The sequence below is a fragment of the Acanthochromis polyacanthus genome, chromosome 10 (assembly GCF_021347895.1).
Source record: "Acanthochromis polyacanthus isolate Apoly-LR-REF ecotype Palm Island chromosome 10, KAUST_Apoly_ChrSc, whole genome shotgun sequence".
Lineage (NCBI taxonomy): Eukaryota > Metazoa > Chordata > Actinopteri > Pomacentridae > Acanthochromis > Acanthochromis polyacanthus.
In genome coordinates this window covers 17,073,007-17,131,787 of record NC_067122.1, presented here as the reverse complement: position 1 = coordinate 17,131,787, position 58,781 = coordinate 17,073,007, and the positions used below count along the sequence as shown (strand labels likewise).

General features: G+C 39.7%; 7 protein-coding genes and 1 long non-coding RNA gene across 9 annotated transcripts; 7 read left to right on the top strand and 1 right to left on the bottom strand.

The window, feature by feature from the left end:
* The first annotated feature begins 1,273 nt into the window (after positions 1-1,273).
* On the top strand, positions 1,274-3,437 carry si:ch1073-303k11.2 (leucine-rich repeat neuronal protein 4). Its single transcript, XM_022213706.2, has 2 exons — positions 1,274-1,417; positions 2,254-3,437. The coding sequence occupies exon 2, from the start codon at positions 2,256-2,258 to the stop codon at positions 3,039-3,041; it is 786 nt and encodes a 261-aa protein (XP_022069398.1). The 5' UTR covers positions 1,274-1,417; positions 2,254-2,255; the 3' UTR covers positions 3,042-3,437.
* Positions 3,438-5,462: 2,025 nt separating this feature from the next.
* LOC110964864 (thiosulfate:glutathione sulfurtransferase-like) lies at positions 5,463-8,458 on the top strand. Its single transcript, XM_022213701.2, has 4 exons — positions 5,463-5,584; positions 7,402-7,530; positions 7,739-7,901; positions 8,074-8,458. Exons 1-4 carry the CDS (start codon positions 5,572-5,574, stop codon positions 8,126-8,128), a joined length of 360 nt encoding a protein of 119 aa, XP_022069393.1. The 5' UTR covers positions 5,463-5,571; the 3' UTR covers positions 8,129-8,458.
* A 664-nt stretch (positions 8,459-9,122) lies between these two features.
* On the top strand, positions 9,123-12,702 carry LOC110964861 (uncharacterized). The gene is made up of 8 exons (XR_007944695.1): positions 9,123-9,235; positions 9,408-9,531; positions 10,331-10,384; positions 10,459-10,580; positions 10,878-10,961; positions 11,043-11,098; positions 12,198-12,269; positions 12,453-12,702. It is a non-coding gene; the product is annotated as an uncharacterized LOC110964861 (long non-coding RNA).
* A 458-nt stretch (positions 12,703-13,160) lies between these two features.
* On the top strand, positions 13,161-18,467 carry zgc:195212 (DUF4554 domain-containing protein). The gene is made up of 6 exons (XM_051954724.1): positions 13,161-13,515; positions 15,563-15,709; positions 15,852-15,973; positions 16,367-16,477; positions 16,667-16,765; positions 17,014-18,467. The coding sequence occupies exons 1-6, from the start codon at positions 13,377-13,379 to the stop codon at positions 17,059-17,061; spliced, it is 666 nt and encodes a 221-aa protein (XP_051810684.1). The 5' UTR covers positions 13,161-13,376; the 3' UTR covers positions 17,062-18,467.
* A 107-nt stretch (positions 18,468-18,574) lies between these two features.
* Positions 18,575-26,709, top strand: pola2 (polymerase (DNA directed), alpha 2). Its single transcript, XM_022213702.2, has 18 exons — positions 18,575-18,906; positions 20,020-20,144; positions 20,240-20,328; positions 21,242-21,299; positions 21,449-21,558; positions 21,938-22,137; positions 22,366-22,454; positions 22,809-22,961; positions 23,402-23,464; positions 23,561-23,612; positions 23,834-23,952; positions 24,040-24,078; positions 24,252-24,325; positions 25,093-25,201; positions 25,429-25,535; positions 25,711-25,767; positions 25,857-25,983; positions 26,075-26,709. The coding sequence occupies exons 1-18, from the start codon at positions 18,822-18,824 to the stop codon at positions 26,225-26,227; spliced, it is 1,809 nt and encodes a 602-aa protein (XP_022069394.1). The 5' UTR covers positions 18,575-18,821; the 3' UTR covers positions 26,228-26,709.
* A 158-nt stretch (positions 26,710-26,867) lies between these two features.
* Positions 26,868-33,085, bottom strand: LOC110964855 (glutamic acid-rich protein-like). The gene is made up of 9 exons (XM_051954723.1): positions 30,860-33,085; positions 30,605-30,758; positions 30,356-30,439; positions 29,257-30,098; positions 29,024-29,165; positions 27,646-28,554; positions 27,427-27,576; positions 27,322-27,356; positions 26,868-27,237 (listed from the first exon to the last, which is right to left on the bottom strand). Exons 4-9 carry the CDS (start codon positions 29,825-29,827, stop codon positions 27,137-27,139), a joined length of 1,908 nt encoding a protein of 635 aa, XP_051810683.1. The 5' UTR covers positions 29,828-30,098; positions 30,356-30,439; positions 30,605-30,758; positions 30,860-33,085; the 3' UTR covers positions 26,868-27,136.
* A 307-nt stretch (positions 33,086-33,392) lies between these two features.
* On the top strand, positions 33,393-38,566 carry zdhhc24 (zinc finger DHHC-type containing 24). The gene is made up of 3 exons (XM_022213705.2): positions 33,393-34,021; positions 35,477-35,754; positions 36,659-38,566. Exons 1-3 carry the CDS (start codon positions 33,717-33,719, stop codon positions 36,949-36,951), a joined length of 876 nt encoding a protein of 291 aa, XP_022069397.1. The 5' UTR covers positions 33,393-33,716; the 3' UTR covers positions 36,952-38,566.
* Positions 38,567-45,725: 7,159 nt separating this feature from the next.
* LOC110964862 (sodium/potassium/calcium exchanger 3-like) lies at positions 45,726-58,295 on the top strand. Of its 2 annotated transcripts, XM_022213699.2 has the most exons (17): positions 45,727-46,295; positions 46,578-46,676; positions 48,772-48,848; positions 48,941-49,015; positions 49,641-49,725; positions 50,668-50,771; positions 50,918-50,992; positions 51,632-51,657; positions 51,756-51,809; positions 51,918-52,054; positions 52,328-52,416; positions 53,547-53,814; positions 55,273-55,439; positions 55,528-55,642; positions 56,303-56,415; positions 57,124-57,189; positions 57,451-58,295. In XM_022213699.2, the coding sequence occupies exons 1-17, from the start codon at positions 46,187-46,189 to the stop codon at positions 57,559-57,561; spliced, it is 1,770 nt and encodes a 589-aa protein (XP_022069391.1). In that variant the 5' UTR covers positions 45,727-46,186; the 3' UTR covers positions 57,562-58,295. The 2 variants fall into 2 exon arrangements, with proteins under 2 accessions (XP_022069392.1, XP_022069391.1); XM_022213700.2 differs by lacking the exon at positions 56,303-56,415 and having other exon boundaries at positions 45,726-46,295.
* The last annotated feature ends 486 nt before the right edge of the window (positions 58,296-58,781 follow it).

Genomic DNA, 58,781 nt, shown 5'->3' with positions numbered 1-58,781 from the left:
CAGTGCATAAATCTGTACTGTTTATGCTGCATAATTTAAAATGTTGTACATTTAAGTCGCTCCAGTGTTCAGCCATCTGGGAAAATTTATTTTTCCTGTGTGCTCAGCCCTTATCTTGTGCATATGTCACTAAATCATTTTCCCTTTATTTGAGCATAACAAGATGAAGTCTACACACTGTCTCACAACCTCCCATAACTGTAGATTTTGCTCTGTACTACTTGGCAAGGAACTCTCCAAAATTGTCCTTGAACATGCACACATGCATAACAGTCAATGGATTTGGTTTCAGCTCAAGTCATCGTTAATTGAAACCCTTCATTCTAAAAGAAAAATGTTTTGAAGTAGTTTTTATTGTTGCTTTTGTATTTTATCCTTTTATTGTCATTAGAGGCAGACCAAACTGAAATCCCCTGCTCATCACAAAACAAACAAGCATAAAATGACGTTATATCAGCATGAGATCAACATCTTCTTGTGTCCAAAAAATGGCCTCGAATCGGTACGATTTTCTAAGTTGGCCCTTGTATAACAGATTTTCTCCAGCTGTATAAAAGAGGTCATTTCAATTAAGCATTGTTTGAAAACTGGGGACTCTGGAGAATTCATCAAGATTTTTAGTGGTCAAAGTTGAGTAAATCCTTTGAAGCTGACAGGAGGCTGTTGCCTTGGTACTTTTCCTCCCATCTGTGCCACATTGGTACTTGGAAAAAGAAAAAAAATGCACCCACTTTGCCAGCTTCACCCCATAAAAGGACGTGAAAGGAGAAAGCCTTTATCGTTCCTCTCTCGCTTGTCACAATGGGGACTACAGAAGGTGGAGGGGGTCTATAATAAATACACATGCATGCATTCCTGACCCCCCACTCTCACAGGCACACATAAACACACAATGAAGTGACCCTCTGTCCCGATCATTTCCACCAGAACACCTGCGAAGGGAGGCTTTAAAAAGAAGTAACAAAAAGCAGACAGCTACACCTACAGATTACACAAACACATACTGCAACAAGCACAAGCCTGCCTCCCACTGTTGCTTAGTAAATTAATATGCTGAGCAGCACAGAGGCACATGGTGACTCCCCACTTCTCTTCCCAGCACACATTTACACATGAATTCCAAACGAGACAAAAAAAATAAATAAATAATAAGAGCAGTGGTGGCTGTTTGGAGCCCCATTGTGAGAGAGAAGACACTGAGAAGTGAAAAAAGCCAGAGCATGAAAGAGCAGCAAAGGGGGAGGGAAAGGCACTGAGGGGAGAAATGAGGGGGTGTTGAGGAGGAGGAGAGAGTCTGAGAGGAACAGCTTAAGACGGTGAGAACTGGAGACAGTTGAGAGCCCACAGTGTGAGCAGCCAGAGCGGGAACAAAGGACACAGAAACTACAGACCTGAAGTAACCATCAGCATTCAGCAGGTACAGACAACTTTTTTCAGTATGTTTCTTTTCATTCACTTGAAGCTACTGTGTCTTAACCAGATGGGATGGTTACATGTTTATTCTTTGAGATTAATCGTCAATATTAGTGGTCAAGGTCACAAGAAAAGATTCTCTAGCTATTGTTGTTTACTTAAAAATTATCCACGGCACTGAAACTCAAACATCGTTTGTGGTTTGTCTTCAGGTTTGGGTTCCCATAGAACCCATGTGGCTTACTGCCAGCAGCAAATGAAAGTGCTAATGGGGCCAACCTAATAGCGTCCTCATCTAGGACACAGCATCTATTTATTTAATGGTGTTTACAGGACTGAAACTAGAACATTGCAAATGCTTGACTGTACACTCAGGCATTTCTGAACTATAAACTGCAGTAAATAACATCCATCTGGCCAAAACACTTTGTCTTAGTTCTTACCACTCACAACAGACCATAGTTTTTATGTCAAAATACCAGTCAAAATCTCATATGTTCTGTTTTTTAATCTGTGTTACCACTGTGGATCCTTTTTGTCATTTTTGCCTATTGTCACTAGTTTCACTATTTTAATTACTGTCTTTTGACCGCTTCAGTAACTTCAGACTCTTGAGTTCAGTTTATTTATTCCACCTTATCTACTCATTAAATTTATTTTTTATTTGGACTATAAGTGTAATTTTAATATACAGCACATGCTCAATTGAGAAACAATGGCCATTAAAGATGTATTCCTCCTCTGAGACTGAATATAACAGTGTTGATGGTCTATTTATGGTTCTATTATGACCAGTATTTTACAAGCCTTTCTCATGCCTCTTGTCATTTCTGTGCATAGAAATGACGTCACTGTGCGCGAACCTGGCTACACTTCTCCTTTTCCTCTCGCCTCTCATGCACTCCCACCACTTCATCCACGCTGCCTCGACTTCCCCGCCACTCACTCGTCCACGGATCATTTTCATAAATGGCTTGGGCTCAGACGATGACTATGAAGATGACTATAATGACAACCACAGTCCTCCTCCGAAGGTGCTGTCCTCCATGAGGACTCCCCTTCTTCGCCGAGAACCTCAGCTCTGCCAGTATGACTCCTGCTCAGAGAATCAGGAGCCCTGTGCCCTTCTCTCAGAAGCGACTGGATGCCTTTGTCCTGGTGTGAGTGGACCTGATGAGCTTCCACACGCGCCACGCATTGAAACACTGCTGCCTGTCAGTCAAGGGAATGACAAAGGGAAGATCGAGGTGCAGTGGTGCGCTCCATCTTCAGTGGTGTCTTTTTACAGAGTGGTGGTCGAGGGACACGATGGTAACTTTCTGGAATATGGGAATGCTTTGCGGCGAGGTGTGGTGGGATCTTTGGAGGTTGGGACCAAGGTGTGCGTGGAGGCTGTGAATGACGCAGGACAAAGCACCGCCTCAGAATTCTCATGCAAGCGGTATGAAGCTCCTGAATCTTCAGACCAAAAACTGTTGGCCTGGGTCATAGGAGGAGGAGTCGTCCTCCTTCTACTTTTTGTCATAGCAGCTGTGATTCTCTGGAAATGTCGAATATGTCGAAAGGCAAAGAGAGACTCTGCTGATGGATTAGGGAACCCTTCTTACAGCACAGAGGGAACGCTGTGATCAACAAATGCAATCCATCCCAGTCACACTGAACCAGCTCCTTGATACGGAGCACAGCAGGATCAAAAACAAAAGCCTAACAATTCTGGAGTGGTACTGTCATTGTTTATGGAATTAGGAAGTTGAATAAATTCCTGGTTCAAGGAATCTGTAAACGTAATGGTACAAAGAGCAGTGATACTCATGGAATAACTAACAAAAGATTAACTGTGTTATTTTGGGATTAAAACTGCAGAATTACTATTTGCTGGCAAATAAAACTCTGTAGAATATTGTAGTGTTTTTTTTATTATTCTGTCATGACTGAATTAAATTGTACATATTAATTTTTAGGATATGGGTACTGACTTTGTTATTTTGTAATAAAATTATTTTAATAAATTCTGTGTAAATGTCTTGGTTAAATTGTTTTTTTTCATTGAAAGGGCTATGCATATGCTACACTTTATAACATGCAGTTACAGACAAGCAGCAAAACAAAAAAAGCAGCAACAAGTCTTTAAGTGAAGTGTTGGGCCACCGCATGACAGCAGAACAGTTTCAGTGGTCCTTAGCAATGATTCTCCAAGTGTCTGGAAGTCTACTGGAGGGATGGAATATGATTCAACTAAAAGATAGTCAATCATTTGGTGTTTGGGTGGTGGTGGAGAGCACAGTTAAGCATGTCATTGCAAAGGGTTGCATCATTTTTAGACTCATCAAACTATTTAGTGACCCTTTGTGTCCTGTGGATGATGGTACTGTTATGCCAGAGTGGCTACTCTTGTTTAACCCTTAGAACAACTTTGTATTGATTTGCAGTAACTCTTATTTTTAGACAAGTAGACCCCGTAACAGCAAAATATCCATCATATTATTAGGTAGTGATGTGTCGGTTGCAAACAAAATCACTCTTAGAGCCGGCTCTTTGAAGTGCACAGTTGGAGCTGGGCTGTGCCTAGGAGCTAGAGCCACTTTTTCCCCCTCTCTCTTTATGTTATTCTTTTTTTTTCTGTTCTCTGAGAGAGAGCGAATGGCACAGAGACAACACGCTGGAAAGGTAAGAACATGAGTGACTGCAGTAAAATCTGGATGCATTTCAATTACATAATGCAAAGGCAGCATATGTGAATAAAGCCTCATGTCAAGCAGGCTCTACAAGTAACCTGCACTGAAACATTGCAAGTGTACATCCATCAGTGCAGCTGAAGGAAAAAATACAAGCTATTCGACCTACTACTATTGAAAGTGTCAGTTTGTCTCTTGCTGCTACTGCTGCTGTGTCTACAACAGGGCTCCAGACTGCAAGCAAAATGGTCCATTTGTGACATTTTTTGAGACTATGAGCATTAAATTTTCAAGTGGTCACATTGTGCCAGGTCATGATGATGATTGAGCTTTGGTGTTACTCTAACTGGTATAGGCAGCAACTGTGTTAACCACAGTGGTTGAAAGTAGTACGTTAATAAATGTGGTGTACTGTGGTATTTACACTTATAAATGCGGTCTTCTCCTGAAATGTGAAGCACAACTACTTGAGCTGTTTTCTCCGCTCATAGAAACGATTTATGTACAAAAAAAATCACTCAGTTATGTACTGGACAAATATGTCATTAGAATGCTGTAGTTAAACTCTTTTCAAGGTCACTTTTGATCACACACCTATCTGAACACCGCAGCTACCCAGCAGCAGCTGCCACAGTCTACAATGTGAAGCATTTATGGACCACTGGTAAATTGTAGGGTCTATCGATAAGAAAATGTTAAGCAAGTGATGTGTTTTGCCTCTGACAAGGTGCTACCAGTGAAAAAGTTCATCACCACAACCACCTACACCTACAACCCAGAGTCTATGACACAGTTTATGAGTGATTCTCTAAACTCCTCTATGTTATTTCACTGTAAATAGTTGAAAATTTATAAATATTACAGAATCAGAGATTGGATTTTTTTTTTGGTCAAATTGAGATGTTTTTTGTTTTTGTACTTTAAAATTTCGTTTCTGTAGCCCTCTGTTACATGTTGCGTATAATAAGCAATAAAAATAATAAACATTTGATATAATGTATCTTTTGCGCATTAGCAATTCATTTTCTACATTTTTTTTTAAAATTAAAGAACCGGCTCTCTAAAAAGAGCCACCAGATTCCCCTTAAGGTAGAGGTCAAAGGGTAAAAGATTTTTCTATAATTTTTTTAACCCGGACTGTAAGTGATAAAACACTTTTGTAGGTCACACCTTCAAAATAATTTCCAGGTGATTCTTTAAATACTCATGCAGGTTTGAAAGTACATAGAATTTCTACTTTCTACAACGTCTGCACTTATGCAACTTCAACTTTTATTCTGAAAGTCCTTAAAAGCTCATCTCTACCAATGCGTTGTTTTTATTGGTTAACAGATGAAGTCTTCCTAGTTAAGACCCGCCCTCCCTCCTTATCTGAACCAATGATGTGTCACAAACTACTTGAGGAAGTAGGTGTACTCTTAATAAGGAAATACCGTAATTGATTAATGCTTACCGTATGTAACTTCTCTACGGAGGAACCAGGATGGCAACCACAGGTGAGTCTTTTTTTAACTTTACCTAACTTCAGTTAGCGTAACCGTAGACTGTTTATACCTGTCTGACTGTTATGAATGAACTGAACCGTCAATAAAATAAAGTGTAATCGTTTGTTCAACACTCTTAATGGCAGGTGACGAGGAAACACTAAACATATTTTCATTAACGATTTTCGAGTTTGTGTCCAAGCTGTGAACTATTCACTTCGCATTCACGTTTTTCTAGATAGCTAATAAGTATTAACTGAAACGGGTCTTTGTTTTAACCAGTTTCTCTTAGTTCTATTTGAAAACTACACAGGTGTTATGCTCCAGCTGTATTTCCCAGTTTATGTACACCTAAAGTTGTGTTATTTATTAAACAGCCATAACGTGCTAATATACAAAAATGTATTGTCCTGGCTACGTTTTTTTTTTTAAATAAAACGTTTACGTTTCTTGCAGTAGAATAATGGTAACCAAATATTTGTAGCTTGTTGCATAATGCAGCCCCGAGTTGACATTAGGATGATTATATGGATTCCTATAGTATTGTTTCCCATGTTTAGTCTGTATGTGTAAAATTCATCTATATACTGTAATTAACATGATTTACAGATGGGACTACCATACTAAAATTAGAAAAAAATAGCTCTTTTGCAGCTGTAATATGGGCTTCAATCTGCAAAAAAATGTCCTTCATGAATGGCATCAAGTCATTTTGATGCATTGGTACATGTCAGTCGCAATCCTTCAAAGTCCCTCAAAGCTATTTCAATCTGCACAAAAAATGGATTGATAATAGTAAATGACAAAAAGCAGGTGAACTAATGCAGAAACATATGCATAATTGCTCCTGCAGATGTTTTTTGCCACCCACAATAATCAGAATGACTCATCAGACAATAAAGGTCACACCTGAGTTTTTAAAATAACTTTACAGTCAAGATGTAGGAACTGTAATAACTTTATTGCAAATAGAAAATTGCAGTATTGTTTTTATTATTTTAATATGTAAAGCCACTGGTTTGGTAATATTTGCTCCCACACACACTTTTCACAAAGATATGATTCACTATGACTCAGCAGACAATTAAGGTCGAACCAGAAGCTACCTGGTTGCCTCTTCAGGGAATGCACTCCTTATTTCCGGGCACACACACACACACACACACATACACACACAGACATACACTGAACACACCATCTGATAAGAAAAATAATGAGTGCCAACATGAGGGAACAATCTTCTGGTGAGGAATGTATCCCGAAAGCAGATTTTTTTTTAGCCTTACCGAATTCCAGACCTCTTTAATCCTCATGTCCATGATTTTCTCAGCAGTTAAAATTCAATCAAATGTGAACAAACTATGAAGTGAAACCAAATGGCAGTTGAGTGTGATCTACCATTCCGACAAACTTTCTGACATCTTAAGTCAGTATGTCTGTCCAGTTTAGTACAAAATCTGAAGTGACTGAAAGCACCAGCTCGTTCTTTTCAACACTGTAAATGAGTTGGGATATCTGTGTCTGTGTAAACCAGTGGTTATTTGTGTATAATTTTATGTAAATAAATGTGCTGCTGGAATTGCTGTGACACTAAAATGTGGTCAGCAGTCCTCTTACCTAACTGCAGAAACACAGAATTCTGTAATGATCTGGGCAAAAAAAAAAAAAAAGTAAATCAGTTATGTCATGGCTGATATCTGGTGGCATTACTGTTTGATGTATCGTAATCAGCCAGGGCTACCTTTTATGCAGGTGAATGGTGCAATTTTATGGGAGTATTCATCAAAGGCTGTCAAAGCCTTTAATGTGTTCCCTTATCTTATTGCAAGGAACCAAGGAAATCTACTATGACGAGCTGAAGGCTCTTGTGGGAAAGAGCCAGAATCTCCTCGTGGTTGATGTCCGTAGTCCTGAGGAAGTGGCTGGAGGACATATTCCAGGATCGGTTCACATTCCTGGTGAGCTTTTTTTAAAAGAAATTCTTGGCTATGGCAGAGGGAAAGATAATGACGGTTAAAGTACATACAGCACGTGCGGTTTTCTTCCTTCAGTGTTTGTATTTATTAGTTTATAAAAATAAACCTCTGCTGGGGTTTTCAGTTTCTGTATGTTTTGCATTAGATGCTCATGTTTTCTGTTCTCTCTTTCATCTAATTATTCCTTCAGTTGATACAGTAGAAGCTGAATTTTCATTGAGTCCAGAAGAATTCAAGGCCAAGTATGGAGTAACCAAGCCACCACTGGATGCACCAGAGCTGGTGTTTCACTGCATGATGGGCAGGCGAGGGGGAATTGCCACGAACAAGGCCCATGAACTAGGATATGTGAAGTAAATAATTGATTACTTACTATACACCCCATCTTTCTTTAAACACAGCACAGGACTGTCATAAACTTGTAAACACATGTCCATTGTTTTGTTTTTCTATATTTGTGCTTTATAAATGTACTGTATATTGACGACAGTTACCATCTGTGTCTTTCTCTGTCCTCTGTTTCAGTGCACGCAATTTTGTTGGTGGATACAAAACATGGGCTGAGAAGGAAGGAAAATGATTCATGTTGAAGGAGAAATTCAAATATATTCGCACAAATAGGAGTTGTGAAACCTAGACAAGTGTAATAAGTAACATTTTACAATTATATATTTGAGTATTGTGTTGTTTTCATACAGTACATAATTTTATTTTATATGAATGAATAAATACAAATAAATAAAACAGAAAATCACTTGCTAGATGCTTTTTTGGTGTGGTTTCCAATCTAGTTACATGTATGGTTGTGATTCTCTTTTTGAGAAAAAAAATATTGGAAATAAGAAGATATGTAAGGTAAATTGTTAATATATATTGTATATAAATGATAAATTAAGCAAGTTGCTCCATACTTTTTTGAGTGTGATTTATTTGCACAAAGACACGCTTCCATTCTACAGTTACATATGTGGCTGTTATGCATTGTTTGAAGACTATAATGTATAAGAAGAATCATAAATATAACAGAAATACTCATACAGTAAATTAACTATACATTAAGAGAGTGTCTGGTGGAGCTTTACATTTATTTTTTTCTCTTTCACATTCATGGTTTGTAACTGATTTTGACAAATGTCTTAACAAGAAATTATTTTCTTCTTTGCACTTTGAATTTTGACAGTTTAAAACAAAGGACACAAAGGGTTTTAGAGGAGTATTCTACACTAAGTCATGCCTGACAGAGAAGAGAAAAGTTTTACGTTATTTAGACTGTAACAGAGAGAGATTAAATGTACAAAAATAATTGAATTGATCATTCGTAATTTGTAATTGCATTAACATTCGGAGACAACCTGTTTGGCTCAATACTTACACAATTCTGTTTCCTGGTGCATGAAATGATGTACTCATGGATATTTCCACTACAACAAAGACTTACACTTGTTAATGATTTATAGATTGTCATAATTTCCCCACTTGTATGGTTCATAAACAGGGTGAAGAAAGGTTATTAATAATTAATCATATGTGTGTGATTGCACCATCGACTGCATATAAAAGAAAACCTGTTGCTCTTTCATAATCAGTTCCTGGATTACGCTAGTCCTGTGCGCATGCTCAGAGCCTTTCAGCGCACATATTTAATAACTGTGTCCAACAACCTAAAATGTCAAGAGAAATACAGCAGGTAATGATTTAAATTGAAGTTATTCTAACTCCAACCACGGTGTTAGTGGGTATAAACATGATTTACAGGTTAACTAGCCTGCTTGTAATTTAGAAAGGATGTCAGAATGAAACTAGCATAGTTCGCGTTAGCTTGCTAAATAATAGCTTGACTTTCCAATCACCATCTGCAGGTGCTGCGGCTCATCATGCTAACAGGAAAGCAAAAACAGCGGCGTGTTTTAAAGACTGCAGGGGGGCTTTTGGTACTTTTGTGGACTGAAACAGAACTTTCTGGTCAAAAGATAAACTGCACCGGTAAGTTGTAGCAGTTTATTGTGTTCTCATGCTCTGAGCCATTCTTCTGTCTGCTTTTTTGTTAGGTAAAAATGCCTATTAAGACTAAGTTGTGCTCATAAAAATACTATATATTTGATCACCAGTATTTTGAGTATAAAATTGATAACATTTTGGTAACTAAGTCGGTGACATTTAAGTATAAAGGCATCATAACACAATTTCACAGACTTGTCCGTAAGGTGTAAAGTAAACATAAGTAATGAATTAATTCAAGATTGCATCAATCAACAACAACAATGGTAGCATAAGCATTAACATACATATAATAAATGAAATGACCTGTCAGGTAACAAGCTTCAGAATATGGTGAAAAAAAATTAAATTACATGGTCAATGGGGGGGCTGCACAGTGTCTCAGTGGTTAGCACTTTCGCCTTGCAGCTAGAAGATCTCAGGTTTGTGTCCTGGCCTGGGATCTTTCTCCATGGAGTTTGCATGTTGCGCCTGTGCAAGCGTGGGTTTTCTCTTCCTCCAACCATTGTCTTTATGTGTAGCCCTGGCAACCTGTCAAGGGTGTCCCCTGCCTTCACCCTAAGTCTGCTGGGATAGACTCCCTTGCGACCCCAGGTTCACAAGGTTTACGCAGTATATAGATCATGGATGGATGGATAGATGATCGCTTGGTCTTTCTTAAGGCCTGAGTGTACATTTATTTTATGGAAGTAAACCACATAAAATCAACATTTAATGCATCTTGAAAACAATCAGGCTTCAAATTTGGGACACTGTTATATTAATGATCCCTTTTATGGTGCAGTTGCAGCTGCTGGTCCCTGGTGCTCAGGGATTCAAATGAAAGCACTCCAGCCTGGTATGTAGACAAACACTTCAACATAAACACACATCTCCAGTCTGCATTTCATCGTTTATTTCCTGCTGCATTAGTCCTGTCAGATTTGAAGGAGAGAATGTTTCCCTGTGTGGGGCCATGTCCTGAACCAGACCCTAAGGAGCTGAGTGCCTTCACTGATCTGTATGGTTCCCTCGGATTACTTCTGGCTTTTCAGGTAGAAAAATAGAGATCATTTTGTTGCATTTTGTTATTGTCAAAAATCATTCCTGTGCTTTGAATATATCTTTTCAGCACTATAGAAACAGAATAAAATGTCTTCACTTTTCTGATCTTTGTAAGTGGACAAATATTGCCTAAATGTCAACTAATGGAACTGCATAAAACTTATAAAGAGCCTAAACTATTAACATTAAATCCTGCAGTGACATTTCTTGTTTATTTTTTTTCTAACACGCACTTATCAAACTGGTGAGTGACATCTTATCTTTTCTTATCTCTTGCAACTTCTCAGATGAAAGATGCAAGACATTGCACTTCAGAGTGGCGGGCCCATATAGAGGCATTTTTACGCACATTTAGTTTGGCTAACGCCGAGGTATGCAAAGATTTGTTTCCCTGTTAATAGTCATATGCTAACATACTCCACAAAAAGTTTATATTTACTTTTTTTTCGCAGATAAATGTCCATCTCAAATTCAGACTCAGTCAGCTGGACTCACAACAAGAATTTAAGTAAGTTTGCAGCTGTGCAGGTAAAAGTCAGAGCTTCCATTTTTGAAACTGTTAGGTTATCTTACAACACAGCAGATTATTTCAGAGCTGTGTATTTATTTTGGGTTCATTAACTTCATTAAAATGTCAGTTGGTATTACACAGAATTTTACTTCTTATTTAGTGTGTGTTGCGTAAAGTCACCTAAACATGTAAACAAAAATGACGCACGGAAAAAAGAGTGTATTGCAGTAGGAATGCAACATTTTTTTTGTTTTTAGATTAATATGTTCATTATTGGGCTGCACAGTGGAGTAAGTGGTTAGCACTTTCACCTTGCAGCAAGAAGATCCCGGTTCAAATCCTGGCCTGGGCCTGGGATCTTTCTGCATAGAGTTTGCATGTTCTCCCTGTGCATGCATGGGTTTTCTCCGGGCACTCCGGCTTCCTCCAAAAATATGCTGAGGTTAACTGATTACTCTAAATTGCCCGTAGGTGTGAATGTGAGTGTGATTGTTTGTCTGTATATGTAGCCCTGTGACAGACTGGCGACCTGTCCAGGGTGTCCCCTGCCTTCGCCCGAGTCAGCTGGGATAGGCTCCAGCACCCCCCGCGACCCTAGTGAGGATAAAGCGGTGTATAGAGAATGGGTGGATGGATAGATGTTCATTATTTCTTGATGCGGTTGACTGATCTATGAAAATGTCAGAAATTGTGAAAAATATCAGTAATTCTCAAACCCCAAAATGATGTACTCAACTGTCATGTTTTGTGTTCCATCCAAATATATAAAGTTTATTGTTATAGATGAATAAAGAGACCAGAAAATGTTCAATTTTAAGAAACTGCAATTAGACCATTTTTACAGTTTTTTGGATTTAAAAACTTACCCAAACTGATGGACTGATTGTAAAAGTAGTTGGTGATTAATTTATTAGTTGACAACTAATCAATTAATTAATGCAGTAGATCACAGTTCCATAATTGCTTGCATTATTTTGACTTTTGGAGTTGGAACATAATAAGAAAGGCTGACTGAGGTAAACCCCCTACAGTGCATAACTGTTCATAATTTGAAATGTCTCTGTTTTTATTAATGCTTATGTTTATTTTCTTGCAGAGTCAAGATCAAGAGCAACGTTGTACAGGCAAATCAACCATCACTGAAATTAGATGTCACCTGTTCTAGAAAGTGAGTTATTTTGTTTTAATATTGTTTGATGTGTAGTTGCTTGTGTTGATCAACAGGTGTGGATGTGTAACCAAAATAATTTTATCCTTCTCTATAAATACCCCAAAAATATGTTGTAAATATGATGTGTATTATTGACGCTGTTGTGTAAAGCAAAGGAATTGTTTTTTCTTGCATTTTAAGGTCTCCACTGTGTGTGAATAAAGGACGCTGGTGTCAGGGAGGACATCCTGTCCTTGGAGGCAGGTTGCCACTTAGCATCCCACCACAAGCCATGGACCAAGGCCTGCTCGGGGAGCTCAGTGTCCAGTTTGTTACACTCCTGAGCCCCTGTGTGCTGCAGTACCCCAATGCAGCTACAGAACTCACTCACATACAAATATCCTTTGTTGGTTTTGAGATAATACTCTTTGTGGCGTTCATGGACAGAATTTGTAAGCCAAGTGGTGGTTTCCATATTGTGTATCTGGTTTCTACAAATGACATACCTATGATGGCTTAAACAGATGGTGGCTTGTAGAGTGCACTGGTGCAGGTTGTGGCTAAACGAGGAAGCAGGAAAAGTGGTGTATTGTTCCCCTTAGGTTGAGAGTGAGACACTGTCTGAAGTGAAGCAGTTGAGTGAGGATAAAGGTTGGATTGTACACATATTGTCTGACTTAATTGGCAAACCATTATTATAGAGAAGGCAGTCAGGATGCTGGTTAAATATGAGGATAACTGGAAGTTACTCATAGTGTTGCACACAGTCCTACACATGAAAAAAATGCCCTAACTAGTTGTGTAACAAATGAAAAAACAGATAGCTCTTGCCTCCCCACAGCTGGCCAATCACATCGTGAAGTGTGAATGTCAGATTGTCATTTTCGGGAAGTTACCCAACATACGGAAAGCATTTCAGATTAAGTATTCTGGCTCAGTCTGTGATCTAGCCCTCACCTTGGGCCATGAAATCACAGATACACCCAGCCTATAATATACAGCTGGGTGGCTGGGCTACACGGTGAGGAGGGTGAGGAGCTCAGACATCTGGGAAGAACTCGGAGTAGAACTGCTGCTTGTTTACTCGGTTGAGGCGATTTGGGCATCTCATTTGGGTTCCTTGACATGACGTGTTTCCAGGTGCTGGTATACAGCCCCAGTAATGTTCCTATCTCTGGCCCCTCTGGCTTCTTCCAAACCCTTCCTGCTGATCTGGACTGTCAGCAACTGGGCCTGGACAGATTGCACTGCTCCTCCTTTAAAGGTAAACAGCAACCAGTGCTGGGAACAACACATACTGATGGCCAGAAAACATTGTAGCTCTTTTGTCAGAAGGGATGGATTTCTAATAAAAAATGTGGAAACTGAAGCTGGGGCAGGTCTAAAGCCCAGGACAGTTAATCCTGTTTTAAAAGGACACTTTCTGAAACAATGAAGACTTTGATTTGTTATTTCTTGACTATGTGGTCTGAGTTGATGAAGGCTAATTTCAACCACTTGTGTATCTTTGTGAGAGGATATGTAGAGAGCGCTGGCCTGAAGCTGCTGCTAAAAATTTTAATGGATCCCATAAACCTATAATTTAAACCAGCAGAGTAAAACAAAACCGAACAATGGGTAAAGAAAAAAACACACAAAATACAGTAAAAAAAACTTTAAACTGACAGTGCTCGAGGAAAATAGACTACAGGCTTTCCTTAATGTGACAGTACTGCAAATCTGTGCTCAACCAAAATAGTTGTGACCACAACTGTCTCCTGTGAGTTACGTTCATGTGCAACTAATTTGCACTTTGCATTTGTTGTGAACATTTGATTCTAATTAAGCTTAGTTTTCCATTCACATCGCAAAGTGTTCTCACGGCGGAGATATGGGGTGAGGAATGTGTTTTACAGTGTGTTATACTGTGTGGCACTGGAGGCTGGGGTTCTGTTGCGGTCTAATACTTGAAATCAATTCATTTCTCATATTTAACTTAAGGTTAATTGCCAAAACTAAACATATATCATACCCATGCCTTCATTTTCTTTTGTTAAAATAAAGCACCCAAAGTTATTAGGATTTTTTCAAATACTTAAATATTTTTTTAATAGACAATGCTTCAGGAGAAGCTGTATTTTATGCAGTTTAACACAAACATCAGCATGATTTTATTATCCCTGTGACAATGCTAACATGATATTAAGCATGTGTAGTGTATGTTTAGGTTTGCAGGTATTTGGTCATACAGCCAGGCATTGTGCAATTACAAATTAAAGTTTTAACTCGATGATGATGTGTGAAGAAAAATCAAGAGACTACCAAAGTTATTTAAAATCGTCCTGAGGGTGGTAGGTCGATTTGTGGCTGTCTGTCCAATAATTGTGCAGACATGTCAACAAAACCAAAATGACATTGAAGTAAGAGTTGGCTTACCAAATTCATTTAAGGTCATTATCTAGAGACCATGAATGTCTGGACAAAATTTCCCGGAAGTCTATCCAACTGGTGTTTTCCAGATTTTAGTCAGGACAAAAATGAGGGACAGATGGACATCCCATAAGATAAACTTGTGGTTATAAAATATGCTAAATAAGCTGCGTGTGTCCTGACAGCAGTCACCAGATCTTGATTAAAAATAATTTAAATGTTCAGCTAAATCTCAGTCTACTTCAAAGCATGTGAGATATAACTAATTTGAATTTGGACAGTAATCATCATTTTGTAATCTTGTCTTCAACATAAAGCAGGATACTGTATATTGCATGACACTTAAAAGCTTTATCACGATAACGATGAAACTGACTAAATTCTCAGAAACTTGTCTTTCATAATGTCTTTTTTTCACCCTTTGTAAATTACACAGTGAATCACAACCACAAGCAAAACCACAAGTCTACATAAATCACCAGCAGCTTATTCATTTACAGGACACCATGTGACCTGAAAGAACCCCATTACACCGCCTGTTCCAGTCACTGGCAGCTAGAGATAAGATCTTCTTTTGTGTTAGTGCAGCTTGATTTGGCGTGAGAAGGGACACATTTGAGATGCTAAAGTCTTTACATGCAAGAGAAGATCTAGAAGAAGTTTTAAACCTAGAACTGCAAAGTCAAATATTACAACATTCATTTGCCCAACCCTAAGGTGTGTCTTCCATTGCGACAATGTTGGCGTCATGTTGTGATGGTTATAAGACCTAGCGATGAACCAGCATGCTTTCAACCATCAAGTGTAGACAGTGTAACAGTGTTTAAATGGATGTAATTTGATTTCTCCTCTACTTCATTTTTTTATTTACTTTGTCATACATGTCACAACTTCCAATGCAGACCTTATGCACGGCGGTGGAACTGTTTACGCTGTGGACCAAGAAAACTGGGACGATCCAGAGCAAGAATCAGTGCAACAGAGTCTCCTAGTTTTCCTCTTCTTACAGCACAGTGACCCCTTCATCTCCCATCTCATTGATATTATGGGTGAGAGACCACTGCAGTGCGTACAATCAGCCAGCACTGGCTTTAAGATAGAATCCTCTTATTTTTTCCAGTGTGGCCACATTCCAGTGCAAGTCATTGTTGGAGCTCTAGCAGTGATCAGGATCCTTTGATCTTCTTACAGCTACAGAGGTGTTGATAGAGCACCACCTGGAGGATATTCTGAACAACAACAGGCAGGCAGTCACAACAGCCCTGCAGACAGAGCTGAGGAACACACTGACAGCACAGAATCACCGAAAAAAGGCAAGAACTACGTATACTTGTATACGGTGGTTTGTAGCACCCATAACTAATGATAATTTGACTAACTGATTGATAGCATCATTGATCTCTTAGGACATATCCTCATGCTGGCTTCTCCTATCTGTGAATTTGCTGCTTTTCTCTGTTTTAATTCAGTATAAACAAGATATCTTTAGGTTTGGAGTGTAAAAACAAGCAATATATTAAAACATTGCCATGTACTCTGTAAGATTGTAATGGTCATTTTTCAATTTCTAGCATTTTATGGACCGAACAATTAGTGTTTTCATCATTTATTTGAGTCAAAAAATAACCAATACTGTAAAGAATGATTAAAAAATGAATAATACACCCCTAATAGTCTGTGTTTGTTTGTTGTGTGTGAAATTGAAGCACCAAGACAAGCTGCATTCAGCTGCTGAGGTGATTATCAGTTCATCTCTCAGTATCGTGAGCAGTAGCAGTAATATGGAATTCAGAAACACCTGTCTGAACCGGATGAAGGTGGGAAAAAATTAAACTGTACATGTAGGTATTTTTGATTAATTTTAAAGTTAAAAAATGTCCTCTTTGCTGAGACACTACTGCCAGATCTATTAAAACATTATGTGCTACACTGTACATAGCTGTTACGTACAGGGGTATGCATGTAAAATGTAAGCGTTAATGGTCTTGTGTTTGTGTGTTTGTCAGGTGCATGACACTCGTGAATTGTCAGCCTCCCTCCGGGAATCACTGTGGAGAGTGACATCATGGAAATTCATTCCCAGGGGCAGCTGCTATTCCACTCAGGTGAGTGTTTGCTTTTTACCAGCCAGCTCCTATAGCAGCGCCTCATTACCATTAGACATGTGACTTTAATCATCCGGAAAAATATAGTCCGTACTCTATGTAGAGATGCTCCCAAGAACATTAAATTACTCCCTCATAGTGGTTGTAATTTAATAATCCGAATTCGTCACATGAACATTTGGGCTATTTTTGTGGGATTTGCATCTAATTTTGAAGTGCAATCTAATACAGCTTCATCGTTTCAACAGATAGATGAACTTCCTGAGGGTGATGAACTCTGCAGAACAGAAATCTGAAAATGTCAGGAAAGAGTTTGGTTCTGGTTGCAGAGGCAAGTCAAACTGTAATTAGTACACTTTACAGTGTGTATGTTATTCATTTTGCAGATGTGCTTTTCACTCTTCAACCCTTAATTATAAAAGAGCAAAGTTGTTATTATAGTTTGTGTTTAACAAGATCTGACTGAACACCACTCAATAATTCAAACTCTCGAAAAGATATCTTAATCGAACTGAATGTTTTTCTCTTTTTTATTCAGTATAATGATAGATAAACATCTGTAGTGTTTCTGTCCAGTGTGCATATCCTTATTGAAACTGAGGGGTACATCATTTTGTGCTAAGATACACAACATTGTTTGGAGGTGTGAAACAATTTAAGCTGGACGAACCAGACTGAATGAGCATAGCAAATCTTTGTTTGTCTGGAAGAAGTTTTGTTGTAGTTGAAGAGGCTGTTCAAGCTAAAATCTGTGGTTTTCCAATTTCCAGTGTGCTAATTAGGCATACAACTTTTTCTTTGAATGCACTGGCTGCTTAACTTTATTCAAAAACTACACTTCTTATATTGTAGTTAAATGTGAAGTAATTTAACAATGACTCAAAATGATCAAACTGAATTTTTTTTGTTTGTTTTTTGTCTTTCTTTCTATAATGTTCCCCTAAATAAAATAAAATAAAGTTACAAGTTGATAAAATACTTGTGTGTAGCATTATAGTGTGTACATCCATATTTAGGTTATCGACCTCATTCTGGCATCTCAAAAACATTTCCTGTCCCTCCTCACCAGACCATCAGATATTTGCAACACATTTAAAATGCTGCTACTACTGCACTGACTTCCTGTTAAAAATAGAACTGAACTTAATGCCCTATTTGTTGTCTCTGAGTCTCTGAATGGTCTGGGAGATATGTTTGCTGAGCACAAGCATGGTAGGTCCCTTAATGCTGCATGAACTGCTCAGCTAGAGCAGTTTTGTGCGCAGAAGCTGGATCAGTTACACAAAACATTTACTATGCACTGTACTGTGTACAACTGTGTATGTAACAAATAAATTCAATTTGATTTGATTGGAGATGCACAGAGCTCAAACCAGACAAAATGAAAGGCTGAATGAGCTGACAATTGTTCTTTTTTTGCCCACTTTTAATTAATAAATGTTATTTTAAAGTCTGGTCTAAACTATCTGTAGTTTTACAAAACTGGCTTAACCTTTAAGTACTTAATTTTAATACATTTCCTTATTTTATTGTATATTTTATCTCTTTGATCTGCTGTCCTTTTATGTTGTTTTAGTCAGTTTTAATAATTCTGTGTCTATGCTTTCTTCAACTTGATGGACATCTTTTTGTTCACTTTGTTTTTTACGTTTTCCTGTAAAGCACTTTGAATACCCCCTGTCTATGATAAGGTGCTATATAAATAAACTTGCTTCACTGACAAACAAAAATATTTAGACTGAATTTACTTAAGAATTAGAAGCTTTTATTTTGGTGCCCCTGTCGTCTTCGTCTCGGATGTGACGTATCTTCCGGCCGCCAACGGCGACAGCGTTTTTTCGCGGTAAAATGAAACAGATCAACTGATGTCGGGCAGATTTACTTAGAGTTTTTCAACTTGACAGCTAAACTCTATCGAACTCTTGTAACTACAGCGTAAAAGTCGTGTTGTCCAGATAGCAGGTCGTCGGTGTTGTTATGCAGAGAGAGCAGAGCTAGCGTTAGCAACATTACAGCACTGAGCCTCCTGACGTCTGACCACATACAGCACTGAACAATGGCACTAGTAAGCGCTGAGGAGCTACAGTTAGAGCTGGACATGTTCGGCATCCCCTGCCAGGATGAATCCGTCCTCGACAAGAGTAAGTATCTCTAATGCCAGCTAACAGGTAATCTTATACCTCAGCTGGACTGAAGTGTTATTGTTAGGACGTTGTTAGCCAAAGTAGCTAAGTAGCCTGTTACCTCAGTCAGCAAGAAGCCCAGAGTTCAGGGAGCAGGATAACAGTGGTGTACTTTACATCATATTTGTCATATTTATTACAATCTGTTGTCATGAAACTATGATGCTTATACGCCTATGTGCCTTTAAGTTTCTTTTACATTGTTATGTATGTACAACTACAGACAACAGATTGATACAACAAATATACACAACAAGACAGAATGCAACAATATATTTACTACAAAATCATCATATCTTTAGTACAATTTCTGCTCGACTGTCTGGTGTTTTTTATAGATAAAATAAGGTTATTTCTACAGATATTTGTTACATTTTTTTTATATAAAATACTTTTCGTTTTTTTATTATTTAAATTGCACTTGGACCCACTTTCAGCACGTTTTTTGTTATGTTTATAGTGAAGGCTATGTTTGGATGCCAGTATCTCAGAAACTAGCCTGAAATTTGTCATCATACCATTTATTCAGAATCTACAATATTGGACAACTAGATCAAATAGTCTCTTGACTATTGATGAGATAAATTAAAAGAACAAAATCATGGAACGTCCCATCTTTGAACCCATGTTGTAGAAGAAGATAAAGCAGAGAATAGAAAATAAAACGTACAGAATACTTTTTATTATGAAATACTAGGTCACAAAATGAAAAATGTTTCCATTGAACTTTCATAACTGATTGCTCTCATTTCTCATTTCTGCACAATAATTGCACTGGCCAGAAATACCCTGAATTCCATCAATATTTTGTTGGCTCTTGACTTCAGTTGCTCTCCCGCCTGAGTCAGGGGAATTTTTTATTTATTTCAATTGTGTTGGGTTTCAATTCTTAATAGATTGCTCGAATAAATTCATCATAAACTTGTCTTGTCTTAACCCTCAGCTTTTGATTTGGAGCAGCATTTCTAGTCACTGTTGTTATACCACATTCATTCTGCTTCAGTGTATTTGTGGCTCAGTTTTTGTCTCTTCTTTACGTTGGGTCTGTTCCTGTTTTCCTTCATGTCTCAGTGGTGGAGCAATGCATCTGCTACAGGCTACAAGCAGATGAGATGCTGCATCAGTGGGTGGCCTACAGCTCCACCAATGATGGACTGAAGCTCACTATTGACACCCTGGACCAGTTTGAACATGAGGTAACAAGAGCATCCATACTGGTAACAGATTTACATTTTTTGTTTTACTAGCATGTAATCTGGATTGTCCTGTCCTGTTTGATTGTTCTTGGCAGATTTTAAAGAAGAGGAACAGATCCAAACAAGGCTTCAGAAAGGACGAGAGTCATAGCAGAACCAGAGACATTCACACGTTACAGGATTTGTATCCTTGACCGCAAACTAAAATAATCAAATACAGATTGAGATTTAATACTTTGTTGTCATATCAGCATAACTAATTGGAGTCAGTCAGTTATGTAGCTTTTTTGGTGGGTGTAAGTCAGCCAAGAAAATCATCATTTAAGTATTAAACAAATGAGAAAATACAATCCAGTCCATGTGAACACAGTGAATAAAACACTGGCAGCTGTAGGGAAATTAGCAGCAACATCAGTGACTCAGTAGATAAAGTGGTTCAAGTACATTAAAAACATCTGCTGTCTTGCAGTTATTTAAACCTGATGAGTGAGAGAGGGTTCAGGATATGTGCTGTTCTCAGTGTTTTGTCTTTTGGGACAAGGAAGGAAATTAAAAATGTTGTCAGTCAAAAGAAAGACAGGACCTTTACAACTATGAGGCCCTTCTTTTCTAGTCCAGCTTTTTATATTTCCATTACAGGATAGAGATTGTATCCAACAATGCTGGACGTTCTATGAACCATGTGTTTATATGGATGCTCTTCACTGCTGCTCTATAAACCTTCAGTCTTTATCTGATGAATAGTCTGAAGAATTGCAGCTGTACCCCGGCTTGAGGAGGGATGTGTACAGCGATCAGGATGAAAGACGCAAATCTCCTGTAGACAGAATGATCTGTATCTGAGAGTGTCTCTAAGTCAGGAGAGTTTGTCTGTGCCATATGTCCTTAATGTCAGTTATACACCTTTGTTATACATGGTTAATCACCTCCAACTGGTTTAAATTGTCATTGTAATGTTGTCATAGTAAGCCACCTATTTGATCTGACTTGGATTAATTTAGTTGTCCAGCAACACCTTGTTCTTGAGTGATCTATTGTCTGTAATTAGTGTCTGGTAACACTGTTGCACTACAAACCTTGACCAAGTTTTTTCCCAGAATCAAAGCTGAGGAAGAGGAGGAGACCCTCTTAGACGCCTACTCTACTCCTGCTAAGGTGAGGTGCCACTTCAGGCTTCACAGAACTTTTTTTTCCCCACAGTTTACTCTGAACTCTTTTTCTGTTGATCTCTGCACTTTCAGTGCCAAGTTATGTGTGACTAACAGGTCACACAACTGCTCTGCTCTGACTTTGTTTCTGTACAGGGATCTCAGAAACGAGCACTAACCACTCCAGAGCATCCTCGTTCGAAGAGGAGTACAGCTCTGTTAGCCAGCCCAGGCCTGCTGCTGTCTCCAGCCAGCTTCTCTCCCAGGTACATTACAGAGCATAGTCTGTTAGGGAGCTACTGGAAAACAGTGGAATCACTGCAAACATGTGAGATAATAAGAATTTAGTTTTCTCTTGTCAGTGGACAAGAAGGATGTCAGTTGGAATTCTCTTAAATTAAGCGTCCTTTTTATTTTTGATTGCCCTGTTTTATTCTTTTCTTGTCATCCTAGGACTAACTTGTAGCTAGTCTGTGTTTGCTTCCCTCTTTGTATAATAGTAGAATTTAAGCTATATATAACTTTTATTGAAAGAAAGAAAACAAAGAGAAACTAAAGATTGTCTTTTAAAATAATTACTTTGTTAAGATAGTCATTTGTAGCTCAATGACTCAACTCTGCCCTTTTCCGTTCTCTTTTTGGAAGCACCACACCCTCACAGAAGTACAGCCAGCGAGGTGGGAAAGGTGAGGTGGTGGTCACGTTTGGGGCCGTGCAGGGAACCCGTTGGGTGGGCAGGAAGAATCCGGGTGCAGGCGTCCAGCTGGAGCTCCTGGGAGGCCCTGAGGACTCCCTCCACTGCAGCTACAAATACATGTTCCAGAGGCTGCGAGATATTCGAAATGGTACAAGACTGTACAGTTACTCATGGCCGTGAATGTCAAGCACCATTTCCTGTGGCTCAACACTGATACCTAGTCAGAACTAATGTAAACAAGTGTGTACAGACGAGAAAGCATCAAAGTAGAACAAACGTGACAAATAGAGGCAGTACAAATCAGTCTAGATTTATCAATTATTTAGAGCACCTGAAGCTTGTAGTTCATATTTTTGATTTTTTTTTCCCCCCTCAGTGTTGACAGAGAAGATTGAGGAGCTGGGAGAAAACTTAAGGACTCACTTCAGCATTGAAGAATTCTCCCCCGTCTCTCTGCCTGCCCAGGTACACGAGTGTTAATGCTGCGGAAAACCTAATAAAACCATCCAAGTCTCAACCTGTGATTCCTCAAAATTGCAGATAAATAGTAGATACAGTTCTGAAAATATACCAGTAATTAATTTTTTCCTCCTATAGGATAGTCCTACATTTACTTTACACATTTTTGCGAGCATGAAATTACCGAATTGTCCCATAGTTTTACTAGTTTTGACACATGAAAGTTGAGGTGCACTAAATATTAAAGCATGATTTGTGGATCCTTGTGAGCGCAATATATATATGGCATGTATTAATTGTTTTTCTATAGTCATTTACCCAACAACTTAGTTTGTTGTGTTAACGTGTCTCCACCTCCAGGACAGTATAACAGTGTTGGGTCAGGTTTGCTGCGACGGTAACGGCAAACTAAACGCTCAGTCGGTTCTGTTGGAGGCAGGACCAGAGCAGGGTGGTCAGCAAGTACCTGTCGACCTGGCAGAGCTGAAAGAGTATTCCCTCTTTCCTGGCCAGGTGAGCTGATGGATTTTTTTTTTTGTTTTATAGCTCGAGCTACAAATGATTCTCTACTAAAAGTCTTTTATTAAATTTTAGTGCCAAATATTGTTGATTATTTTATGAATTAGAATGTCTATAATGCTCCACTAACAATTGGATCCAATGTACAGCCATCACTGCCATGTCTGCTAATCATTCATTCATCATTATAAGTCTCATTTTCGGTGGTTTCTCCTTTGCCTGTGCACTTAAGTTTGTGTGCAGCAGGTTATATGGCCACCAAGAGTAACAGAGCATGCCAAGGACATGGGCTGGAGACTGACCCAGAGTCTGACCGAGAACTCTGACAACTGTTTGAATTTTCTGCTTCACATATATTTGTTCACTTTTTTTTGCAGTTGTATCCAGAGATGCCGCATATAATGAAACATTAAACCTGGAGTCTTTTGTTTCAGGTGGTAGTGATGGAGGGAATGAACGCTACAGGAAGAAAACTGGTGGCTTCCAAACTCTATGAGGTCAGCTATGAGTTTTAAAATTAGGTAGTTCAGAGCATCTCAACAAAAAAAATGGGCCTGTTTGGGTTTCTTTTGGTAACAGTTCTGTCATTTTAGGGAGTTCCTCTTCCTTTCTACACTTCTACCATAAAAATGGAGACTGATGAAGGTAAGCAGTAATACCGCCTTATAATAGATTTTACGTGTATCCTGTTGCTGACTTGCTTAACTTCTGCCTGGAACTCTTCTCACAACTTTCAGAAGTGATTACATGAGGATCATATACACACAGAACACTTTCATTTTTAAAAGGATGCTTATCGTTGCTGTTTACTCCTGTCGACTACGTTTGTTTTTCTCCTTACGCTCTTTATCTGCCTATAACTGCAGAACCAATGAACGTGCTGGTGGCCTGTGGACCGTACACTCCCTCCGACAGCCTGACCTTCGACCCTCTGCTGGATCTAATCTCCATCATCATCAGGGATCGTCCTGATGTCTGCCTGCTGGTACAGTTTCTCTTGTTTTGCAATTAGAAAACCTCTTGTAGTATTTTACAGACACATGATCCTGATTTTCGCTTTTCTTTTCCCCAGCTGGGCCCATTTGTGGATTCCAAACATGAACAAATTGAGGTTGGTCCATAGTGGACAGCACCCTCTGCTGCTAGTCTGATGTTCTGCTAAAACGATCTGACATGAATTCCTTGATTTCTGCATATTTATTGCTTGTGTCCAGTTCTTCAAATCATGTTGGTTGATCTTGAATATGTGTCACCATCTCTGACCTTCACCTCTCTTTCAAACAGAAAGCTCAGGTGACCGAGACGTTTGAGGCCATTTTCTCAAGATGCATCGAAAGCATTGTAGATGGCACCAAAAGGTAGGTCTCATCCCAGCAAGTTCCATTCAAAAAGCCACAAACAGCTTTGAAAACTCCCTCTCCTCATACCTTTGCGACATTGGATTGTGGATCTGTGTTTGAGCATTTGTGTATCTTAACAAAACTGGCTTTCACACCAAGGGAAAAAAATGTGCGAAGCTTGAACAACTATGTATGCAGCTGCCCACTGCGTCAGTGGTTAGTACTGTCGCCTTGTAGCTAGAAGATCCCTGGTTCACGTCCCGGCATGGGATCTTTCTGCATGGAGTTTGCATGTTCTCTCTGCATGCGCAGGTTTTCCTCTGGGTTCTCTGGCTTCCTCCAACAGTCCAAAAACATGCTGAGATTAACTGGTGATTCTAAATTGTCCATAGGTGTGAGTGTGCTTGTTTGTCTCTCTATGTGAGGCCCTGTGATAGACTGGTGACCTGTCCAGAGTGTGCCCTGCCTTCACTCTAAGTCAGCTGGGATTGACTCCAGCCCCCCGACGACTGTAATTTGGATTAAGCGACGTATAGACAATAGATGGATGGACTATGAACGTCACTGATGTCTTTTAAATGCAGCAGTCAGCAGCAGCAATATAAACCCGTTTGACTTCTGAGGCTCTACAACACATCATACAACCTAGTTCTGATGAAGTATAATCTGACCCCATCAGCTCCACTATTTGGGCCCCTGATGACAGCGCTTTCTTAATGGTATCATGTAACGTGCCCAAATCAGAAACCTTTTACCACACTGAAGCTTCATTTTCTTGTATCCAGTGTTGGCTGTCGCCTGGTGTTTGTGCCCTCTCAGAGAGACATTCATCATCATTTCATCTACCCACAGCCACCCTTCAGCCTCCCAAACCTCAGCAAGGACCAGGCCCAGGTCAGACACACAAACACCTGACTGTTGAACTGTACATGTAAACTAGATTAACTGCTTGTGTTTATCACAAAGTAAGTCAGGAAGGATTTTTTTTGTTTGTTTAAACATCAAGATGTAAATCCCACATTGACTATATTATCAACAAGATTCAGGGAGAGGAAATAAAGTAAGTGCACTTTAACACATTATCATCAGTGTAACGTAAGGCTTCTCTTTATACTCTGCAGCGTGTCACACTGGTCCCTGATCCCTGCACCCTGCTGATTGACGGCGTCACCTTTGGCGTGACGTCCACAGACATTTTGTTCCACATGAGTGCAGAGGAAATCAGCTGGTGAGGAAGACTGAGCAATCGTAGAAATATTTATTGTTGTTACCCACATACTTTCATCCAGTGATGAAAATCTGTAGGAAATCAATTTGAGATCAAAATGAGTTGGTGATTGACTTATATTGTATATTTTAGTTGATGCCTTCACTGTTGAAATTAAAGATGTGTTGTGTTGCAGTGGCACCGGATCGGACAGATTCTCACGTATTCTGAAGCACATGTTGACCCAGAGGAGGTACATGTCCTTAAAAATATGAGCTCTACTTCGTTTTTTTTGAAGGCCTACACCGTTAATAACCCCTTTGTGTCTGTTTTCACTTTCAGTTACTATCCGCTGTACCCGCCTGTGGAGGAGGTGAACATGGATTACGAGAAGTTCCAGAGCTTCGGCCAGATGTCGCTCACCCCTGACGTTCTCATCGTTCCCTCTGAACTGCGCTACTTTGTAAAGGTACGGGAACATTTTTTTACTTGTCTAAAGCTTTTAATTTAAAGTTTCACTGGGTGGAAACACTTAGAAAATTTCCCCCCGTTGTCCTCAGGATGTGGTCGGCTGTGTGTGTGTCAATCCTGGACGGCTGACCAAAGGCCAGGTGGGTGGGACGTACAGCAGGCTGCTCATTCAAAGCAGCAATACGTCCGAGGATGGGAAGAGAGTGAGCCCATGTTTGACTGCTCAGGTGGTGAAAATATAACAGGAGTAGAAACTTTAAATTCTCATTGTGAGCTGACTCAGCCAGGACCAGTTTTGCTTTGAGCACTGTTCTCTCCAGGTATGCTGAGAAAAAAACTTCAAAAATAATAATAACTCACTGTACTGTTTAAACAAATTCCCATATTGATTTATTTTTATACTACACATGTCAGAATGTGCTGTGCTCTGGTTGATGATGCCATAACTTGTGGGATATCAGTCATTCAAATACAGGAGCAACGATGTCTTCAATAAATTATCAACACTGTACAGTTTTTCTACTTGAATGTTGTTATTCTGTGGTTTCATTCAAAGAGTTTGAAATGTTCCTTTTCTTCACAATCTTATTTACTCTGGCGGTGTTTTAGGTTTCTATATTAGGTTTAAGGCGGGAAAAGAAACCTGCCAAAAATTCCATGTGTGTATGTATGTTGTACTTAAAACTGTAGTCCAAAAATAAAATAACTGTTTAGTTTGTGTTCAGCAGTCTGAAGAAGTTATTCCAGTTGAGATTGCAGCACAAAAAACTAGGGCTGGACCCGAATATTCGTTCGCTACGGCGGTATCCAGATGTTAATTTTGGTATCTGAATATTGGCGCCAAAAGAGACAAAACACACAATAAACAAAGTTAAAGATGAATTTAACTGGTAGCATTTTTATTTTTCAGATTTTTTTTAGAGATACTGCAATAATAGTATTTTAATCATGGAGTGAAAAGCTGACATCCTTATAGAGATGATATAATCATACCCAACTAAAAGGCCTAAAAAGCATAGCAAACCACACACTGCTGTTTCTTTCTTCATATATGGTTTTATTATATAATAAAATATATTACTCTGAAGTTATATTCTAGGAAACCGAGGTAGGTTTTTGTCCTTCAATCTCGAGCTTAGGTAGTTACAGATTTAGTCATAAAAGTCATCAAAGTCATCAGAGTTATTTGGGTGATTTGTCTTTGATGATGTGTCTCGCTCCACTTGAAAAATCTTCATACTGTCAGGAAACGCTGGAAAACAGTCAGAGTCAAAATCTACGGCACATTTTCTGTGTTCTTGTCACCTTATGATTGTAATGAATGATGATACTGTACCTTTGGGCTTCTCCTCAGCTTTTGGGTCTTTTTCTCTAAAAGAAAAAACATTTCTATTTCATGATCTAATATGTGCCAATAGAAAAACAAAAAAACAGTACTTACTCCTTTGTTTGCTCCTGAGGTGCAAGGAGATCCTCAATATCCTCGTCGCTGAATTCATTTGAGTCATTACTGGATCCTGTTTCACTCTTATCCTCTTCCTCCTCATCAACCTCGGCTGCTTCTTCAGGAATAACCTGCACCTGTATTGACCTAAAAAAAAGAACTGCGTAAATCAGGTGGCATTATGTAGAATATTATTTAATTCCTCTGTCATCTTACCTCTTTTCCTGTGGGCAGATGATGCTGTCGTCTGAATCTCTGTCCTCTGTTTTTCCTTCTTCATCCCTCCTGTGCTCCTCTTCATCCTCACTCTCCCCTTCTTCCTCTTTATTTGATCCCTCCTCATCCTCTCCTACACTGTCCTCAATACCTTCACTTCCATCCTCATCCTCCTCTTCATCTGATTCCTCTTTGTCCTCTTCTATTTTATCCTCACTACCTTCACTTTCATCCTCCTCTTCTTCATCTTGAGAGGAAGAGGTAGAATCCTGTTTTATGTTCTCCTCATCTTTTTTCTTCAAACTGTCTGACTCTTCATCGGCCCCCTGATCCCCCATCTCCTCCTCTGCTGCGTCTTCTTCTGTTGTATTGTTTCTGGCACAAACCTGCTCATCATCTCCCTCCATATTTCTGTCTTCTTGTTGCTCATCTCTCTGGCTGCTCGCTTCATCTCCATCATCTTCTCCAGCAACCAGAATTTTCTTTTCCTCTCCTTTGTCCTGTTCCTCTGTGCTGCTTTCCTCAGACCTGCTGCTCTCCTTTTCATTTTCATCTGCATTTCCATTTTCAGTCTTTACACTCTCGCTCCTTGATTCCTCGTCTCTCTGGGAACCCGACTCCTCTTTACAGCTCTCTGATTTGTCATTGTGACTTTGATTCCCCAGATGTTCCCTTTTGGACTCCTCATTTGAACTTCCCAGCTCTTCACCAGTATGCTGACTCTCTGAATCATCTCCTTTGCTGCTGGTCCTTTCCTTTGCCATCTTCTCAGATCTTGGTGATCCAACAGTGAGCCCTCCACCTCTCCTTGTCCTACTGCTGCTGCTATTGCAGTCTTTCTCTGGTGAGGCATCACTTTCTGAACTTTGTGCCACTGCGGCTGAGGCAATGACAATAGCACTGGAAGACCTGAAAGAGAAATAGATTTGAAAGATTTTTTGCCTCTTCAGGATTGTAGAAACTATGTGAGAAGAGACTATTGCTGTTTGGCTCAGGTACATTGTGCTCTTCTCTGCTGTGGGTATATTACAGTTAAAAATTTCAAGATAACTTAAAGAGGAAATGTATGTAGCCTCAAGTGGCTTCAAGTAGACAATGTTTTTTTAAAAGGTGCTCCACTTTGATTCCCATCATGTTATCCCTCTGCTCTCTTTCGAAACACATCTTGTTTGGAGCTATTTTGACAAATTAGTGAAAAAAATGTAAAATAAACATCTCTTAGAAATGTGCGCACAACCCAGAATAGCAGCAGAAGTAGCCAAATAAACTGGTAGATAACAAAAAGATGTGTTTGCATGGCTTATGCAACGTATAGGAAGGAAATGTGTGTATGTGGTGTTGGTGAGATTCAAAAAAATCTGTGAAGAAAATGACTTACTCCTGAGAGCTGCATCTTTCTCTGTCTGAGGAGCTACGCTGTGTTCTTCCTCTCTTCTCCCTCCTCTTCCTTGTCTGTCTGCTGGCCAGACTGGAGTCTCTGCCGCTCTCACTGCTCTCTGCCTGACCACTGGACAGACGAACTGGACACAGAATGTGCACAACTTACAGTTAACTAAAGAGAGTAAATCCAATAGATTCACAGTTACGTGAGATCAATGCTCGTCTTCCCACCTGGTTTAACGTCCAGCTCCTGGGACAAATGGCTGCTCCTGCTTCCACCACTTCTCTCTGCCTTTGAGCTTGGCACTCTGCTTGTCTTATCCTCCCCAACAGTCTGTGAAACCCTCGACTCAGGAGGAGGCTCCTCCATGTAGATCTGCCCCCACAGGGCCTCGGGACCTGAGGGGATCCCAGCTGCTCCAGCAGACCAGGACCAGGGGTAGTCGGGCTGTGGGGAAGCCCATCCCGGTGGATCCTGCCTGAGCCAGGGATGATGATGATGATGATGATGACCAGGCGTGGGGGTGAGGTGATGGAGCGGAAATGGGTGAGGATGTTGGAGGAAAGACGGGGGCACTTGAGAGGAAGTGTGGGGCTGAAAGGGCACTCTGATAGGAAACCTACCTGTATGGGATTGAGAGTGGGTCAGAGGGGAGGACTGTGAGTAGGGAAGATGAGCGAAGCCATCTTGGTTGTAGTTTGAGTACTCTTGGCTAGAGTGCGATTGAGGCGCAGCAATTTTTTGTGGCCTCTTAGTAGCACCTATAAATAGATACATATTAGATAGGAGATACAAATGCATGATAATACGTTTTCCATAAATCGGTACATTCCTGAAAAGGAAAACTGTTGAGGTCCTCCATGTTACCTGTCAGATTCCTGGATTTCCCAGTGTGGAACACACCATGAATATGAAAGAAGGAAGGTAACAATATCCTTTTTCTTAAAATAAGCGATAAAGAGAACAAACCTTGTGAAAGTAAAGGTTGGTTTGCAGAGGATTTTGTCATTAGTTCGTCTTCTGTTATCTTTCGATAAGACCTCAAACAGTCTTCCATCCTCTGCTGAAGACACTAGCAGGACAACATAAGTGTCAACAACATGAATGATAAGTTCTCAGACATATTTTTGAGATGATAATCATGAGAACTGAGGTAAAAATTTATACATCAAAAATAATTATGATGTATGATTAGCAAAGCAGAAAATGCAGTTTTTTCAGTCTCTTAAGGTGGATATTTTGATTTCTCTAGTAAAATGTGTTTTAGATACAAAATTTTGGGGGGAGGTAGAGGGCAAATTGACACTGCATAATGTGCATTGATTGTACCTTCTTCTGAGCAGTCTGTGTTTTCTCCTCGAGTTGTTTCTGCCAGCGGGGGGAGCTCTCCACCAGGTACTTCTCATACTCCACCTGTAGGGGTCAAAGGTCACACTGGCAGGTTTCGCACCAGAGCTTTACAAAGCACAGAGGAAAATAGAAGTGTTTTTACAACCTACACAGTCGCCAGGATTCCTTTTCTACACTATTTTCTAAATTCTTCCAGTGCATTATGAGTATTTTTATATATCTGTGTACCCGAATAGTCTTCATGGCAGCGTTGCGGACCAGCATCTCTTTCAGTGTGTCCTGAGCTTTCTCAAACTGCAACAGCAACTGCCTGTTGTGTTGTTGTGCTGCACACTCTCTCTCCTTCAGCTCCTGCCAGCGCTGCTGCAGGTTTATCTTTTTACTGAAGGAAATGCACAAAGAGATAAAAGGCATTTACACCATTGTAAAGTACACAGCATATCACCATGTCAGCATGTTGTTGCATTTTCTCTTTACACTTACAGATGTTGTTGGCTCTGAAGAGTTGAAAAGTCAGTTTGCACCAACATTGGTCTGTTGACACTGTAAGAGACACACAAAGTTTTTTTTTTATAACACCAAATGACAGTAACCAAACACAATCTCTCCACTACTTTCATCACCTTCATACAACCCAGAGCTAACAAAGCTGAACTTTCCAGCTGACATGATAGCATTTGTTTGTTAGATTCTCCCATAAAAGTAGCACCTAGTCTAGCTATTGCTTACTGAAGTTTCCATATAAAAAGGTAATAAAAACCTAAAACACGTTCTACCCACACAATACAAATCCCCATGTATACAAGTACATTGCAGTAATTCCACCATGTTTTTAGTGAATGTCTCCTTTGGCATTTTAAAGACTGCAAAAGTATGAACTCTGTATATGTCACTTCATTCATTCATTAGCAGCATTCACTTGTCTTACCTCTTCATTGTGGAGTGCTCTCTTTGTTTGGTGCTGGTCAGATGCCCAAGAGACAGTAAATTTTCCTTCGGTGCAGCCATGACTGCAGACTTTCAGTAGATGCAGAGATTATCAGGGATTAAAGGCTACGCTTAGAGGGGGAGGGACCAGAGACATGCTGCCAGTCCACAGATGTGGGTATGGTAATGGGCTTATACAGCAGTGAGAGCAACATTACTGTCAGACAGGTTACAAAGTGACTGACACAGCTATTTATGTATACTGTGGCCCTGTCATTTAAATGACTGAAAACCTTTAATATGTCAGTTCATTACCACAAAATCAAAATTTATTTCTTCCTAATATCTGATTCGTGGAAGAGTGCAGCAGGCACCACTTTAATTCATCTGATGCTCAATTCATATCATAAAACAAACAGGCATTTCAAACTGAAGCACTTTAGGTTAGCATTTTCAACTTCAGATTACAGTGTGACATACACAGGAAGTTTATTTTAATAACAAAGTAAGATTTATCAGTTGTTCACTATTTTTTCGCTCTGCATTAGATATTTTTAGGGGATCAAAATTTTCTATTGTTCTTGCTGTTTCTGGCTTTGTCTCCTCACCCTCTCTATACAGGAAAAACAATTAGAACAGCATTTTTAACAATTTTAACAGTGATCTTCAAACAATTATTGTTCACATCGCCTACTATACAAATATTTGCATTTTCATTTTTAAAATGATTTTATTGATTTTCCCTATTACTATATAGACCCTTTAATGATCCACGTCACGAATGACGTCACAGCTTTAGCTGGAGGCAAAAGAGGAAGCCCGCGGCCGTGACCGAAAGGCGAAAGACTGAAGAACTAGGCTCTATCAAATTTTCTAAAATGTCGTCCTGCTGTTTTTGGATGCCAGAATAGGAGGAATGACATTGGCGAACGCAAATTAAAGTTTTATAGGATTCCACCGAACACTCGTGCTCAGAGGGAACGAAGACAGTTGTGGTTAAATGCACTGAGGCGAAAAGACTGGACAGAGACGATCAGCTGCAGTCAATTCCAGCCATTTTCAGTACAAAAAAATCGCTAATATTCTATTTGTAAATAAAAAATATGACGAGAAATACAGGGAATATTGGACGCGCATCGCGAGGTGCATTTCCTTGAAAACGACCGATTCGTGGATTATATACCGACTTCAGGACATGTTTTGGACAAAATAGTTTACTGGCTTGTGTCGTTTGGATGTCCAAGGTTTGGTTTTTTGTGGAATATTTTCATCTGTGTGTAATAATGAACCCGGAAATGTGAGTCGCGCTGTGTACGTTAAAGCCGTGTACAGAGAAAGGATGGATGGATATTCGTTGTTTGTCGGACAAATGTGTTTATATTACCCGCTGTGGTAATCACATCTGAAAGTGGTTTATACCGGCGGATTCAGGAGAATCTAAGCTTTCCATCGGCGTATAGTGTTTATATAATCGTGTTTGCAGCCTTCGGACATTCTTTAAATTCCTATGCAAATTAGTAAGTGTACCGCCGGCGGTGCACTGAGGTTTAACGGGTTAAAAATGCTCGAGTTTGCAGCGCAAACTATATACTCCCAGTCCCGCTCGACTTCTCGCTCCACTTTTGCCTCCAGCATAAGCCCCGCCCACAAAAAGCGTCACAATGTTTGTAAACAAATAAAGGGTCTATTGTAATTGAATTATTTCCTTATTGCTCTTAATAATTTGTGTTTTTTTCCCCTTGTCATTTTCTCACCTCATTTTTCCTCTATTATTTATAAAATCTTTGATGCTTTGGCGATAATGCTGACCAGAAATGTTCATGCCAATAAAGCATACCGAATTGAATTGAATTGAATTGAATTGAACTGAACTGAACTGAACTGAATTGAACTGAAAGAGCTGAGTGTTGGTTAATGGGGACAAAATACAGTGAAGCAGCAGCAGCAGCACAGATGATGAGGATGTATTAAAAAAATAAATGAATTTTAAAAATCACCATTCGCTCCAGTATGTACAAAAAAGGCCGACTTGACAGAATGAGCTGAATAGCATTTCCTCGCATGGGATATCAGGGGCGGAATACGAGTGTCTTGTTTCAATGCGGAAGTATTTTTATGTAACACCGGCTAGCAACCGTGATTTCGTCCAGTAGCTCAGTTCGAGGCAGTGAGAGAAGAGACCGGAGGCGTTACATTTCATCTCTTACACTACAGTAATCTGTCCGGAAGATATTATAGATATTATTAATAATTCATACGGTTGATGAAACTTCACACGGGCGGATAATGGACGGTTTTTCGGCTAACTAAGCTAGCCAGCCGTCACCGCTGTGCGCCTGTCAAACCGCTCCCTCCACTGCTCGTGTTTTGAGTTGTAATTCAAACATCAGGACGAGGTGGACGGGCACGAAACATGACGAGTTTCGCCGCTAAAGTGTTCGGCAGGGTGGAGAGGCTGTGTCAGCACCTGCCCGTGGCCCTCAACACCTTCCTGGTCTTCTCCATCACCGGGGAGGTGAGCTACCTGGTGCTGGTCGAGGCTCCACTGGAGGCGGACCAGAAGAAGACGGTGTGGTCCTCGTGGTGGAAGATGGTTCACCTGCTCGCTCAGTACTTCATGCTAGGAAACATCTGCTGGAACGCCCTGCTCTTCCTGAAAACCAGCCCCAGCATCAGAGGGGTGTTCCTGGGAGGGGACGGCTTAGGGCAGGGCTGGAGGTAAGGAAGAAGCAGCTGCCATTAGATTTAAGCTTTAAGACTTCAAATACAGCAGGCTGTTTAGTAAATGCATAAACATATATGGCCAAAAGTGTGTGGACACTGCTACGTATGTGTTTAATGTACCTCATGAAGTCTGTATAGAATTGATTTCTGTCATAGTTGTGCATGCTTTATAGTATTAAGGGAAAGCTTGAATAGTTAAAAAAGAAATTTCCTGCAGTCAGACTTGGAGCAGCTTCAATAGAAAATCAGCTGAAATGAACTAGCAGAGGACACTATGTCATCTTGGCCATTTAAATTTATTTTTAAGGTAGGTGCTTGAGATGTAACATCACATTTATAATGTGTCCTAAAAACACAAATACACAACATTATATAACATACACTACAAATACAGACAGCTCACTCATCCTCTCTACCCACACACCCAGATATTTGCTATTGTAAAAGAAAAATCAGTTACAAAGACCCAAATAGTACATCAATTACATCATCGTAGAGAGCAACTGAAGCAGTTGATTTTAAATCCCTTGTAGCACAACCAACTTAAAAAAATGGGAGTACATTCAAATTAAAAGCATGAGCAGGTTGTTTGGAGATGAGAAAGTAAAGAAGGAGCAAAAAGAAATAGTAGATTTAAGAAACAGAGAGAGGTTCTTCCAACTGAAAGGGGCTTTGTATTAAAACAGCTTGTGTCCAACCACTTTAGAAATTGTCAGGACAAAGAAAAAGAGATATTGCGTATGGTTACGTGGATAGTAGTATCTACGAGAGACCAGAAACCACTGCAAATAGATAGTACAGTTATAATAGCACATTTAAAGTGAACTGGATCCAGTCAGATTTTCTTCTAGCAATTCATACAAGACAGTAGTTGGTAATGGTAAAAAAAAATACACATATATACAATAATATTCAGTGTATGATTCTATGTGAGAATTATTTATATGGCCTAATACAAAAGCAATTTTAACATGACCAGCAATAGGTAGTGTGCACTGCATTCAAAGGAGTATCTTAATGAACCACTGATGTGATTAATTCACTGTAAATCCCATTTTGCAGCTATGGAAACATTGGGGGGGGAAATTGGAAATGTACTACAATAACTTTCCATATATATTAGGAGAAAAGACAGTGTTTATTAACCACTAAACCAGCTGATGGATTTTTTGACATTTATTAAATGGGAAATTATGACAATAAGAAACTTAAATACACACCAAACTTAAGCCACACCAAAGAAACTTGATTCTCTGTCGTAGACGTTTCTTAATGTATATTTATTTTCCACTTGTCCCAAGAGTGGATTTCATGTCAATTATTTCTGCAGACCCATTCAGATGAATGAAGTAAGTTAATGGTAGCCAATGTCATCTGTGAAATGTTGTTCAGGAACATCTCCAACCATAACTAAGAGTGTTTTCTCTCTCTTTTTTTCCCCCCACACAGGTATTGTTATACCTGCGAGACACACACTCCTCCACGCTGCTCCCACTGCTATGACTGTAAGGTGTGTGTGCTTCGGCGGGACCACCACTGCGTCTTTTTCGGCCAGTGCGTGGGCTTCCGCAATTACCGCTACTTCCTGAGCTGCCTGTTGTTCATGTGGTCGGGGCTCCTTTACGCCACGCTGATGAATGCAGAGGTCTTCATCGTCATACTGAAGGAGGGCGTGACGGTGCACAGCGTCCTGCTGCTGCTCATACCCTGGATCATGCTTGTTTCAGGTACAATCTGGTTACGATCCATTATGCTGCTATTCCTTGTAGCTGTGTTCATTATTGTTAGGAAGAGTTGCTGATATGAGACACAGCTTTTTTCCTTTAATCTTGATCTGTTTTATATTTGACTGAGCTCTTACACAGGATCTACATCTGTTAGATGGAAGAAAGTTGATCAGAAACCTGTGACCACTGTCAGTGTAAAGCATTTAAAGCCGTTTTTGGTTTTGACATGTGCAGTGTTTTATATAATCCTGCAACTATATATCTATTTTTTAATATTCAAGAATACAAAACAAGGAAAAGACATAAATCCTCCCAATAGACAAGCTAAACAAATCAAATGTGTGGCTTGTTTTGACTGATATAGTGAATACGAACAGTTGTGAGTTGACTTTCTGTAATGAATTGACTAATTGTTTCACATAATGCTAGATAAATAAATAAATAAATAAAATAAAGTTTAGATATCGCCCTTATTAGTTATAAAACTTTCAGTATGAGATGTCTGCGCTCTCCATTATATCCCTCAATGTTCGAGAACCAAACTGTTATTGACCAGCTGGTTTTTCAAGATGTTGGCAGTATCACTAATTCAAAAGAGGGATGTTGAATAATGACAATTGAGGACATTTTCAATGTTGGAGACAAGCAATCCAATTAAATATACACTCTTATGAATAATTTCCAGAAACTTCAAAATATGCCATCACATACACAAATAATCTATATAATAGCAAGGATGTATGTTATAAACACTATGGATTACTTTTCCCTAAGTTCTCTGTAAATTTTAACGTGAAAAGAGAATGTGAAAATGAGAGAGATCCCAGACGTCATTGTCAAGCTCTAAATTGTCTTGAGCCTGGTTTCATATATTTAATCGGCACCGCTGTTCTTTTCTCCTCAGGCCAGGTTTCAGCACGTGCCTTTGCCTTCGCCTTCATCGCTGACACATGCGTGGTGGGGTTTCTGCTGGTCTCCGCTTTCTTCTTCTTCCATCTCTTCCTGCTGTTTCGGGGTCAGACCACCAGGGAGTGGTACTCATCCCGCCGACCCTACAGCCTGGGACTCCTAGGCAACCTGCGTCACACTCTGGGCATTCGCTGGTACCTCTGCTGGCTCTCCCCGCTCATCCCATCACCAGTACCCGGAGATGGGATACACTTCGAGGTCACAGGATCCCTGGAACCCTCCCGGTAACAGCTGACAGTCGGAACAGGCCACGTGCCCTTACTTCAGTGGTGATGGTTAATGAGTAGCAGCAGTAGGGAATATCACCTCAGTTTCTGAAGAGGTGGCTTGGGATGGGAAGAAGCTAGAATAGCGTGTGGTTGCTTCAGATGTTGCTGGTTATAACCGTCAACTGGTGTCCTTTCTGTAGCCTTTTGCTGTGCTGACACATTGAGAAATTAAGGGTCTTCTTTTGAAGGTACATTGATCTTGACCTAGAGGCAATCTGTACCCTCATTGAGGCAGGCCTCAGCTAACACAGAAATCAACTGTGATCCTTTGAAATACTGAGCACTGAAAATATATGTTTTTAAAAAAAATACTGAATGAATGTATTTTATTGATCATAAAAAATGTAGAAGTTAAAAATCCTTATTAATAAACTATCGCAATCCCTGACAGTGACTCCTAGGGGAATGGGGGTAAATGGAGTGGTGATAATGGCTAATTGTTTGTATGTTTCCCATGCACTTATGCTGCCTGAATCTCAAAGTCACACAACTGTGGCTTGCACTGTTCCTGATTGGACCACAGGATTATCACAAAGTACACAGTCATTAACTTCCTATTTGCTGTTGTGTATTACTTGCTAGGACCACGATGTGCTTATGTTTTTCACTTCTCTGCATCCACTCCTGAGCTCCAGCTGAGTTTATGACACTGACCTTTTCACTGGTAGTCAGTGTGCCAGATGGAACAGTGAGAGCACAGAGATGAGGTTCACAATGATGTCTTAACACCTGCAGGGCAACACACATGTAAGCCCTAAAGAAAGCAAACAACAGAAAAACACAGTACATGGCGTGAAATGTGGTGTTGCAGTTTACAGACTAATGTAAAGTCATTTAGTAAATACAGTATTTCAAATCTGTCCTTTGACATGATATATGAACAGTCTTTCTCCATGTGTCATATTACTTTGTCTCTGTTTCAGTCCATAGCAACATCTGTGTCCTAACATAATATAAATACTGAACTATTTTATGCAATTCATTTGATACAATACTAATACTGTCAGACTGTACCTTCCAGTTAAATTAATCAAAAATACAGCAAAATGTTTTTCCAAAGATTTTAAAGTTTATTTGTTTTTCTGAGGTGTTCCTGTAGCAGTTTACCGGACTACTTTTAAGCGTGTTTCATGTTGTCATCTGCTTCAATCCAGAATATGATACAACACTTGATGCAATCTGGAATTACCTCACAACAGTCCTTATTTTACTCTTCTGCACCTTTTGCTTTGTTTTTAACTCTCCTGGCCTTAAAGTGTTGTGAAAATTTCAAGCCTCTGTTTGACTGGTGCTTTTACTTGCCAATAAATTTACATTATTACCAAAAATATTATTAGCAAGTGTATTGGTTGTTTTGCTTATCATATATGTCTGCTTAATTCCTTTTTCAATGGCGTTTCTTATGGGTCCCATCATTTATTGTTTGATTTTGTAATTTAAAAGTGTTTGGATAAATTGTATGAAGGGAAGTACCAGCTCGCTGAAAATATAATTTTTTTTATTGTGACTTTTGCACCCTTGAAACTGTTGTGGTGTAACCTGTATTGAAATGATTAAATCTGAGTTTGAATTTCTGTATTTTAAATCATTTCAAACACACATGCTTGTGAAAAAACAGTAAAATCTAATTCACAATTACATTGTTAATTTGCAGGAAGGTACCAATTCTTAGACTATGTGATGTCTTTAGAGGTTGATGAAGAGAGGATCCACTACAAAGTTTTTTGAAATATGATCAATGTGCCTAATACAGTCAGAAGGATTTTTTTTCTATATTTTTCTTTGTATAGTTTTTTCCAAAATGTTGGGGGGAACGGTGCATTACATATAAACACTTTGAGAAATGAAAGCAAATAACACATTACATTTCAGTAACTCCTTTCAACATATCTTTGTAGTAATACAATTAGCACCAACATTTGGGGAGTGATCTTGAAAATGTTGGCTTGTGTATGTGAGATTAGTCAAATGAAATAATTATGTCTTTTAGAAAGAATTACAGCTGAAGTGAGCAGTCAAAACTTAATTACAATTCTCAATGCAAGGAGACGGTATTTAAGCAGGGTCAGTAAATATTATATTTATTTATTTAATTTATATCATTATATTGTATGAGGTGGATACAATCTGTTAAATTGATGGAAATACTGAACTTGAAATGACTTACTCCAAAACAGATTGAATGTATGAATGAATAAGTCATTGCTCTATTTCCTACAGTGACTTTATTGTGAGAAACCACTCTGTTTGAACCTATTATATTTATCTGATAGTAGCATTTTCACAGTTCATGTCGGAGTCATAAATGTAACATCGGTTAATCTCTTGTTTTCACCAGTGAACATTTAAACTGAACCAACGGCTGCTGGGCAACCTGGCAGCTAGCTCTACAACGTAGCTGTTGCAGTGCTAACAGCCAGCTGCAATTCAGCATTACTTGATAGTAAGGCTTTTATATGTTCATTTCTACAAGTGTTATCAGTAACTTCAGGGAGCCGCTACATATGGAGCAATGTTACGAGTGAATTATCGAAACATTTGGGTCGTTTTTGACTGTTCCGTGATTTAGCTTAGCTAATGCTAACTGAAAAACCGTTAACGTTAGTAACGCTAGTTGTGAATAGTTGCGTTGTAGTTTAGCGTTAGCATAAGAAGTGTTAGCACTCGTTTTTCTTTGTGTAACTCAAAGTTACTGGATGTAAAAATTGGTGTTCAGCTTTAAATACACAAGAATGTATTACTATACGTTAGACGGTAGTATTTCAGACCGCTTCCTTTTGAGTTAATTAGGTGGCTGAACTACCGCTGTGTTGGTACTCACTGTTAGCACATTTAAGTAGCATCAAAGCTGATGTTAAAATAGACTTTTCTCATATAAGTATATATTTATCGACCAATGTAGCATTAATTTTGACAGTAATTATCTTTCAAGTAAGGGGTACTGCCATTCTACATTACTTGAGTACTGTTTTAACTCAGTGTAGCATCACTGTTTTTCTGTCATAAACTACAAGACAGTCATTGCATCCCCAAAGTGTCATTCTTTGTAAAAGGTCGAAGAAATTAGTATTAAGCGGCTCAATAAAAATGCCTGAAATATTTGTGCACATTTCTGCTTCAAGTATAATCTACAAGCTAGTTAACTACATCTGTAGTTCTAGGCAAAACCTGAGTTTGTCTGTGAGACACTGTCAACATTGTTCAGTAGGCTACAGTTGTCATGTGCCTAAGTAAAAATACATTAAAGTTCTAACAAAATTGGTTAATATATGCTTAAAGCTGTATGTCACTGCTCTATGTTTATTTTGACAGATCATAGGTTGGTCACCAACAGGAGGGAGGAGTCAGCCATCAGGATGAACGTTGTAGCGGAAAATATGTGAGTAAAGCTCACTGAGGAAACCCACACAATAAACACTGGGTTTGGTACATAGAAGTATATTATAGTTTTTCTGCGGTGTGTCTATGCACAGGTCACCAAAGGAGATGCTTGAGAAAATAGCTGAGCTGGATTACAATCAGAGTCAGCTGAAGGATCTGAATACTGAGATGAGGCGCTGGCTGGAGTTTGCAGATGATGACATGGCCGTGCTGCGCTCAGAGAATTCAGCCCTCACCAAACAAGTTAAAGCGTATGTTGGTTGTACATTATTGTCACTACTCAACATGGAGAGGGGTCCCTTTACTCCTTACAGCTTTTTCAGACATGGGACATGGCTTGTTTTATCAAGCAGCTAAAGTACCAACATTTTGTCATTCAGACACGTTTTACATAAATGCCACCTGTCTAATGTGAAAGAAAGTAAACAGCATGGCAATAATTTATTATTTTAAGTATTGAGTGATGTTACAGGATCTATTGTTCCACATGGAGAAATGTGCAGCTTTCTTGCTTTGTAGACACACACATGGATCCTGCTGCTCTCTGATGCTGCAGGTATTTGATAAAGTCAGAGGGAAAACTGGAAGCAGCTGGAAGGAACAAGCAAAGCTTAGACACCTGTTTATGGTTTGTGGGGGAAAAACAGATTGCATTCTTCTTTTTGCTGAATATCATTAATCTAAACTATTAATACCTGCTGTCTGTTTTTGTCACAGTAAAGTTTTCTTGTTATAGACATAATTTGTACCCTCATAGGTTGAAAATTGTACGTAACGCAGGACAGGGTGTCTGGCACATTGCTGTGTTTATTGTGCTCCCTGTGACATCTTTGGGGAAAAAATTATACTGAAATGTGGAAAAAAACATTCCCATATCACTTCATACAGCTCAAAGTACCATTGCTTGTGTGTACCTTTAAACTTGTCTTTTGCTATTTGAATGTTATTGTAGACATATTTTTTCTTTATTACTCTCTTTAGTTGTGTGAGAACTGTTGTGTTTGCTCATTTGTTAAGATCATGTTGGAGAAATTTTTAAGACCTTGTAGCTGTGTGTGTGCAGGCTGGAGAAGATGATGGCTGAAGCACAGCAGGTTGAAGCAGAGCCTTGCAGTTCTTTCATGGCTGATGACCTTGACGCGAATAGATCCAAAGAAAAAAAGATTCAGAAATTGGTGCGTCACCAGAATTGCTTTTCCATTATAATGAAATACTTAAGCTTCTTAGTATGGAGACATGCTTTGGCAGGTTATTGTTGGTTTTACTCATCAGTGATTTAAGTTTAAATTACCCCCTATGTTGTTATGTTTGTATGCAGGAGAAGGAAGCCATCATACTGACAGAAGAAAATAAGAAGCTAACTTCAGAGGTGAAGATGTGTTTCGCTTTGATTAGTCGTCATATGTTACAGCATCATTTGAGGTGTGTAATGATGCATGCTTAGTAAGAAAGAAACAGGCCAAAAGGGGTTAGTAGTCCTGATACTTTCATGTCGCAAAATACTTTACTCTGGATTGTTTACATGTGTTTTGATTTTGTTTGCCAGTTGTCTGACAGTTACATTTTACATGGTGCTGAAATTTGAAAACATTTCAATATTTAGTTGTGTTCTAACCATTTCAGCTCAAAAACCTCCAGCAAGAAAGAGACCAGGACAAGATCAGCTTAAGTAAGCTCGGGGTTGCACTTCAAAACTTTGAGGTAACACAATGAATTCTACTTGGAGTAGTTTAATTATTTCTATCTCTCCAGTCATCTTACCAGTGTTTGCATTAGTTGCTTTAAATGATGCACCAGCTCCTGATCTGCTATGCTGTGTTTTTCTTCAGGTCGAAATAGAAGAAGCTCAGTTAGAGCTGCAGCATAGGGATGAGATTATTCATCAGGTAGAAACAGAGGATCAGTACTAGGCTGTGTCAACATTTTTTCACATGTATAGGTCATTCTCTTTAGAGTTCAAAATTAAGATTTGACGGTTGTTGATTGAAACATCACATTTTTATCTAATTTTGATAGAGAAACTTGCAGATACAGCATTTGAACGAAACTGTTGAAGAGAGTGCCTACATTGTGAAGGTAAAGATGTTTATCCATTTCTGTCTAGTTTTTCTAAAAGATTTCTGAAATAAATCAGCATTATTTAAGCTTAAACAGCTTTAATCATGTTATGTAACTTGTTCATCATACGTAACTTATCCTAACATAACTAGGAAATTCTAGAGGTACATTCACTCAATGCATCGAGAAAACAACAAGTGTGCTAAAAAGCTAGTCAGTGTTGACTAGTTACACATGTACAGTTCCCTATTTTACTAAATTTGAAACATGTGCAAACTTACATCTGAAATGTGATTATTTCTGTGTGACGATATGTGACAATGCCTTAGTCCCAAAAGATTTGGAAATGGACAGCAGTATGAAAAAGTTTAGGTACTCATTGTGCTTTATTTCACTTGTAACCACTTGTAAGGCAAGTCAAGAATTATCATTATTGAAACGAGTGCCAGGGCATCAGAGGAAGCCAATTAAAAATATCAAAGTACCACCAGCTTACAATTTCTCTGATCTAAAATGTCATTAAAAATGGAACGTAAAGGGAAATCTGATAGTCAAGACAATATCTTGAAGACTGAAAAAATGTTCAGATAAAGCTGCATCTCTGCCGACCAGAAAGGAAAACAAGCCCCTTTCTAACGGCCACTGCTGAAGAGTTCAGCTGACACATGAATGGTGGTCAGTACTGATGCACAAACCAGAATTGCATAGGAGATTAATCTGAAGGAAACCTTATTTGCAGCCTCTTTACAAAATCTGACGTCTCTATCAGTAATAGACCCCATTTGTTTAGGAAACAGTTGAACTCTTTAGCTGCAGTCATCAAGTTATGTTTGGAGATAAAAGTAACAGCATGAAAAGAACACTTTAACAACTGCAAGTGAAAATGTTATTCTGTGAGGTTGTTTGGTAGCCAGTCGCACAAGTAGAACGAAGAATGAATCCCACTAATTATCTGCAAATTCTGGATGCAAATGTTCATCATGAAAGTGAAACTGAAAAGAGGATGGTTTCTACAGCAGGGCATTTATCCAAATCTGGCATTAAAATCCACTTTAGGGAATGTGAGCTGAAGGTTACCTCTCATGACTGGAACATCACTGAAAGTCTGTGGGGAGATCTTAAACGTGTTATGTGTGCAAGACAACCTAGTAATATCTCAGACTGTGATCTGCACAGAAGAGTGGGTGAAAATTGCTAAATCAATAATAGAAAGGCTCTTAGCTGCTACAAAGTGTTTGCTGCGGTATCTGTCAAAGAGGGCCTTTGTAAGTGCTAACTGAACTTATCATTTGCTGCATGAGTTTTATTTTGAAGTTCTTGACGTAAAACATAAAAGTGCATTAACATTTGCAGAAAGGCAGATTAAATGTACTTTTTTTAATGTAGTGGTCATGTTTACTTACTTTCCCTTAGATTGTCAAACAAAATATGTAATTTGCCCAGGGGAACATAAGGTTTTGCATTCGGTCGTCTGCGGTGCAAGAGTGGTAGTCATTTGTAAAATGTGATTTTGATCCCACTTGTAATCTGTGCATAAACAGAGCTCTACAATCATTTGTGAAACTATCCCCTAGCAACAAACCAATATTGTCTCTGTTTACATGCACTGCATTCATCCCTGTTTCTGTGCTCCAGGACCTCAGGCTGACAAACCAGGAGCTGAGGAAGCAGATGGAGGGCAGACAAGACGAGGCCTATTTGTAAACCTGACACACAGATCCTCTTGCTTCAAATAAATGTACACAGTATAGTCTGAGCCCTCAACTGTACTGTGTATGTCGCTTTTTGTTTTTTTTAGTGACAGTCTGACTGACAAGATGAGAGAAAACGAAGGATCGGTCGTTCCCCCTCCGTCCTTAGCCGAGGAAATATGGCAGGCCTCATCACCTGAAGTGAAACTCGGCATGACGTACTCCACAGAGCTCAGACATGTATTGCATTTAACTCCTCTGGTAAGGCTTTTGAACAGGAAAGAATGTAAATCACACTCAGTTTCCAGTTATTAGGTACGCCTCGCTTAAACAAGCACAACAGTCCTGTAGTAAGTCTAGTTGACCATGACTGAACATGCACATGGATCAACTCATGTCTCATACAAAAATAGAGCCTCCTAAAATTCACTGGGGAAGGATTTGTACTGTAGATTTTAACATTTAATTTATCTGTACTTCTTCAAGTGGCCACAAGTGTGTGCCCACATTCAAACACTGTCAGAAAGAAATATATGAAATCGGTTCTGTTCTGTATCTGCAGGAGGAAGGTGAAGCTCAGGAGCTGCTGAAACCTTGTCGTGTCACAGCTGACCTTCAGACCAAAAGGTATTTTAGTTTCAGATCATAAATCAGCTGTGATAGACTTTGATATGTGATGCATCCAGCACATTTCCCTCCTGCATTCCTGGTGTATCATGTATTTATATATTTGTCCTTCTCTTTGCGTTTCCTCACTCATCGTTGTCCCTCTGGTTTCTCTGTTGTTTAAGATGTGCAGATACTTCAAAGACATCCATCCAGAAAACAGGGCTGTTCACTGTGTGCCTCTTCATTCTCACTGTTTTGGTCTTCATGGCCTTAGGAAGTTGTTCAGGAAACTGTGACTTCTTTTCTATCAATTCTTTGTGGAACGGTGCGTGCCTGATGCTTCAGCCCTACTGCCACATCCACTACAGGGCCTTACCTCCTATCTGACCTAAACACTCCCTCTTATAAACATGTTATGAGTGTTCATGTGTCTGATTGTGGGTTGCTTTTGTGGTTGGCTTTGTTTTGTACACACAAAAATGAAGATTATATTTAAAATACTTGAGTTTCTATGTGTGACTAGTTAGACAAACTACATTAACTGACGTGAGACAAACAAAATGTCAAATGACTAGTGACTAAGTTGGACTTTAACTGCTTCATTTCACCTGGTACTGACTTAAACTTGAATTAAAGCCGAGGTATTCTTGATGTTACTGGTGAAAAGACAATACAGGTAGAAACTTTATAAATGCAAGAATTTATATCAGCAAAGGTATTATTTGCCAAGACTAGGAAATATGTGACCAAGTTCCATCATTCTTTTCTGTCTTCTAAATCTGCATTTAGCTTTACTGAGAGAAATGGAGATATAGTGTGTGAGACAGCTTTTTTGTTTTGTTTGAATTGACCCACTTTTATTTTATCAATATATCACACTCCAATATATGCATTTTTTAATGTTTAAAGCTGCTATTTCACATTTCCCCCAGTGATTAGGTCCTCGTGGCCTCACGTGACTTAAATTACACTTAAAGATGTTGAGTCGTTCATTTATCAGATATTTGACGACGGTCGCCCCACCCAGCCGAAGCCGCTCTCGGCAGAGTCCAGGAAAACACCCACCCCCTCCTGGACAGGGAATCACAAACAGGGGGCATCAGATTTAGGGCAGCAGGGCTGTGCGGACGGTCTGAATCAAGGAAATATTTTTATAGAAAGGCGGAGGCTGGTGATTCATTTTCTGTACGAGCTGCAGCTGGCGGATGCTGGACCGCCGCTGCTGACTGATGTCTGGATGCTGAGATGCTGATGACAGACCGAGCCGCTGGAACATCCTCCCGTTTTGTGAATGGAGCTCCAAGCCAGAGCGACTGAAACACGATAAATCAGAATAAGAGAGCAACAGGCCAGATTCGTTAAGTCTGAAAGCTGGGATCCGGACCAACGGTGACAGCAGCAGCAGCGGCGACGACATGTTCTGAGGAGAACCGACGAGCGGCTGCGGCTGGCGGGATGAAGGCTCCGAGGAGACCGAGGCAGACGCGGCTCCTCCCCCGGTTCTGCGTCTGTGGAGTCGGTCTGCTCGCAGCCGCCTGGATCCTTCACTTCCATGACAATACAGGTGCTTCCCAAGGAAAAACATGGACACCCTATAAATAAATGAAACTGAATTATTATTTCTAAAATCATTACTTGGATTGTTTGTAACCATATAAACTGCAGCATTGAGACTAAGTGTTAGATTTCTGCCTTGATGAGTGTTGTAGCAAACCACAAGTCAACAGAAATACCGTGAAGTTAATTGCAGGTTCTGTTGAATATAATCTGTTTCGCTAATACAGTATTATAATAATTTGTGTATTTTATCAGAAGTGCTTGCTTTAAATGTTAATCCCTCTTTTAGGCTCCCATGGTCCAGCTGTGGATTCCAGTGTCTCCTTGTCCAAGAGAAAACTCATGCATCAAACAGAAAACAACCAGAATGACAGTATATCTAAATCAGGTAAGACATTTCCCCATGTATTTTTATTTGTGTTGTGCTGTACATGTGTACTTTATTGCTGTCTTATCGTTACGGAATTAGAAACTGCATTCACCTGTGTGTGTGTGTGTGTGTGTTGAGTGAGACGACTGATTTTGTAAAACATGAACTGTCCTAGATTTAGATATTCATGAAGTAATGAGTGTGTAGTCACAGAGATGATCTTGGTGACACCTTTCTGTGTGTGTGTGTGTGTGTGTGTGTGTGTGTGTGTGTGTGTGTGTGTGTGTGTGTGTGTGTGTGTGTGTGTGTGTGTGTGTGTGTGTGTGTGTCATCTCTATTAGTCTGTTTAATTCAAGTCTATCTCCTCTGTGCGTCACTCTGCCTCCCAGGTCCATCTCATCCCTCATTTCTTCAAACTCTCCACATATATGGATGTTTAAACACAGTTAGGCCTTTGAGCCAGTTGCTAGGTAACTGAATGCTAGATTTGTGGTTGGATGTTGTGTGCCTTCGGAGCTGTTCAAAGTGCCTGCCCTGTTCTATGGCCTGCTGATTAGTAGCCTCTCATCAGCAGCTCTCTCGTCACTTGTGTATGCTTGGATCTCTTTGGCTGGTTAAAAGACTGAAAGAGAAACAGTGACATCTTATTGTCTAACGCTGAGATGAAGAGATTTTTGTAGCCAGTTACAGAGAGTATATTACCTAGTTACTGCCGTAGGGAAGAGAGATACAGATTAACTTAAGTATCTCAAAGACATATTCTTCAAATTACTATGTTTCTGTTTTCAAGAGCATCGCCTTCCTCCTGAAGATAAAAATATCCTATTTGATCAGGGTGTCCAAACAAAATCATGTGACAGGTTGTCATAATGTCAGACCTTCTCTATGTCTTCATCTCTACACATGGTTTGTGTTGCCTATAACTGCACAATGTTGCATCTGTGCCGGGTCGCTTGCTTTGGTCACACTGTTTTCAGTTAGCTGTTTTTAACCTTCGTCTTTAGTGGATAAATCCTGACTCACAACTAAATCAGGAAACTTTGTGAGGAAAATCACATAGGAGGCAGCTTTCCAAATTGTAGTTCTGCCTGTCTCACTAATAAAAAGCCTTTTTTTTATGGTGCAGTGAGTCGTGGCATTTAGTTGAGCTTGTGAGCATGACGATGCAGTCAACAAAACAACTCCTTACAGCTGCAAAGAGAATCATTGTCATGCACTGTTGAACTTAAATGTCTCTGAACGTTAAATTTATTGTAAATGCTCACTTTGGGAGGAACTGGAGAGGATAACTGATGTAAATACCTGGATGTGGTTGTCACGAGGGATAGTGTGAAATTACAGGAGAAACTATTTTTGAGTAAATGGATGAAAAACTCAATTGTAATGCAGCTGTACTGCTCGTCATATGACTGGGCCACTGCTTTAACCTCGAGCTGTCTGGCCGTTGTTGCCAGGGGATACAGCTAGATACACATCTGATAAAGTCAGATTTACAGATTCCCCACTTGCACGGACAAGTGACAGCAGGTTCAAAGCTGCAAATAAAGATTTTTGTCATTTTTCATGAATCTGGTGATTATTTTTCGTCATTTATGCATTGAAAAGACCTCACAAATTCCATAAAGCCAAAGTTGTTGTTGATATTATTTTCTGACCGACAGTCCCAAATACCCAAAGATTTTCGGTACAGATGTTCAGTTCAAGAGTGCCATACAATGTGGTTTAAGATGCTTTTTAAATGGTGCTTATTGGTTTGACATCTCTGACACTTTATGAAAGATTGCTCCAAAAACTAAGGAGCAACAGCAGCAAAAATACAATCAGAAATCTTTACGTTTTAGCCTTTGCCTTGGGTTAACCCTAAATTGTGCACCAAGACTTCTCGCAGAGGGAAAAGGACACAACACCTCCTTAGCCAAGACAGATGAGCAACAAATCTTCAGATCTCGGAAGCCCAAACAAGCCCTTGTTAGGCTACTTTACATAGAAAGTGATCTGAAAGGGTAATTGATTTTACAATAATTACCAACTGGTTCTGTGATCTCAACTGTTGCTCAGGAATTTCCCTAATTTCATGCATCATTAGATCACAATCTGTCCATCTCTCTCTCAGCTATCAGTGAGTTTCCTGAAGACATCTTTACTCTGGATCAGAGGAGACAGGGAGCGGTACTCCTTCATGTTCTCTGTGTGAGTATCAGCTCGCATCGAGCTTCTTTACATTATATTAAACTCGCAAACATAAACCAAGTTTAGAGTAATGCGTGTCCTACATTTCACAGGCTATCTACATGTTTCATGCACTGGCCATCGTGTGTGATGTTTACTTTGTGCCATCACTGGAAAAAGTATCAGAGGTATGAACAAATCTAGTCTGGTTGAATAAATCTAATCAGGCTGAAAGTAAAACAAACCAAGTCATTAAGTATTACTGTTGTTCTTTTCTTCTTCGGTTGTTAAGTGGGAATTATATCAAAGCATCTCTTTGTTTTATATACCGCCAAACATTGAAGGCATTACTTAATCTATTTTTACTGCTGTTTTTAATTCCTTTGAAAATGCAGAAATCAACAGTGTTTGTCTTTCTGCGGCTTCTTTCTGATCCCCCTAGCTATGACTGTTTTAAAAAAGAAAGCTCAACAACTTCCCAGAACAACTGAGTGTTACACAAACATATGCAAAGAGTAAATTCATCTGAACTATTTTTCACTACAAATTTATGCAAATTTGGCATACCAGTGATTACTTATCGTTTCTGGTATTGTATTACATGAAACTATAGTGTCCATGTTTACTGGATTAAAGGATCTTTACTCAGTGTAACAGTGTGGCTCATTTGCCTATTTTTTGAACAACAGTAGAGGTCTTTGGCTGCACAGACAATTTTCATCAATGGCATCAGTGCATTGACAATAAGTAAAAGGCGGAGTATCATCGATCATATCCTTTTACCAGTTTAACCGCCTCTCCTCTGTCCTCTAGAACCTTCAGCTCAGTCAGGATGTTGCCGGGGCAACCTTCATGGCAGCTGGGAGCTCTGCCCCTGAGCTCTTTACCTCTTTGATTGGTTAGTATGATGTTCATCCAATCAGTCACTCACTCAAACGGGTTAGTCTGATGATTGCTGCCTGCAATCTATCATCCAATCATATGTGCCGAGAAACGTTAATTTTCTGTAAGCAGCCACACTGATTGGTCAATTTCAAGCATTAAGTAAACGTTAGCAAAGATGCCAAGACCAGCACATTTCATTTTGCTTGATGGTTTGCCATCTCACCAGTAAATTACTTATTACTGTGTCCCAGTTTTCTCAAATGTTTTGTTTTTCTTTTTAACTCTCACAAAGCCGATGGAGTTTCAGTCAAGCTGGATTTAGATGATCAAAGAAAAGAATCAGTAAGATAAAAGTTTGCAAGGTGAATGTAAGCCATATTAAAGCTTGTTGTTCAGAGGATGTCTTTTGAAACTGTGGACACTATACTCAAGCAATATTTAGAAATTTTAGAATGGCTATTATCAAAAACTTCACAAGGGCTGATATGCCATGCCTGGGAGACTTACTTTGTATTGCTGCTTGTGGTGGAAAGTATTGCATGCAGTTTCTTAAAATGACCTAGAAACAGGAAAAATACTGTGATTTGTCAGAATGAAAGTTTTGTTTCTGAATCCTTATGGTTTAAGGACATTTCTTCATATATCACCTCTGAAATAATCATTTTTATTCTAAAAAAAAAAATGCCTTTGATAAGTATTGGAGTGGCTTGAGGCAATATGCAGTAAATATTACACAACCAGCAGCAAAACATAAAAGACGTCAGCCCGGTCCCTGAGGGGATGAACCAAAAATGCAATGTTTCTGTTCAGAGAAGATAGAAACTGTGTCTAACCTTGTAAATTTAATATGTATGGAAGGGAGATGTAATCCATTATTTCTTGGACCCACACACATTATCGCTGTCTTAACTTTTACTGATGATTCATGGCTTCCTCTTTCCTGCTCTGGCTTTAGGAGTGTTTATCACAAAGGGAGATGTTGGTGTGGGAACTATAGTGGGATCAGCTGTCTTTAACATCCTGGTCATCATCGGTATCTGTGGGATTTTCTCTGGACAGGTACATTCCCTCTGAGTCCAGACATTGACATCACATCCCAGCATTCTGTTACAGATTGATTTCTTTTGACTACTTCTTACTGCCAAACAAAAACACCATTTTTTGGCCCATGTAGCCGTCAAAATGTGCCCCTTCTCTCTCTGCAGCCCATCTCTCTGAGCTGGTGGCCACTGTTCCGTGATGCTGTCTTCTACATTCTGTCCATAGTGGTGCTTATTCTGGTGAGAAATCCCTCCAGTAAAATTAGTTCGCCTTTAATAGGAGGCTATTTTCACTGTTTGGATGAATAGATATAACTAAAAAAAACAAACAAACTCAGTTTTATCAGTGGCTCGTATGATGCCAGTGTTCGATGCTTACTGACTAATAACTGGACCAATTACACACACAGGAAAGCAAGACACAAGCTCCAGGTTCTGGATAATTCAGTGCTATTCAGAGATGAAGGAATAGATCTGAGCACAAGAAGCAGCAGTGTTGTTTCAATGGCAATAACTTTGAATCAAAAATGTAATTTTGTACAAGTCAACAGACAACAAGTTTGTACAAGGAACTAAACTAGAAATAGCATAAATTAGGTGGAGTTTTTCCCTTTACCACCTCCACTAACAAGCCTACAAAGTACAGAATACAGTATATGACAACCAGCAGAGCAAAACTACTTAATTCACAGAGCAATATGACTTGACCAATACTGGAATTTTGAGGTCGTTATTCATCTGTTCAGTTTTTAAACACCGTCTTTTGCCTGTGTGTGAAGATCTGTGACGATAACACTAGCCAGTATATTAGCTAGTATTAACAAGTATTTGAAAAATACATTTTTGAGTTGTGATTATAAGCTTATATTTTATTTGCAGGTGATCTATGATGAAAAAGTCTTGTGGTAAGACTCTAATAAAACTTAATTACAACTGTCATTTTTGAAATCCGATCAGTTTTCATAAAAATAGCTGACTGTTAATACGACCAATGTGGTTTCAGGTGGGAGACCATCATCCTGATCTCTATGTATGGAATCTATATAATCATCATGAAGTAAGTCGCTTTCTTTTCCTCTTACATTACATCATTCAGGTATTGAGCCCCACGCACGCTATCCCCACTGAAGACACGAAATCTTAGTGTGCGTTGTGTTTTCTGTAGGTTCAACAGATCTCTGTGTTCCCTGGTAGAGAAACACTGCAGCAGGGCAGGTCAGCCGTGTCTGAGCAGTCTGCGACGGACGACTGCTGTCGGAAACATTGGAGACTGTGACAATGACATGGTGCCGCTGAAGCCAGGTGAAAGAACTCGTGTTTGTGCATGTGTACGTCCAAAGCATCAGTCTCTGAGCAGCGTTCAACAGACCCAGTGACACAGTTTAGACTGCCATTCAAAACCATTCCTGTTCCCTTGTGGATTTCCAACAGGCTTAAATAGAACTAGATCACTTTGATGGACAAGAGTTTTTTTCTTCCATCACTCTGTCTTTTTATTTCTTTCTTTTCTGTTTTCAGTCCCGTTAACCTGTTCTCTCCCACTGATCTTCATCCGTGTCTTCCCACTGTCCTCAGACTCGTGCGTGGTGGCCGGTCAGGACTCAGGGGTGGTGATGGTGGATGAGCTGCTGAACGTACACCCCCACCAACTCACCTTCTCAGAGGCAAGCCTCCGCCTTCTCATCACCCCGCATTTTCCCCCCTTCACCCGCCTGCGCATGGCAGGACGCATGGTCATCAACGAGGTACACTGCACGTGCCCACACCCTTCACATAACATCAAGTGCCCCTGGTTTTTCCGGCTATGTTGGTGGGTATTTAAATATGGAAACACTGCATTCTAAACATCGCAATTAATTAATGTCGACGTGCTGATAATATTTATGAATAAATGCTGATAACAACGTGTGATAATGACTGTTTTAGTCCAGTTAAATAGTGGTTCAGTGCACACCAACTGTCCCTGAATCCAACCAATATTAAGCAGATGGACACAGATTAGGCATCATATCAGAAGTCTAAATTAAGTACAGTTTCTTTGTCAGTGTGAAAAAAAATCCAGAGATTAGTTTTGATTAAATTAGTTTGTTTCATTTAGTCATGACTGGCCCTCAACTCAGTTGTCAGTGCCACAACAAACCCTGGTCATATGTTTACACTTCACAAAAAATAGGTTTCCAGTGAGTTTCACATATGCAATTAAACAGATTTTTAATTTGCAAAACACAGAGTCGCATCTGCTTGAGAGCGGCACTCAGCAGTCGAGCTGCTGGAATTGGTATTAGAATAGAACAAAATGTACGGGTGCATCTGTTGTTGATGGAAACTAAAAGAAACAGAGATATGTACTGGCATATCAAGCAGCAACCTGTTGCCATTGTTATACAGACACCCTCTAATAATGTCACAAACACAACACACACACACACACTGCCTAATGCATAATATTATCCCAGACACAAAAGCACACCAGAGCTCAATCTCTAAATCTGCTTCCTCACTCTCTCAGCTCTCCTGCATGTGTGCTTGCCATTTCCAATGCCAAATTAAAGTGCACCTGCCAGTGCTGTCCCTGCTTTGTTTCATGCCCCTAATCAATGCTTTCCAAACCCTTTCTGCTGAATGTGAAGACCTGCCTGGCTGCCTAGTCACTACTCACGCCAGTTCTCATATTGCTAGCCGATAAAGTTATTTCCATAAACCCGCAGCAGTGTTTCTCATGTTATTTTGTTTTTCTCTGTTTTCATTTCCTATTATTTTCTGACTTCACATGGCTTCCCTCCATCACCCACAGAGGCAGAGGCTGATTCGTGCTCGGGTCGGCCCGGAGGAGGGGGGAGCCTCGGGGGAGGAAGGTTTGGGTGCTAGCGGGCCTTGGGGGAGGGAGAACGGGACAGTGGCTGAGGGGGACGGACAGACGATGGACGGAGAGAGGGACAGGGGTAAAGAGATGGGAGGAGAGACAGGTGGGGAAGCACAGCCTAAAGAAGAAGAGGAAGAAGAGGAAGAGCAGGAGGAAGGGGAGGATGAGAACACTCCCTTTAAACCTTTTGTCCTGCCAGGTGAGTGATGAATGAAAGCCTTCAGACTGGGGGTTTATCTATTTCACATTGGTATGCTAAGAAGGAAATTACTTGATCGATGAAGGTAACTCTTTATCTGACTAACATCACACTGAATCTCATTTAAATGCTCATTTTTATTGCTTTATTTTAAAATAAAAAAACAAGTAGAAGCTGCACCACAGAACCTTTCAAACACCGACATGCCACCCACCAGCCAGCTGCATGAACAGATGCCTTTTGCAAGCAGAGTGAGCTTAAGATTTGCTGTGGACACTGAATGCTTACTTATAAGGTGAGACTGAATGGTAGCCCATTTTTGACAAATTGTCGACAGCACTAGGGCATCCTATATGAGGAAGCTAATCTGGAGACAGGTGCTGGTGGTGTATTTATGTGTATCTACATGTGTGTGTCAGATTGTAGCTTATTTGTACAGGTATTCAGACTGTCACAGTGTTCAACAGTCATCCTTCTGCCCTTCCAGTGTAACTTTGTGGTGTGGCTCTTTAGAACAACAGTAGGTTAGGTTAGTAGTTTAAGACAGGAATGTTAGTAATATTAGTGATGGGTTTGATCTCTGCTTGAACTATCATTTGTTTTAATGTTTTTTGCTAGAACCTCCATGAAGGACAGTCAAGAATAGCACCATCCATGACTCCAGCAGCCATCAAACTCAGGAACTAATATATATATATTTTACACATTCCTTTATGCATTTTCTTTTCATCTGAAGTGCCATGATGTTGAGTTGTTGTGATGAATGACTGTGCCGTGACAGTTCCTTCAGTTAAAATGCAAAAAAGTTTCCAGTAAGTTTATTTGAAGTATTTTCTCTCCAAAGGTAAATGTGTCTGGGAAACTGAAATGCAAAGAGGCAAAGATTAGGAGAGGATCAAAGAGATGTTCAACATAAACAACAGTTATTTCCAAAAGAAATGTTTGGAAGTAAAAAAATGTGTTGGTTCTAGCTGACAGCTTTTTTGATCTTTTACTACCGCAGCAAAGAGGATTTTCGTCATATTTTGTGTTTACTCAATAGACTTTGCAAACTTCAGATTGTGACTAAAGCTGCATTTATGCACCTCAACATGTCTGTTAATCTTCTGTAGCCAATCAATTTCTATTTTCCATTAAAAAGACAGAACCTGGAAACTCTGCAGCTTAAACCTTAATCTTCTGAAAAAGCTTTTTTTTTTATTTTTTATCTTTGGAGCTTCTGTATCAACCAGAGCTGCATCTTGCTTTTCCTTAATGTTTCACAGCATGATAGATGGTCGTACGGCTGATGGAGCTAATTAAACACAAAGACTCACGGACACATCCAGGCCATGCACCGTGAATAATTTAAAAGTTTGGATGAATCTGTAATGATGCCTGCAGGAAAGCTGCCATGTACATGTGCGCGTGTGCTTGTGTCTGTGTGTGCATTCATGTGTGTTTTCATGGTTTCCTCAGACGGCTGGTGTATGCGTCTGAAGTGGATTCTCTCCTGGCCTGTGAGCGTCCTTCTTTACTGCACCATCCCCGACTGTAACCTTCCACAATGGGAGCGCTGGTACCTGCTCACCTTTCTGTCCTCCACACTCTGGATCGCTCTCTTCTCCTACCTCATGGTCTGGATGGTATGAGACAAGCAGAGGCAGCAGCAGCAGCTCACATGCACTCACACACATTAAAACCCACATAAAGATGCTCTTTTCTTTTGTAAAGGTGACCATAATCAGCTACACTCTTGGAATCCCAGAAGTCATCATGGGCATCACTTTTCTGGCAGCCGGCACCAGTGTCCCTGACTGTATGGCGAGTCTCATCGTTGCCCGACAAGGTGTGTCTCACATGATTACACTGCTGAAAAGAACCATTTATTAATTTGTTTTGGTCCAACTAAATCAGAATATTCCACGTGAGGGTTCACTTTTGATCTTCGGATATACTAATTTGACAAAAAAGTCTTAAAAATACAGTAAGTAAATATTTAATATTGCAAGTTCAGTCACTGTAGGCTGGTCTGGTTGCTGTTGTGGAGGTCCTCAGTGTCTTTCCTATGAATCTTTTGCTCTCCAGACAGATTGCAACTCCTGAGCTGAACTGCAGCTGGTGGCAGTTGTCTCTATACTGCTCTCGAGGGCATCTGTTGCAAACTGTACGGTTACTCCAGTGAGAATCTGTAACAGGTGAACAAGCGGCTCATGTGCTGTTACGCCAGACTAATGCTGTCAGCTGCAGCTCAAGATGAGAAGTCTGTGGGATGAAAGACTCAGTCGAGAAGCAGCTGAGTGACACCGAGGAACAGCCACAATACCACAGCTGTCAAAATAAAATAAAAAAACAGAATAAAACACCTTTAAGATCTGCTAATTAGCTTTGTGTCGCTAGTTGGCTCTCGAAAAATAGACCCTGAGGTCAGACTGTTATGTCAGACTAGTTTGGAATACCACGTGCAGATGTGCTAAAATTCAAGTTGTTTTGCTGTCAAACGTTGCAGGGATGGGCGACATGGCCGTATCCAACTCCATTGGCAGTAACATTTTTGATGTGCTGCTGGGCCTGGGCTTCCCCTGGGCGCTGAGGACTCTCATAGTCAGCTACGGATCAGTGGTAACACCAGCTGTGCTCTCTACCTCATATCTTACATGGTGGTGTAACATTTCCTCTTTAAGACTGTAGTATAAATCTGAGAGGTATCTAGTGGCCTTCCAGTTAAGACACAACCCATATACTTCTGAGATAGTTGTCAAATGTTGCTTTCAAGGTCTTTGGAGAACTTACAAGGTCCTCAACCTGTGTATTTACGGCGTTATATCCAAACAAGGTACCATCAAAGCCAAACTTTAATGGTCTGTAAATGTAATGCTGTCATTGTGTTGCTTGTAGATACACAAGGCAGCTGTTTTTAGTGAAGAATTTCTCACAAATGGTAGACAGGTACAATTATCGGCTCATTAAAAACAACTGAGCTAAGAGACAAATATTGAACTTCTATTGATGAGGTGGTCAGAAGCAGGACTCCAGATGTATACTAATGCTGCTACCTAAGTGTCGGGAAACTTGGTAAGGCTGATTTTTAGCATCTGTTTGGTAAGAATTTAACTTCATTAAAGGCTTTGATGTCAATGGTGCATCCACAATTAGTTTTTTGCTGCCTCAGAGTGGACAAAAAATGTAATTATTGCAGCTTTAAAATGTGTCCCTTAACAGAAATCTTAAATGTGAATATCTTTTAGTGTGAAAGTGTGAACATGAATTAATATTTAATGTAGTTTCCAAACTTTTCAAAGCCATGTGTTTTGTTTTGTGTGTTTTTAGGTGACAATAAACAGCAAAGGCCTGGTCTACTCAGTGATTCTGCTGCTGGCCTCAGTCACGCTCACTGTGAGTAGATTTCCATCCTGCTGGCCACCACTGTTAAAAATCACAGATTTAATACAGAGATTGTGTCGCGGTAAACAAACTCAGGTCTGCTGTCTGTTTTTCTTTGCCGCCTATTTTGATCCTATCTTTATTCCTGTCATGGCCTGAGAGCCACTGATTCTGTTTTCAGACACTGGGAAAGTTGTTTTTGTTGCTGTTTTCAGATCAGCGCAACAGGAAATGAAGTTTGTCTTGTATTAAATTGTGGCTGTCCCTCCTCAGGTCCTGTGTGTCCACCTGAACCGCTGGAGGTTGGACCGCAGGCTGGGACTCTGTCTCCTGCTGCTCTACGCCGTCTTCCTTCTCTGCTCTGTCGGCTTTGAGAGGCTGTAGAGGACACACACACACACACACACACACACACACACACACACTCATCATGCACAGACAACTTGTTCTCAACTTTCCCTGCTGCCATTATTAATCAAATGTACGGAGAGATGAATTTTAATTTCATTTCACAGTAGCTGTACATGTTTGAGCAGCGTTCCAATGATACCGGCTGCCTGAAAGCGACATTGTTTACCTTTGATAAATGAGTATTTTACACAGTTTTGTACCGAAGCACCTCCAGCCCAGCTTTTGTGAAATGAAACCCAATTGATAATGCACTATGTCTCACAGCAAATTTGTGAAGTATCGAATTTGTATTCTGAAACCAAGAATATTGCGTAACAGACCCCAGAGTGTTAGTTTACTTATTATTACTTTATAACTGCCACAAGTAACCTCAACGACCAGATGATTATACATGTGAGTTTATAGAGTTGCTTCTCAGTTTGTGCATTTATGTGAAGTTTAACGTCATCACACCTTTGTGTCTGTAGCTGTAAATGGTGTAGCATGGCTGATTATCACGCTCCAGATACTTGCACTAAGCCACTGTTGTCTTGGCCTTGTACATACCGTAGGCCCCCCTCTTTCCTAAAAGCTTCTCAGCAAAGGGTTGTGTTTTTGTTTAAAGGTGACTATATGCTATGAGGTCTATTTGAGTGTCTGTTGTGGAGAGAGAGTCCTTGAGTAAAAGTCCTTGAGTTATGAGTGCAATAAAACGCTTTGTTCTGTGAGGTCTCTGTTCTGTGACTGAAATGTCATAACCCCACTCATGATCTCTGTGAAATTTCCTTTATTTGCCTTTAAAGTTAACAAACACGACGAGAATTAGAGCAACACGGTATGATAATAAACAGAAGTCTTAATTTCAACGTTTTCCAAACAAAGGTGTAGAAGGATGCTTTAAAACTTAATGGTTTATTGACGGACCTCCAAAAGGGAAGCATTTATACCATAAAATGTGTTGTAATTTACTTCTTAGCTCACTATATAACCCTTAATCTTAAGTGTTGTATTAATTGACTCAGTTGGCATGTGCCCAGTGTGAAGCACTTATTAATACAGTTTATATAAAGAGAAGATGTGACGTGTAGTAGTGTTCTCACTGAACTTATTTAACCCTCATGTTGTCCTGCAGGTCAAAATAGACCTAGTTTAAAATTTGAAAATGTGGAAAAAAATATATATTTACACAGTGATGAACTTCTGATTTGGGAATG

Bases quoted from the DNA above. Each gene is read 5' to 3' on its own strand.
- si:ch1073-303k11.2 (XM_022213706.2), top strand. From the start codon at position 2,256: ATGACGTCACTGTGCGCGAACCTGGCTACACTTCTCCTTTTCCTCTCG.
- pola2 (XM_022213702.2), top strand. From the start codon at position 18,822: ATGGCACTAGTAAGCGCTGAGGAGCTACAGTTAGAGCTGGACATGTTC. The intron at 22,455-22,808 runs GTACACGAGTGT...CTCCACCTCCAG, and splicing joins CCGTCTCTCTGCCTGCCCAG to GACAGTATAACAGTGTTGGG. The intron at 25,768-25,856 runs GTACATGTCCTT...TTTCACTTTCAG, and splicing joins CACATGTTGACCCAGAGGAG to TTACTATCCGCTGTACCCGC.
- zdhhc24 (XM_022213705.2), top strand. From the start codon at position 33,717: ATGACGAGTTTCGCCGCTAAAGTGTTCGGCAGGGTGGAGAGGCTGTGT. The intron at 34,022-35,476 runs GTAAGGAAGAAG...CCCCCCACACAG, and splicing joins GGCTTAGGGCAGGGCTGGAG to GTATTGTTATACCTGCGAGA. The intron at 35,755-36,658 runs GTACAATCTGGT...TTTTCTCCTCAG, and splicing joins CTGGATCATGCTTGTTTCAG to GCCAGGTTTCAGCACGTGCC.
- LOC110964855 (XM_051954723.1), bottom strand. From the start codon at position 29,827: ATGCATTTGTATCTCCTATCTAATATGTATCTATTTATAGGTGCTACT. The intron at 27,577-27,645 runs GTAAGATGACAG...TCTTTTTTTTAG, and splicing joins ATCTGCCCACAGGAAAAGAG to GTCAATACAGGTGCAGGTTA. The intron at 27,238-27,321 runs GTACAGTATCAT...ACTGTTTTCCAG, and splicing joins AGCTGAGGAGAAGCCCAAAG to CGTTTCCTGACAGTATGAAG.
- LOC110964862 (XM_022213699.2), top strand. From the start codon at position 46,187: ATGAAGGCTCCGAGGAGACCGAGGCAGACGCGGCTCCTCCCCCGGTTC. The intron at 46,296-46,577 runs GTGCTTCCCAAG...TCCCTCTTTTAG, and splicing joins TCACTTCCATGACAATACAG to GCTCCCATGGTCCAGCTGTG. The intron at 55,440-55,527 runs GTATGAGACAAG...TCTTTTGTAAAG, and splicing joins CCTACCTCATGGTCTGGATG to GTGACCATAATCAGCTACAC.
- zgc:195212 (XM_051954724.1), top strand. From the start codon at position 13,377: ATGACGTGTTTCCAGGTGCTGGTATACAGCCCCAGTAATGTTCCTATC. The intron at 15,710-15,851 runs GTGAGAGACCAC...ATCTTCTTACAG, and splicing joins CCATCTCATTGATATTATGG to CTACAGAGGTGTTGATAGAG. The intron at 16,766-17,013 runs GTGAGTGTTTGC...TCGTTTCAACAG, and splicing joins GCAGCTGCTATTCCACTCAG to ATAGATGAACTTCCTGAGGG.
- LOC110964864 (XM_022213701.2), top strand. The intron at 7,531-7,738 runs GTGAGCTTTTTT...TTATTCCTTCAG, and splicing joins AGGATCGGTTCACATTCCTG to TTGATACAGTAGAAGCTGAA. The intron at 7,902-8,073 runs GTAAATAATTGA...CCTCTGTTTCAG, and splicing joins CATGAACTAGGATATGTGAA to TGCACGCAATTTTGTTGGTG.